The following is a 68,729-nucleotide window of genomic DNA, read 5'->3' as shown; positions in this document are numbered from 1 at the left end:
TACAGATATACTCTTTGAATACTGCAGTGACCATAATCAATAACTTGTGTGACAACTGAGTCTGTTCCTTAGGACCACCTGAGGTAATTTAGTCAACCTGATTCCTCAGCTTCTAGCCAGAAAGACTAAAGGGCTAAGAAGTAACATTTATGTGATGGGATTAATGTATTATATAGACAAATATGTATTTATAACCAAACTTTTTATATTTGCCTTTGTTTTGGAGAGACTGTCTCTGGAAATTCAGGGACAGATTTTCAGACACTGTTTCCCATAGGTTTTCTGTGCTGTCTGGCAGCTCTGGAAATCAGGTGAAAGGAAGGTGTCCCAGAAATTAGGCACCCCAGACTGGATGTCTTTTGTAAAAATGTTGATAACAGTTTTGTCTGGTAGATATGTGGTATTTCAATGACTTCCAGCTGTGAAATGAATTAATAGCTCCTGGCAGTCAAGTCACATGCCCACTGTAAGTGTTCTTAGCCAAATTGTTTTACTTCCAAAGCCCTTTCTTCTGCCAGAAATAGATATGCAGAAGGCTGATGGGAAGTGATATGATCTTGTAATTTTCCTACATGCCTTTAAAATCCAAAGATCCTGAAATCCTGACAGTTTTTTAGTTCCAGCACAATTAACCTGAAAACTTCACAAAATGCAAGATGTTTTGAATATTTCCATAGAATGTACATTATCTCAGAAGAGAACTGCTTTTGTATTACAGTATCCCAGTAGGCTTCATTCAGATATGTGAAGCTTGTGGGCTTCTGTAGAAACACAAGAAAATAGAAAAGCCAGACCTCCACTGATACAAACTGTTATGTGTCATTTTGCTTCAGCTCAGCTTTGGTTACTTCTGCTGTTAGAGGATTTTCCACTGGGTTCCAGCACCAAGCACCCAGACTGCAGATTTTGTAAATGTGGTTAAAAGGGCAGCTCAGAGAATTTTGTTGTTTAAACAATAAGCAGAAACATAATGAATGAGAATGTTTCCTGTTTCCTTAAATGAACCCAAGAGAAGAAACGAAGGTATAGAACTGAAAATATCAGACATTTTTTAAACGTGAATTTTGAGTAATAGAGATAAATTGCAGAAGTGTAGAAAAATCCACAGTAATTTTGCAATTTATTACATAACACTAACTTCAGCCTCGTCTAATATAACTTATTTTCTTCTTTGTGTAAGTGAATAAATCCCACATTTTTTGTAAGTTTTATGCCTCATCATTGGTAACATTGTTTTGGTGTGCCCTGACATGCAAGGAGGTAATTCTTCTTGTATTGACCTTTCTCTATGCTCATAGTTTTCTCTTTCTCTGGTGGAGCAGTGTTACCTCTGAGCAAAGCACCTTATGTTCTACCAGGTAAGACAGGAGGCAGAGACCTTTGCCTTTGCTATAGAGGGATCTTTCTGCATCTCACAGCTGCTGCTGCTGCCTCTAGCTGAGCCATTTTTAATGGTTTCTTGTTGCTTTACATTTATGGAATAAACTGAGACACTGAATTCATCATTTCTCTAACAAAATGTTGGCAAACAAGTCTTGCTGAATCTAGATGCACCTACACCATGTTTGTGAAGCTAGAGTAAGAATGCCATTATTTTTACTGACAGATTAAGATGTTTGAAAACTAGAAAGGCCAAAGGGCTTTCTGAGGAAAGAAAATGTTCTGCTTGCATACTCCACTGAAAGCGAGCTGTTGCTTTGTGCACTTCCTCTCACTATTGCTAAATGTGATACTGCTCTTCTAGCACAGAACAACTTTTTGTGTATTGTAGTTGTAGGCAATAAATCTCAGCAGCATGGACAGAAACTGGGCAAGAATACACAACAGTAGTTTGCTGTTTCATGGGGCCTCAGAGTTGCATGTTTACTTCAAAGCAGGGTAGATGAAATAATGCGAGATCATCTCACAGTACTACAAAGCATTTATGACTGGAATCAGACTTGGTAACACAGATAACATCATGCTGAATCAGCAACAGTAGAAGGCACATGAAGACAGGATAAAACAAGAATTGTTCAAACATTACAAAAAAGGCTGTATCTCAAAATCCCATATATCAAATATAGAGCAATAAGTTCAAGCAAACTCTATGTACATAGGACAAATTTTCTGCAGCTGGAAGTCTAGGCAGCAAGTGCTGGTTATGCTAGCTGTTCTACAAAAAAAGTCAGTGAACATACTACAGAAAAAAACAGTATGTTGCTAGGAGGTAATGTTTCATCTGGGCAATAGTTACTTAAAATGTACTGAGTCCATTATCATTCTATGTGACACATAGATAAAATAAATTCTTTATATACTGTGGATGTAATTAAGTATATAGCTAAGGTTTCTGATGTATCAGGAGGACAACTGCAAATTTGTCAGTCATTGAACTTGTTACCTAAGTCCAACTACTTGCCACATTTTAGGCATTTTCAACCTAGTTCTGTTGTGTTCAACATCTGTAAGATAAAATTTCCTGTATGAATTCTTCGCAAGTAAATGTGTCATTTGATTAATTTTCCATACCTGCTGAGTTCTGTACAGCAACTTGTTGGTATTTTTATACAGAACAGGCATCTATTGGCTACATTGAACTTGCATGTTCTTAAAAGATGCTCTGCTTCAACTCCAGCACTGTTTTTCCCACTTCATTTCACTATGACCTTAGTTGCAGCTATCAGAAGAGATAACATTGAGGAAACAACTTGTTGTGTAAAAGGTTTTGTTCACAGAATTAACAGTTGTCTTACTGCAACACCAATACAATAAAAATATGCCCTCTGTCATTTTCAGCATGAGATGCTAGCTCTGAAGAACTTCAAAAACTATAGCTCTATCAAAGAGATTGCATCCTTGGAATGGTTTCAAAGAGTAATGGAAATACAGAATTATGATGAAGTTATTTATGTACAGTTTTAAAGAAGACCTGGAGGCCGTAGTGACATTCATCCATCCACCTCTACACATAGAAGAACCATTAAAAGAATGTTGTGGTTAAACATATTTTCTAATCTTAGCTCACAGTATACACAATACCAAAATGCTAAATAGAACCCAAATATCGCATCATACTTACCAGACATGGTAGGCTTTTCTATTCTGAATATGAGTTATATTGTTTGAATTGGTAGCCCAAGTTTGGTTTGGTATCCATGGCTCTCAGTAGCCAGAAGTCTATCATTACTTAAACAACACTTATTTAGAAAAACTCCTGAAATGCCTGAAAAATGCCCACATGCTGCACTGACACATTACAGTGAACACAACTGAAACTTCACTGAATGCAAAACTAGAAAGTCAGAGTTCTTGCACTTTATCTCTGCAGCAGGACTGAAAATAGACCATTGTATGTCACTGTAGTTTCATCACTGGAAGAACGTTGCTCCTTGTACTCTCTCTGAGATCCTACACTATGGTATGAAAAGGCTATTTCTAACACACTTCTGAAGCTCAACCACGAAGAGTTATATTGTTTGGTATCTGCAGCTTGTCTGGACTAGTACTGGCATCCTCACACACGTTTTCTACAGTGCCAGAGATGCTTTAGATTCCACAACAAAAAAACTTACCCGTTCCAACTGTCTTCTACTAGTATTTCAAAGTTTTTGAAACTTGTAATCTTAAAGATATTCCACTGGAGTATGTGATTGGAAGAAATGTGGTTTCCCTGAAAGCAAGCAGTTATGCAAAATAAATAGTAATCGTTTTCCAATTAAGAGGGCAACAGACACCAAGACACATGGACTGACTAATTCTACTTGCCTCCACAAAAGCAAATAATGAAATCTGTCATTATACCATGAAAAAAACTTCAAGTGTTCCTAATTATGCACCCAAATTTTGCTTTTTCTCAATTTTTCTAGCTTCCAGGCATGCTGTTAGCTGTTTATTTATTACAACATATAGTAAAGATCGTTGTGAACTTTTTAACTTTTTTTTGTAGCTAGTCAATAACATGTTTTTGTTACCTTTCCTCCAGGTCTGGGTTCACTGTCGGTATTACAGCACAGAGATTTCAGATCAATTTACAACAGAAGCTTAGATACTGGGGTTGGAAGGTCCACTGGTGGCCCCTCAGTCCAATTTCCTACTCAAAGTAAGACTGTTTCTCAGGCTAAGCCAGACCAGCCACAGCATTTTCTAGCCAAGTCTTGAAAACCTCCATGGACTGAGACACCTCTCTGCACAGCTTCTTCCAGCACTGCACTAGTTTCTGCTGGCAAAACCATGCTTTCTATTGCCCATAATGTGCAACCTGAACCTCCCGGGCCACAATTTCTGGTCACTGTTTCTACTATATCACCTAGCACTTCTAATAATTGATCTATCATCTTTCTGACTACCCTCCAAATAGTCATAGGTAGCTGCTAGATCACCCCTTAGCCTTCTTTTCCTTAGGTCAGGAAAATCCTTCAGCTTTTCTTCATAGGATAGAGGCTGTAGGCCAATGATTCTGTTTGTAATCCTTCACTAGATCCTTTCCAAATCCTTATTGAACCAAGGTGAATAAAACCACAGGCAATATTTCAGAGTCAACCTCACTAGTGGAGCATAGTGAGTGATGATAATTTTCCTTGACCTGCTGGCTATTTTTCCAAAGTAGCCCAGAACTTCAGCCAGATTTGCCTAATGTGAAATGAGAGTGCTCTTAGCCAGTCCATTCCCAGCCATACCAGTGCATGGGCTTCTTCCACTCTTCTTTATTGAAACTCAGGAGCTACCTGTTGGGCCAGTCCTTAAATTTATCAAGGTTTCTTTGTGCTGAGACTCTGCAATTCATTGTGTAATTTCAATTACGTTGTTCAAAATGTCTCTGAATCTAGTGATCCTCTCCTTTCAATCTGCCAAAGTCCCACCACTATTGATTTAAACTTTTTTTTTTTCATCTGTGTGGTGTATCATTCCTGATGGTTAATGATGTACATAGGACTTTGAACAGAGTGTATAAATTGTTTGCTCTCTTGCTCATCACAGATTTTGTCAGTGCTGGAGAAAGAAAACAAGAACATTCCCATTGGCTAAAATAGACATTGGATTAGACTACATTAAAAGAAGGCTAAGTACCTGTAATTTAGGGAAAATTGCCTTTGATAAAGAGGGTTGGATTTTTTCTATAGCAAACCTGGGCATTTGCTAACTCACGTATTATTGATGTTCTTTTCCAATATATGTTAATGTAATTTCCTTTACAAGTTGCATACCCTGGATCTTCTTACTTTTCCTATATGAAAGAACAATAGCAGGAAGGAGAAATATGTGTGTATTATTTAAACTGAGGAAGGGACAGGTGCAAAATTAAGTGACTTCTAGTTCAATAGCAGAAAATGTTTACACAAATTCAAATGGTAACCACTTAGATATGTGCTAAGAAGATATTTGCAAGAGCTGATGTCATGCAAGGATAGTGATACATGAGCTACTATTCTAATAACTTTACTGCAAGGTTCAAGGAAGTAACAGCAATATCCTGAGAAAGAAAGCAATGGAGATTCAGTAGGGCACGTCAGGCATTTACAAGGCCACATGGATGTTGGAGACAGCGAACAGCTCTGATGACTGATTAATCAAAGGCTTGGGGTAATTCTTTTACTTGCCCCCCCCTAACATCCCACAATTCAAGTTCATGTTTGAATACCCAACATAAATTGTTACTATTATTATAAAATGTGTGGAAATTCTGGATAGTCCATTTTTTTCCTTATAATATTGCTATGGAGAGCCACATGGATTTATGAGTGTTCATTTGAATAATTGAAAGTTTCAGCAGTGGCTTGCAAGTAGGCATTTTATTTTTAGAGTAATTTGAGACATTTTACAAAGTGTACATAAATGTAATTAGTTCGATCTTTGCTTTTAAATTACAGAAGTAAATTTTCAGTTAAGTTGCAGTGACTCATCACAGCTAGCCTTAGCTGACTGCTATTTTGCAAATATTAACAGTACCAAAATTATGTAAATATTTTCTATTTAAACTGCTTTTCAGCAGAGAATGAATTTCTTTTATGAATTTTTTCCCCCAAAATTTTCTCTCTTCCATGAAGTATGTGCCCTTCCCCCACCCCCACCCCCAAATAATGGAATTATTTGAAATCAGTAAAGGTTTTCTTTGTAATTGAAGTCTATTATATTTCAGCTGAAATTAAAGACTTGTTTTCTCAATGGTGTCTTTGCTAGATGTGGTTTATCATCAGTGAATAAACTATCCCTTCTATCATTCATTTTGTCTCCGCAAGCACAATGCATAATTTTATTTATTTTCAGAGAGAGAGAGAGGATGTAGTGCCTTCCCAGAGGCTTCAGTCAGCCAGGGATCCTGGCCAGTAGAGAAAAATTGCATTCTGTCTGAAAAATCTGTTTCAAATGCAACCGTGTTGTACTTCTTAGCAGGAGCCATAAGACAGTGCAGGTCTCCTTTCATGGGCTCCTATTACTCCTTTCACTCATTTGACTTGATCTTTAAATTTTCAAACAGTAGCCAGTCAACTGGATGACAGAAGCCAGAAGTATAAATTGCAGGGTCAAAACTACTGGATGAAAAGTAACAGGCAAAAATCAATAAATCAATATGAATCTTTAGCAGCTCAAAGGTCACTGCCTTGAAACTGCCTCCTGCGATGAGATAACGACACTACACTTTGCAAGGCTTTTGGTGTGGTCTCCTGTAGGATCCTAAAACCCAAACTGATGAGCTAGGGATTGGATGCACAGAGAGTCAAGTATGCAGAAAATCAGGACTGCTGGGCTCAAGGGGTTGTATGACCATGACTACAAAGTCCAGCTGCTGGCTTGTTACTCACTGTGCCCCTCAGGGACAGATACTGAGACGCATTCTGTTTGGCATAATTTGTTAATGATGGGAATGATGGGAAGTTCACCCTCACTGAGCCTGCAAATGGTACCAAGCCAGAGGTTGGTAGATATGTGGGAGGGTATGCTGAGAGGAACCAGAAATTTTCAACAGACTGGAGAAATGGGGTGGCAGGAGCCTCAGAAAATTTAACAAGGACAAGTCCAGAGTCCTGGTAGAGAATAACCTCCTGAAGCTCTACAGACAGAGGGATGAGTCACTGGAAATTAACTTTGCAGACAGTGTTTAAGTGCTATCTGCATGGGCCCCATGGGAAGATACAGAGAAGGGTGAGCCAGACTCTTCCTGGAAGGGCACAGTGACAGATCTGAAGGCAACAGGTACAAGTCAGAGCATGGGAATACGAAACAGTTTTCATTGGAAAATTTCTACTGTGCTGAAGAGATATCCCAGAGAGGTACCCCTGAGAGCCTGTGGAGTCTCCATCCTTGCAAGATACTCAGAACTCGACTGGTCAGTGTCCTGAACCATCTGATATAGGTTGGAACCTTTTTGAACAAAGAGATGACCTCCAGAGTTCCCTTCCAACCTCAGTTATCCTGTAATTCCGCAAGTCTATAGATATTGTGTCCTCTTCAGATGCTGAAGTTATTAATACAACAAATCTGTTTTCCTTGATTTGTCAGACAAGTTGTAATTTTCACGGTAAGAGGGGAATTCCTTTCTTAATTCTTCCTGTTGAACTTATTAACATATTTTAAGAAGACCTCTCTGAAAATGGAGGAGTTCCTAATTGCTACAAGATTATTTTTTTTCCCCCATGCTTTACTATTCAGTTACTCTAATAGATGGGGATTTTGGAAGACAATATACAGTGTAGCAGCTGTTGATGTCCATAAAGAAAATAAACATGGAGAGACATTTCATTGTCTGCATGTTGCTTATTGCACAAAAGTAGCTAGAGAAAAGCAAACTACTCTCATCTCCTTTACTAGAGTCTGGTCAGCAATGTCTCACATAAGAACAACCCAACTTTAAATGAGTTATTAGTGTTTTACACCATAAGAAAACAATCAAGCTCTACCCCTGGATTCAAAACAAATAATAAGAACCAACAAATAGTTAAACATTTAACATGTCCTGCTGTGGAGAGGAACAATAAGGCTTTGGACTCTTATTCCACTGCACTGTCTTTATGTTGCTTTTTAACCAATTCAGAAAGATTCTCAGTTCCAGCAGTGTCTGCTGTGCTGTACAGTGAAGGCTTCAGTAACTGCTATTTACCTTAATAGTTTTCAGATTACATCCAACATAGCTACAAAAAGGAAAACATCAGCTATATTTACAATGTCAAGAAAGACAACATTTTTTTCCTTGAGCTTTCATCTTGTTTGCTCCCTTAAAAACACTAAAAATGAATAGAAAAGAATTTCCTGGGGAAAACTCTGAAACACTTAGATAAAATGGAAGGAAATGACAGTGAAAGAGAATGACAAGCCTGTGTGTCATGGATGGGGGTGGGAGACATCAAATTGTGAAGCACAGGGTAAGAAGCAAAGTGTTTCTTCATAGACAGTGGCTAAAAAGTCATGACATTATTAATCATTTGTATAGGACAAGAAAGGTGCATGGCTCCGTACTGTGAAAGATAAACAAATAGATGGATCTGTCATGGTTTTATGTTTTAAAGGAAGGGGAAAAGTCAAAGGAACACAGTACTGCACATGTAACCATCGCATCTTTCAAGTTTTAGAGAACAGTTGAAGTTTTTTTAAGGTCAGGAGTATCTACAGTTGAGAAACACTCTGAGTAACTTCTGTCAGAAAAAGCTATTTTGAACCAACCTGTGTCTTTTCTACGAAACTATATTGATTTCAGTGCAAATTGCTGCAGGCAGAAAGGGTTTTACTTCAGAAAAGATTCAGATTGCACTTTGGAACTTAATCTGGAAAAAAGTGTTACTTAATGTCATTAGATGGTATTACATAAGTAATATGTTAGTAATATGATATTACATAAGTAATATGTTAGTAATATGATATTACTTAAGTAATATGTTACAAGCACAAGTTGGGCTTGAAAATGTTTCTGGGCACCTGCTAGCTTATGTTCTGTACGATCACTAGTTGTTCATTTGTCTAGTGTAATATGTGACTTAAGTTTTATTTATACTGAAACATTCTGGGGAAAAGTTAGTATATATGCTGCTTATCTTTACCCAGGTAGAATCACAGAAACATAGAATCACTTAGGTTAGAAAAGACCTTTAAGATCATTGAGTCCAACCATTAACCTAACTCTACCAAGCACCCTCCAGCACTAGGCCATATTCCCAAGTGCCACATCTAGATGACTTTTAAACACATTCAGGGGCGGTGACTCATCCACCTCCCTGGGCAGCATGTGCCAATGTATAGCCAGGTAACCTGGCTGCTTAATAGAAAGCCAGTCTCCTTGCACAGCCAGCAGAGAAAGAGATGTGGTTTTGTTTTCTGTGGCAGTGATTCACAACATGGCAAGTAGATTTGGAGGCTGAGACACTTAATGCCCTCCATTTGCTCAAAGGAGATCCTGCAAAAACCTGAGCTTGGAAAGCATTTTTCTAAGGCAATATGTCAAATTACTCTTCAGTGACACAAACAATAAAACAAACATCAAGCTGCTACTCTCATTAAAGTGAATTCTTAGCCAGCTTTTGTACCAACCAAGCAGCTTCCTTATGCCCCTTTCCCACTTATAAATTAAGTGATTTCTCGTATTTGATTCCTAAACTGGACTAGCTCCTAAGCAGCAAAGCATTTACTAAATCTCAGTGCTCGTAAGTTGCATCTTACAGCCACTGCTGCTAAGAGCAAATCTGGCAAAGGGATCACATTGTTATGCCCTCTGTTTTGTGTATCATCGGCTGGAGTTATTTTTCAGAACAATACTGAATGCCTATTACATATTGCTTCAAGCATGTCAGTATATATTAATCTAACACTGACTAGCCACATTTCATTTTCATGGATGTCATGAAAGGAGTCAGAGAGGTAATATTTATGTTTTAGACATGCAAGGTGACCCTCAGGGAAGTGAAACCAAATTAATTTAAAAGTAGGTTAGGTAAATAATATTTAATTCCTTTTTGTGTACTGTTTTTAAGAATTACTTTTGTGTGTAGCTTAATTCAAATTCAAAGGGGATTTCATCAAATCAAATTCACTCTACCTTAGTACATAACAGTCTAAAGCTGTAAGAGTTCTCCACTGTAAGTACACATGTTTATGTAATTCAAACTCATCTTCTTAATTCTGATCATATTGTCAACCTGCCAGAATTCCTGCATATTCTAATCTGTTTAATAAATGCAACATTTATAGGCTACAAAATGCTGATAGCTCTCAGGGTTCATAATTTTCACATATTGGTGATCTCAAACCTGAGAATAGATGGCTAGTATACTCTCATACAACACTCCTGAGAAAATTATTAAATAACCTTTTGCTTAGCAACAGATGAAACAGCAGAAACTGCTACCCAGTTACAGACCAGCAAGGTGCTAAGGAAAGCCTGGATTGTACCAGTCAACAAGCTTTCTCTGGGGCATTTTGCAAATACAGACAATGGGTTCAGGTGAGATCATAAAGGTGCATATGTGTGATTGAGAAGTGAACCTAACAAAAATGCAGTCCAAACAGCTCTGTAGCTAGCCAAGGAAGTACCAGCAGCATGGCCTTGGAAGAAATCCAAAGAGGGAGAGAAAGTTCTAGTTTTGGATGTTATCCTGGCTTAAAACAGAATTGATTTTCAGAACAAAGAAACTGCCTCCTGTTGTTTGTCCCTACTGTATTTGAAGAGAACTCTGAGTACTTTCTTCTGAATAGAGAGCAACACTCACCCCATATCTGAAATTCTTCATGTTTAATGTGTTTTGCATCAAGAGTCTTGGCTGAAAGAAGAATTATATGCCAGGGGTACTTGATATTTGGTTCATAGTTACTGATTTTCTAAAAAATGCTGCCTTTATTAACTCTATTTCTCAGCTTCTTTTGCACAGTTGTTTTTGGCTGAAAAAACTGTCAATTCGAGCATCTAAACACTACTTGTTTTTTTCTCCTTGCATATTGCACATTTATGTAAATAGCAGAACAATTCACCACATCTTTCTCTTGCTGCAGTGCTCTCCAACAATGAGGAGTCCCCCTCCAGAAAGACACAGAATAATAGAATCATTTAGGTTGGAAAAAACCTTAAAGATCATCAAGTCCAACCATTAACCTAACACTGTCAAGTCCACCAGTAAACCATGTCCCTAAGAAGCACACGTACACCTCTTTCAAATACCTCCAGGGATGGTGACTCTAGAGCTTCTCTAGACAGCCTGTTACAGTGATGGATAGATTAACCAATTGATTTCACCTATTTTTCACTTTTCAGTGAACTGATCTTTTCCTAACATCCAATCTAGACTTCCCCTGGCACAACTTGAGGTCATGTCTTCTTGTCCTATCACTTGTTACTCAAGAGAAGAGACCAACACCCACCTCTTTAGAACCTCCATTCAGTGAAAAGGTTTTTCCTCAGCCTTCTTTTCTCCAATTCCCTCAAACACACCTCCTGAGACTTGTTCTCCAGACCCTTCACTAGTTTCATTGCCCCTCTCTGAACATGTTGCAGCAACTCAATGTCACTTTTGTACTGAGGGACCCAAAACTGGACCCAGTACTCAAGGTGTGGTCTCACTAGTGCCAAGTACAGAGAAACAATCATTTCCCTAGTCCTGCTGGCCACACTATTTCTGATACAAGTCAGGATGCTGTTGGCCTTCTTGGCCACCTGGGAACACTGCTGGCTCATGTTCAGCTGGGGGTTGACCAACAACTCCAAGTTCTTTCCTCTAGGCAGCTTTCCAGCTACTCTTCCCCCAGCCTGTAGCATTGCTTGGGATTGTTTTGGCCCAAGTGCAGGACTTGGTGCTTGGCCTTGTTGAAACTCCTACAGCTGGCCCCAGCCCATGGATGCAACCTGTCCAGGTTCCTCCACAGAACCTTCCTACCCTCAAGTAGATCAACACTCCCAATCTCATATAACCAGCTTAACACATGGATGATGAAGTCCTTTCTAATGACTTAACATTCTTGACAGTAAGATGAATGCAATCAAACTCTGCAGTGGCACCTTGAATTCCAATTTAGATTACCACCTCCCACTGCCTCACATTATTTACCAAGGATGTTCAGATCACACATTTGCATCTGAATATGAGGTAAGTGCTGCCATAGGAGCTGTAAGAGCAATTCTCTATTGCAGGAATTCCTGTCTTTCCAGGATTTGCCATGGGTAATGATGTTTCTTGCTGCTGGCTAGCACAATGAGGCTGAAGTATACCCTTGGTTCAAGCCCCTGTTTTTACAGGGTCAAATTGTTCTTTATCTAGCTCAGCATCTTTGACTGCTCGCACTGCTGCTCAGGCAGAAGAAGAAGGAAGTTTGCATGTCAGGAAGATTGTTTCCTATTGCAGCATGAATAACCCAACTGGTAGCAAGTTGGCTGTGTGCCATTCAAAATTGAACAGCCAAGTCAAACTGGGTCAGGTTTGCACTTTACCAGGCTAATACTGTCTAGTCAGACACCAGCATAAGAGCATTTTCAGATCAGAGTCTGCTCAGCCACGAGAAGAGGAAGAGAGAGCAAAGGAAGTCAGGCTGTCAGAAACTTTGTTTTATCTTCTGTTGTAAAGAGCCAACTGGCAGCTGATCTGCCATTCAGAGTTGAAAGGTCTAGTGGCACCTGTTTTAGGTATATCCCTTCCTCAGTAAATGGGCTGAAAGTGTAACCATCAGGGAGCTGCCTCAACTGACAGCTAAAGCCATGTTCCAATTCAGTTCTGCAGTGTATTGGGTCTATCTGTAAGTTCTGTTTGTATTGCCCTCCCTATGGGCGCATAGCTTGGATTGATATTGTCATGGCCAGTGGATGAAGCAACCACTGTTCTGGCTGTCAGGCCCTGTCTGCTGCCTACTAAAGACAGGAGCGGTCCTGGGATGCTGTTCACGTGTGCTGAACTGGCTCCATGAAGTCTTCTTTACACCCATACTTGTTACAATTAGTTTGTGGTAAAGTGAAAGTCAGTTCTGAAAGTCAATTTAACCTTCTTGTGGATCATGATTTTAAAATTTACTGTTTTAAAAACAACATCTCTGAGACAGCTAAAGGACAGTGAATTAAAGCTTTCCGTTAAAGATGGAGAATGCACTGGCATCTACCATAAATATGAAGCTACTATTGCTTTCTTGCACAGCAAACCTTAACATGTGGTTCAGCTGCACAGCCGGGGTAGTTCTGCTCTGCATATGCTTTTTGCCTTTCAGTCTGACTGACACAATCAAATACTGCTTCCCATCTAAAGAGAGGACGTGCCAATTACAACTGCCTAGAGGAAAGAATGAAGAACAAGCAAAAGGAAAAATAGCAGAAGGGAAAAAAAGATTGCTACAAAAGATGTGAGTCACAGTCTGATGGCACTTGAGGCCAGTGGTGCTGCTCTTCCTCTCACAAAGGAGAGCTCTGCAGTAGCAAAGTGTATACCCTAACAGAACATTATTCAGGTTGTAAAGTCAAACACCCAAAGGTAAGGAGAAGACAAAGTGGAGAAATGTGAGAATGAGCATTCTGAGCAGGAGAGGAAAGAGTTCAAGCTCTTTCATCAGTGTGAAAACCAACTGAGCTCATCCACGCAGTAGAGGGAGATTTGTTAGTGCGAGCAGTGAGGTAGAGAGAGGCAGTTAGGGGGACCAGAGGGAAGAAGTTCTGTTTTTCCAGTGCTTGGAGAAAAACCTGAGGTTTTAATATGTAACTGTGCTTTAAAGGTGCTGGAAATCTGCGATGAAAAATGAGGAGTGTAAGGACTGGCTGTCCTTGTCAGATGGTTGCTGGTGGTGTTATAAGGACTTGTACCCTTGAGTGGTGAACGACCTCAGAAAATGGAGGTAGAGCTAAGTGCAGGGAGAAGCTTGAAGAAGTGAAATATGCAACTGTGTCTCAGTTACAACTGCCTTTTTCTCCCCTGATGAAGCCTGGTGCTGGTTTTCAACAGAGCTAGCTGCTTGTGAGTGTATGCATCCTCTCCTGAAAGACACATTTCTGAAAATAATTCCTGCACAAAGAAAGTTGAAGCAAGACCCTCTCTCTTGCATACACTCAAGATGGAACTTCCTGGGAGAAAGTGTAAGTGGTTACTCATGGCAGTGGTGACACACAGACATAGTGTATCTCCATTTTGGACATATTTTGCACCCTTTTCTCCCACCAGTGGGAGGCTTAGCCCAGTGCCCCACTCTCCCTGTGGGCCACTGGGCAGCCCTGGCAGCTGTGGTGTAGCCACTTCAGATCTGGGAGCCATTTGTCTTCCTTTAAGTTTTTCACCCTCTAACTTGGTAGGGGAAAGCCTCACAGTGCCCCTGTAAAACCAATTGCAATGGCTTGCACCCCACAAGGCCAAGCTTGAAAGCTTTTCCTCTGTAACCAGTTTGTAAAATGCAGTGGTCAGGAGGTACCAGCCAAGGAGACACTTTGGCTGGAGAAGACGGGGCTGCAGTGCAGGAGGTGTGGTTGCATTGATGGCTTTGCCTCTGGGCATGCTTCTGCCTAACTGATTCAGAAAGTGGCAGGAATGTCAGTAATGTGAAAGAACAAGATAACAAAAAAAGCCACAGAGTAAGCCTTGAAAAGCTACATATTTAAATAGATGTTTTTTGAACGTTGTCATGTTTGAACAGTGTAGGGTAGGCTTCTACCTGCTGGGCACCTAGGCCTTGTCTTCGTATTAACGTCATAAAGAAACTCTAAAATGAAGAAATTCTAAGAATGTTTAAAATACTGGGTGGAAGGTGTTTAGTATTCAGAAAATTAATTATTTTTAAAATCAAACTAGATATCCAAAATTATTATGCTGCCTTTCTCTGATTCATGTGACTCATGGGATTTCAGGTTGAGATTTTAAGGTCAAAAGTTGAGAGGTAAAAAAAAAAAAAAATTAAACCAGGAAAACCTCATGGTGTACAAGCAAATTCTCCTGTCTTTTTAACCACTCTGTAATTAAGGTGCTTGAACTGCAGAAAAGAGAAGGTAGTAGATTATTTTTGGCAAAGTTTTCTTAACTGTGCACTTAACAACCCGCATGTGCATGATAAGACCAAGTCTAGGTTTGCTGACTGTGTTGCTTTGTGGAGCTGTTGTTTAGGATGGTATGAATATCTTGGTTGGATTGATTGGTTACTGTCAATCCAAAGGAATTTATTTTCATGTGTCTTTGAAAGAAATAACATATGGAAACAGCTACATTAAAACTATAGTCTGGCTGACTAGACTTCTAATTCATGGGATACAAAGATAGATGGGAGATTAACAATCGGTCCACTGTAAGTGAACCTGTGTGTACCCACTGCCTGCTACCACTTGTATATCAGTATGTACTCTGAAAAGTGCCAGTCCTAAAACACTGCAATAGTTTGGCTTTCTTAAATTAATCTAAAAATGTTTAAATTTGCATCTTGCATAGAAGCTAGGACTAATGTGTCATACTCACAGTGCTGGCTCTTGGAAATTATGCAAAGTGCATCGGGGTCTGTCATTCTGTCTGCTTGTCACACTGGGGTATTCTTTCATCTTTGCAGCATTTTCTAAGAAAAGGATGGAAATGGCTCTGCAGCAGTAGTCTCAACACTTAGGGTTCCCTGTAGAAAGCTGATCAGTGGTCTATGCACTAGGGGCCTGGAGAGTTTATCAGAAAAAGCAAAATGGAAAAAGAAGCATTTTCTAAAAATATAAACAAAACAATAGAAAAGTAAGAAAACATAATTTATTAGTTTTCCACCATGTCTCAAAAATGCACACACGTAATCACTTGCAATTACTCTCCTCTGTATGCGTAATAAGACCTACACAAAAATTGGTTCTATGTGGAAGCCTCAAAATGCAGAATTAAAGCCCTGGAGATATACACCTGAAAGTATGTGATTGTAAGACACTGAGGATGTCAGGTCAAACCATCTCTAAGATTATTAGATTTTGCCCAAAGTCACTGCTGTGGCAATGGAAATGAAAAAGCTCTAAATTATCCAACAGGGCACAAGTAGTTGAATGGTTTCATGCTGCAGAGGGATTGGATCTCCTATTACAATTCAGACAGAAGGACCACTGATGTCTCTGGTGAAATCAGGCATGTTAGTAGGTGTCCTCATCAGATGCTCATTGGTAAAATGGGTGCAGTTGTTTAAAATTTATTTGTCTCACTGCTGCATGTTATTGAAGAGTGTGTGGAACAGGCTTCATGAACATGCCTCATCCCCTTCAGAGTAAAACCAGGCAGGTTTGCTTAACCTGGGGATGGTGCTAAAGTGGACTAACTGCATTGGAGTGGGTGACATTTGCAAAACCCTCTCTCATGATCCATGCTACTGATGTAGCTGTGAGGTAGTTGCTTTCAGCAACATGAAGGTAACAAGCATGTAGGAGTTACTGTTACCATAAGCAACACCAGACATTTTTGTAGGAAGTATTTCAGAGTGGCATTAGCTTTGCTCGTGTCTAGTCTCAACTGTTTCCTCATGTGAAATGTGCCTCACACAGTTGTTTTACAACTTGCAATGTAATTAATTCCAGTTTAATAAAAACTCTCATTAAGGGACAGGTTTATTTTTTTTCCTTTAAGTAAGTTCACATTGCTTTCTAAGAATCATAGAATCATAGAATTACCTGGGTTGAAAAAGACCTTCAAGATCGTTGAGACCAACCATTAACCTAACACTGACAAGTCCTTAACTAAACCATATCTCTAAGTACTGCGTTACATGACTTGTAAGTACCTCCAGGGATGGTGACTCTACCACTGCCCTGGGCAGCCTGTTGTAATGTCTGATAACCCTTTGAGTGAAGAAATTCTTCCTAGCATCCAATCTAAACCTCCTCTGGTGCAACTTGAGGCCATTACCTCTTGTCTTATCACTTGTGACTTCATGGAACAGAAGGATCCCCTCCCCACCTCTTTACAACCTTCTTTCAGGCAGCTGTAGAGAGCAATTAGGTCTCCCTTCAGCCTCCTTTTCCATAGGCTAAAAAGCCTCAGCTCCCTCATCCACTTCTCCTACTACATGCTCTCCAAACCCTTCATCAGCTTAATTGCCTTTATTTGGACACACTCTAGTAGCTCAATATCCCTTCTGTAGTGAGAGGCCCAAAGCTGAACCCAGTATTCAAGATGCAGCCTTGCCAGCACTGAACACAAGGGTAAGATCATCTCCCTGGTCCTGCTGGCCACATTATTCCTTACATAGGCTGTGATGCCATTGGCTCCCTTGACCACCCGGGCACAATGCTGGCTTCTGTTTTGTGAGCTACCAATCAACACACCCAGGTCCCTCTCAGCTGGGCAGCTTTCCAACCACTCTTGGGCATTTATTAGACCTGTATCATCTTGGACCAGTCTAGTGTTGGTGCTGCTTTCATAAACTTCCAAGATAGGCTGTACTTGACACATCTGTTCCAATTTCAGTGTAATTTTTTTCGCAGCAAGACTTCACCATTCTTGTCAGTTTTCATTTTATGTGGCTAACTGGGGAGATTATTCTCTCTCCTGTACAAATGCTTTATATACTGATTTTTCAAAAAACTTTGGACTTTGAAACAAATTTTTAAAGATCAGAAGTTAATATTTCTAGAAAAGTCCTACAGCTTGTAGCAGAAAATGGCAAGGTCTGTAAAGTATTAAGGTACTTGCAGAATTCTCTGGCAAGATACCACCCTCTATGTATAGATATATTTTTTTGTTTGTTTTTATCTGCCACTGTATTTCTTTTAAAGACATTTCAATGGCACTTTGTCTGCTCTCTTTATACTGTTCCCATCTCCATCGATTTTGTAATAGCTCTCCACAGGGTAAAAATACATTTCTTGTTTTCACACAAGTCCATCATTTTCATTTTACTGCACCCCATCTTTCAGTTGGCTAATTAGTGTCCTGTTCATAATTTATTCTGTAATGATTTTCCATTCAGAACTGAAGTGTACTTAAATACTGAAAAAAGAACAGTACAAACAGAAATCCCAGCTCCAAAAACATAAGCCAACATTCTCCACTGATATAAATTGACAGTGGTCTGCTGATCCAAAAATGCTGCATATGATCCAACACACCAATCATATCATATCTGGAAACAGCTTTACCCATGATCCCTGGTTAGTGTTTCATCATTTACGAATGCTGAAATGACCGACAACCTGCATGTGTTTTTAGATCAGGTTCTTTAATCATGAAGCAGTGGGCAAACACATTTAGCTGCACCACACTATACAACACATAGAGTGCATTAGTGAGGGAAATTTGGGAAGAGGTTGTGTGAATGCAGCCTTGTTACTCAAATTAGGATTCTGATCTGTTGGAGGTCTAACACACTACAACTTGACTGTGACAAACTCTTCTCAAGGGTATCCCGTATAATTTGTATGTAACTGGGGTTGGTTTTCCTTTAAATGGTTGACCACTTTTTGTTGCATCATCAACATTAATTTGGCTGTCTCCATGAAAATACTTTAGATATACTGGGCCTTTCACCATTGTGCTACAGGCACAGAAAATTATCTGGGAACATCTGAGACACTCTCTTTCTATTACACTTCATTTCTGCTTGTTCAAAGCCGTGAGTATAGCTCAGTTTTCAACAAAAATGAGAAGGAAATTTGTAAAAGGGACCAAATATATGTCTTTTAAAATTATATTTTGGTAACTGGCAAAGAGGAATATTTGAGATTCACTGATACAGAGTCACATGGGAATGAACTAGGTCACTCCTCCGCATGTAGAAGTAACTTATAACCTTCATAGCGGTTTTTACCTGCAATGAAAACAGAAGGAGAAAAATGAAAGTGAGAGAACAGGAAAGCAAAAAAGGCTTAGTTCTGTTTCATTTCACCTTTTAAATGTATTTCTAGTGTTTGCATAAGCCTTCTTGCACCTTTTAAGGTGTATACCTCTGAGAATTAAAAACATAGTATTCTGTTCTCTTCATTACTTTTTTCATAGCCAACATTATAGTTGTTTTCTCTCTGTGCTGAAATAAAGCATAAAATGTTCTGTGAAGGTTGATGATGCCAATTCCACCAGGACCTCATTAAAACAAACAAATCCAAGAGTATACTTATCACTTAGAAGTTATACTTTCCATTAGAAAAGATACTGGAACAGGCCCAGGGAGCTGTGGATGCCCCATCCCTGGAAATGTTCAAGGACAGGCTGAAGGCGACTTTGAGCAGCCTGGTCTAGAGGAAGGTATTCCTGTCCATAGCAGGGGGAGTGGAACTAAATGATCTCTAAGTTCCCTTCCAACCCAAACCGTTCTATGATTCTATGCTAGTCTGACTTTCTGAGTCCAGACTCTTCTGCTTATTCCTAGAGTTATAAAGGTATTCTTACTTTCTGAACTTCAATCTTACAGCCTCTGGCTGATTTTTTTTTTTTCTTTTTTTTTTTTTTAATGTGATACAGATCTTTGAAACATTTTTACTCAAAGGATTACATCTTTGCTTTTTAGCTTGTCAGCTTGTTAACAAATACTATAATAATTCCAGAGCATTCTTTACGTCCCCCCTGAAATCTGTAATAATAAATCTATTGCACTGCCTCAGAGGACCTGGCGGCTTTTCTCCCTTGCCTTCTTCCTAGTCCTCCATCATTGATTTAGGCTTCCCTTTACATTGATTTAGGCTTCCCTTTACAAGAACCAGCCCCATGCATCTACAGTATAAAATAGCTAGAGTGCCAAGAGCTCCAGATCCCTTTCAATACAAAGCAGAGCAGATTTTTTAGTACATTTTTATTTGCTTAAATTAATACAATACAATATCCATGATTTTACTATTGAGATAGAAAGCCAGAAACTAAATATTCACACATAGTTGGCCCTTTTTTTTGAGATGGGGTTTTAAATAGAAACCCAGTATTCTATATGAAACAAATATACACCACATTATTTGCAAAATCTGTTAGAAGTACAAAATGTTAGCTCTGTTGCATCTTGTTCAGCTAAGCAGACATGACTGATTTTCGGAACTGTTACTAACTATTAAAAACTTCTTAGAACAATAAATATAGCACTCATATTACTTCTTAACTGTACACTCATAACAGCAGAGTCCAGCAGCACCATATGAAGAGAGAAATTGGAGAATAGTTAGCAGACCAACACAGAGTTGTAAAAAGGTGGGTGCAGTAGCATTACTTGGCCTTTCCAGTAACTTGTTTTACAGGACACAGTATAGGATAAACTTCCCTTATAATGTTTTCATAAAGGGCTTTACCATTTGAGTTGCTGAACACAGAGCACTTGACTTTCTTTGCCTTTGCCTACTGGAGGCTACCCAGCAGCCGGGAGAGCTCAGGCTCACAAGGTGACGGCTGAGTCCTAGTGGCCAGATTCAAAACAGCTTGTTCTAGGGCTACCTACAACCTCCCCTTCTCAGAAGATATGCTGTGTATCTTTACCTTCGAATTCTACTAACCCCATTTTTTACTTTTCATCCACCTGTTCTGTTCTGTGCAGTGTCTTGTAGAATTCTCCCTACTGCCCTTAATAGTGGAGAAGTCTCTAATTTGACAAAGCACATGCCTTCCCTTGTCCAGACTCATTATGGTGTGGCAAATTTACCTTTCCTCAGCATGGCTTTTTTAAGCATCTCTGTTTCTGTGAGTCTGGAAAGCATCTCATTTGTGTGAGTTTGTGGACACTCTTACTTGCTTCGATGCTCTCCAAGAGTATGAAGTTAGCCTTCATATATAAATGTGTGGAAATGGCGTAGATGTGATTTAAGATTGATGTGGTGGAGACTGGGTTTTAATTTGATGTGTTACCACCACATGAAAATCCAAATAGCAGAGAAGAGACAGATAGTTATTTAAATTTTATTTTTTTTAAATTTTCTCTTCCCCACAACACAGCAAGAAGGTAGGTAGATTCAGATTAGGAAGGAGGAAAAAAAGAAAATATGTCCCCCAAGGTGCAGGACACAGGTAATGTTCCTACAGGACTTCTGAGCTTCTGCTCAAAGCAAAACAAGGAAGCTAATCCCTCAGAAATTACAAATGGGAAATAACTTCATTATGAGAGCAGATTTCTATAAAGCATTTTCAAAGCTATTAAAAAGCAAAGGCTGTTACTGTCTGTTCCCAAAACAGTGCCAATATAAATAGCATGAAAATAACTTATGTTTGAAAAGAGAGGTGCTTCACAATGAAGTCTGTTATTTCACTTTTAATTTGTCTCTTGGGGTCTTTGTAACAAGTGTCTTAGACCCAGCTCCATTATTGTTCTGCAGAATGGAGGACTATCAACTCCTAATCTCTTTGCTTGGGTCACTTGGCTGTCTCCTTGTCTCAATGATGGTTTTGTTTGTGATTCCTCTGGCTTATGACTTACAGTTTTAAAGGAGTTCTTTACTATTCTAACCTCAATTAGGCTTGGGTGTTAGTGAATTGGCTTAGTGTGGGTATGAGACTGGGCACAGTCTCAAGGCCTTCTTGTAATGCGGTATTCTCTGCTTTCTAGGAAGAATGCAAGCAAAGGGAGTCAGTCACATTACCAATTATTTTCAAACACTATTGTCCTTCTGGGGAACCTATACTCCTTTCCACTTGGCTGTCTGTAGTTGGCAGTTGCTTTTGCTCTGATGAAAAGTAGGACTGTAGAAATAGATAATTTGGCTTCAGTGACAGTGTGGTTGAAAGTTTTTTTGTTAACCATTCAGACAACCCAGGTCTGTAAGGGAGCTCTGGACTGCATACTTCCAGTAGATATAATTTTTGTGGTTACAATGTTATCTACTGAGAGCTGAGCTCTGCTGAAAATGTCTCCTTTAATCCGTTTGCCTTGAGTGCTGTTGATATATAATAATTTGTCTCTTTCTTGATGAGGATCCTCTATCTGTCCCATAACACTCTCCAATGCATAGACAACAGGGCTTTGCAATGGAAAGGCTGCATGCCTTTCTGCTTTACCCACCACAGAAGTGAAGGCATTTGTTAAGTCCAACTCATCTGCATGATCACCATTCTAGAAATTGCAACCAGGCTCCTGATTCCTTGCATGTTGCACTTATTGCAGGAACTAATATGGCTGCAAAGGTGGAATGAACTGATCTTGAATCATGCCCAGCTGGAAAATGCACCACCTTGAGAAAGACATTTCTAAAAGTCAGTGGCTCCCAGCTCTTGGCTGTATATATTCTTAAATAGGAGCTTTCATCTGACAGAGGTAAGATATTGACAAGAAGGTAACCAAAGGATTTGTTCCTATTTCTAAGGGTCAATCTCCTAGATAATGCTGAATTTCTACCTCATCATTTCCCCTCTAGTCTAAGAAAGAATGCATTTACTGATTAACCAGTAGGTGCGAGAATAATTAGTTTTTTAAGGTAAGTGGTTTCTTATAATGGCAGAGAGCTGCAGCTACTTGACTCTAGCTTTAGCAAGCCATAAGTATATGACCATATTTAATTATAACTTACTATATATATTATCGTGATAACAAGGTATTTTAAATCAAGATTTTGACAGGTAAGTGAATAAAGTAATAATATTTGGAAAAGACGTAAAATGTATATGGAATTTAACCTTTTGAGCTGGGATGTTAGGATGACATAGAACTAATTGAATGACTTAATAAATCTTTATTTCCTTATAAGCAGTGGAATGGTGTGGGGCTGTTTGTCATCTATCTTGAAGATGCAGGGATCAAGATGCTGGTGCTGGTGAAACTATTCATGCAAATAAAGGAATATGCTTAATGGAATGTGCTTTTCTTGTGAACATAAAACTGTATGGGAATCAACAGATCAAAACTTGGCAATGACTCAGTAAAAACAGCCTGAGTAGGATTCTTCAGAAAAGCCTGGAACTTACTGATCAAGTTAAAATAAGGTAAAGGTGATAAGGTAAAATTTCTGACTCAAATAAGAGGAAATCCAAAACCAGTTTTTCTCTCTGAGGTACAGCTTGCCCTATAAGGACTCTTTTCTGGTATACCTTCTAAAACGAACTTTTGACCAAACCTGTATATTTCAAAATAATCCTTTCTAGCCCAGAGAAACTGAAGAGATACATGGCAAAATTGTGTCTTTGTCTCAACTAAACTAAATATATTGTTTTATGTATAATTACAGAAAGACTTGCAAATGCTGCTCATTAGATGTATTGGTCTGAACAGACAGTAGAATAAAAAAAAAGTCAACACAGTTCATGCTATTTCTCTTGAAGAATTACTGAGTACTCCCATACTGTCCGAACCATTGAAAAATACAAACTTCTCTTGTGCCAGAGGAAAAGCTGCTGTGATCATAATAATCCCCAATCCTTGCAAAGCCTCACAGAGGCTTCGCTATCTCACATGTTAAATTTTCTCCTTAATTTGTTTCCCATTTCTCATTGTAAGTGTCAATGTGACTTGAGTAAATGAAAGTATTTGGACTGTGTTAGTTCCGAGAGTGACAGCACTTTCATGCATGCTATGTTTAATAGTACTCTTACTTATCCTGTGAAATGCTTACTATTTTCAGGGATTTTTTGGAGGTGTAAGGAGCATTCATATATATTTAGTCAGATAAAAAATTGAACACTAATATATAGTGCTTTTTGATAACCTGAGTATTGCTTATAAGTCTCCAACACCCCAGATAAAAGAAAATAAACTTCTGTACCAAGCCCATTGTCTGCTTATACATCAAATGGGTAACTATAAAAATGTTATTGTTCAGCATCTATTGTGTTTCTTGCTGACCTTGGACTACTTTATTCTTTTAATATTTGTGTTTTACGTTAAATTATTTTTATTAACTTGGATTGCTTGTTTCTAAAGATTACTACAAAATTCCAGGCTTTGGCAAATTACAGTTCATGTTAAAAGCTATCTGGTTCCCATTTTCCAGCTGTTTTGAAATTTCCATTTTAAATGCCTAAAAGCATCGTTTGTTTTTCCACTTTTCTTTCCAGCAATTCTTTCAAACTCTTGTTCCTGTGCTTGAAATACAAGTAATCTGAGAGAGAGTGGCCAAGTCTGGCCTTTTCAAAGGATCTAAAGCTGAGATGTTCTTTGTTGTTTGCAAGGTCTCTCTCTCCTTCACTCTCCTGTTTGTCGGAATTTCCTGTTCTCCTCTCCGGCCCTTCCTCACTTAGCGCTTCTTCCTTTTCATTGCAGTAAGACTCTCTGAAGTTCTTCATCATGCACTCGGTTTTGACAGACAGATCTTGAGCCACACACAGCTTGTTGTCATCATGGTGATACATGGCAGGGCTGTACTGTTCTGCTTCATAGCCATTGTCTTCCTCTTCTTCCTGGCATGAGCTTCCCTTGGCACTCTCTCCATCTGAATGAAATGAGATCCCCTTCCCTTGGTTTTTCTGGGAAAGATCAAAGGGCTCTTCCTGTTCCAAGCTTCTCAAGACATTTGTCTGGGAGAGAGCAATTCTTCCTCTTCCAAAGCCTTGTCATGGTTTGAGGGGAGGAAAAAAGGAACAATTTACATATAGGAAATTTTGCTACATGAAACATGGTTAAAAAAACAAAATGTGAGGTGGCCTTCTGTTTCATACTTTACTTTTGTCTTGCACTCAGCTATCTCCAAGTACTTTACTGTTTATATCTCATGGCAATTCCTTTGAGATGCTGTTAAGAGAAGTACCATTGTATACACCTCACAGTCAGGACAGGACACACAAAACATAGACCTGTACATGCCAGACACTTGATGAGGGAGCTACAAATAAAAGTGAAGTGGCTTGGCCTCTTGTAAACCGTTTTTGCCTGTGATCCTACTCACTTCCTCCTTCCTATTTTTTTAAAAATGAAAACTTTGATCTAAAACATCACAAGCTATAACAAAGGTCCTGAGTTTTGTACTTTTTTTTTTTTACCCAGAGAAGTGGAAGAGATTAAAAAATGTTAATGTGTTTGTTCTATGGATACTCTTGTTCAGAGTTACTATTTGAAAAATGAAAAGATACTCCAGTCTCAGCAATCTACAGCTTCACTCTCCTTTATTTTTCCTCTTTCATCCACTGAGAAGCCACTCATACCACTGAAAAACTCTTTGCCCTAGGGTGCCACTCTAAAGCACTTTGCTTCAGCTTGAACAAATCACTATAAACAAATTATGATTTTGAGTGGTACAGTGTTAAGTCTGAGTGTAGTCCTGGATCTGGTTTATTTTAATATTTGTCAGAGTGTCTCCTCTCTTGCTGGAAATCTAGAGGTTACCCAGAACATTATCTGTGGACTCAAATATATTGTGGCCTTTGGGTTGCACCAAAGGAGATTCAGACACTGCAGGCATAGCACATCTTAACTAAGAAGAATAGTGACAGAACTGGGTGAGAATCTCACTCAACAGCAAATATTTACAAAACCATTATTTTACTCGCTTAGTTTTAGTTTGATTTGTTTTTTCCTTCAGCAATTGAATCCCATTTCTGCAGGATCTCTGCAGCGTCACTAGATACAGCTGCTACTTTGCATTGGGTTGTATTTGTTAAAATGGTGCATGATCAGGTGGTAGCCTTGACAAATTGCCTTGTGTCTCATAAGTCTCCAGGGCTGAAGAATCTCTGTACACTGAAAAACTCCTAGGCTGTCTTCAATTACAAGTAATTTTGTAACTAGCATGGTGTTGCAGAAGACTTACAGGGAAAAAAGAAAAAAGAGGCCATTTGTTTCATTACTGTGAGTATCTTTGTAACTTTTATGACAAATGCCATTAGATTGTGTTTTACATACATGCCAGGCTGCCCTAAACTTGAATTTGAGGAACACCAAGAAATGTTACCCATGAAAGAAGTATTCATCCAGAAAGACATATCAAATGAGATATTTTGGATAGGCAAACTCTCAAAACAATGCTCCCTACTTCTCTCACTTCTTTAGATAGCAGTGGAGGCATCTGTACAAGCATGGGTTTGACTTTGCAACTAAAAAAAGAAACTAAACTATTTCCCTAGCACCTGACAACAGCAACTTGGTACACTAAAATTATTTCCTTTCTGCTCATATATGCCCTCATTTTGTCTCCATCTGCTCTTCCCTCTCAGTCTTTACCACTGTGTCATTAAGATGTCTAGTCTGAAAGGTCTCTGAGATAAGGGTCACTACCTTGGGGTCTCTGATCTGTAGCACCTGAGTAATAGAGATATTTAATAACAACCTCACAGGCTTATGGGTTTCAATCTCTTCCAGTAGCATTGAATCTATGATGCAAGGTAATGGATTTGTGGTACAAAACCGATTTGGGTTTACTGATATGCATCTTCTAGCCTCTCAGAGAATAACCTGGCTGAAAAATATTACCTTGAGAATGAAATCCTCTTTCCATGACTCCATGTTTGACCTTCATGTGCCTGGTTAGGTTCCCCTTCAAGGTGAATTTGCTGGGACAGTAGAGGCACTTGAAAGGCTTACTGTCTGAGTGCAAGTGCATGTGTCCCATTAAGTTGTGCATTCTGTTAAATTCCTTTCCACATAGCTGTGAAAACAGTAAAAAAAAAAATAAAAAATTACTAGTTCAAAGGGGTGCTTCCAAGAAGAACATTTTAAAACTAAACAGAATCTACTGTTCTAAACTTTAGCCCTGGCAGTTTCTGGCTGCAATTTGTTTTTAAAAGACACAGACAAAACACCTACAGAAAAAAAATTTGTGGGGAGTCTGATCTAACTGAGGCCTTCTTCACTGCTGCTATTTTTTTGTTTTGGTGACCAGGACACACAGTCAAGGATTCCCCAAACACAGGGAATATTGTTGGAAGGAAGGGAGAAGCTTAAGTACGTAATCTGGTAGGCTCTTAACTTGAATGAAATTTCTGCCTTGGTGAATCATTTTGTTTGTGGTTTATAAATTTAACCTTTAATCAAGAACAAAGCCAGGCAGAGATGGAGGTACAAAATAAAACCAATGAAGGATTTCTGTGAAACAGACTATCAGAATATTAGATCTCCTTAAAGAGAAACAAAATGACTGCATGTTTTGCTTAAAGCTAGAAAAAGAAAATCCTTGCTTCTGTTTCTTACTCCTCCATTTTAGTCTGATCCTTTTATCTTCTGTTTACCAACTTCTGTGTGTCAGTGTTTCTGGTGAGAAAGCTGGAATCTAAACAGTCATGGGGCTGCTAAAATGACTCAGCTTTCCCTGAAGCAGGTTCCTGCCAGCTCACGACATTGATCATGCAAGTTTCCCTTTGATGAAACAATAATGTGTTTTTTTATTTTCATTGTTGTTGTTCATCTAGATGGGTCTTTTTGTAGTCTAGTCCCTTATAAATCAAATGAATTCTCAAGACATGAGATTTTGACATCTCTAGTACAAACTTCTGGTCTTACTTGTCTTCTGGTCTTTCCTTATCAGGATTTATAATTTTATTCATGTTCAAGCCACTATTTCCATCCCCTGCAAACTTCTGTGTTTGCTTTCTACTTCAGCTCCTTTTTTGAAATTTTTTTAGACAAATATATCTACCATCAGATGCTGGGAAAAAAAAAAAAAAAAAAAAAAAAGAGTATTGAGAGTTTCACTTGCTTTTAAAAAAATATTTGCTTCAGCTCAATAAGTTCTCTTCTGTGATTTGCTGTCTGTGAACATTCTAGAAAACTGATTTATCAGGAAAATGTTCACCAAACTGTGGGGGAAAGAAAAAGAATAGCCACTGAAACTGAGTTATTAATTTATAAAAGTAAAGTATCTGATTCCAGGGGTCATCCATCCATTTAAGAAAGAGGACTGGCTCTTATTTACATTCAAAGTAACATAATATGCCAGATTACTAAAATTCAGGGAAAGTGCTGGGAGAAAACCAAAAGGGAAGAAGAAGCAGAGATGAGCACAGAAAATTTGCCAGGAAGAACAGCAACTGATTAAAGATTGACAGCCACTGGAATGACCTATGGCATGTCAATATTTCTGTGGCTGCAAGAATGCCAAGAATAATATCTGTCTAATATCTCTTAGCAGAAGATTTTTGGTTATCTGCTTATATTGTGGTTGAACTGTATTCTCACCAGCTTCTGCTTTCTCATAACTAGCTTTTTTCTTATCTATCTAAACCGGTAATCAATGAATATCAGGGTTGAACAGTAGTATGGCCAGAGTTATTTCATTCAAATCTGTACCTTTATAAGGTATCAAGTGATAAAATGGGTCTAGTAAGAACATTTATTTTGTTTCTGTTAAGGCAGCATTTATTTTTCTTTCTTCACAATGAAAAGATGGGGGACTTCATCTAAGGTAGCTTCTTGCATAGTAGATTTGTATCTCTGAATAAATGGGGTAGGTTTTCCATTTCCTGTATTCAAGCACAGTCTTAAAGATTTGTCATGTGTTTCTTGTCCTGAAATGTCCTCTGAGCACATGAGGATATGGTACTAGAGTGGAGAGGTGGGGCAGGAAAATGGAAGAAATGCAGATATGAAAATTGTTTCTCAGAGTGGTGGGTCTGTATGTCATGGTTTCTGGGTAGCCTGTCTTTTTCAAAAGGCACAAGGCAACTTTGGCATCAGTGTCCATGATCCAGAGGATGAAGAGAACAGGTTTTCAGTTCACGTACTGGAAGACGACAACTCAGAGCTATGTGGAGTTCACAGCTACTACTTAAAGAACAGCCTGAGTCTGCAGACCAAACTAGGAAGGTGTAAAGGATGTCATTTCTCTGTGACAGCATAGGGAGTGAATACTGATGAGTAGAGTGTGAAAGATGACTCTGAGCTAGTTGTATGGGAGGGAACTCCAGCAGAACTCACCACAGAGCACCTCAGCACTCAGGGAGTGCTCATGTAAGAGATCTTGGGATAGCAGGAACAGATGGTAGGAACAACATGGTTGACTTGTGGACCTTTTGTAAGGCTACTTCTGTCTACTTCTGAAGAGAAAGATCTCAGCTGTCCAACTGCTGAACATACTTCGTTGGACTGACTGGACTTCGGTACAGTTAGCTAGAAAGCTGCATTAATTCAAGGTTAAGTTTTGTCTTCCAAAGCCACTCTTCTAGATCTGTCAGTCGATTTTGTTTGTTTATTTGTTCCCAAAGTACTTATGTCTCACATGTTCTTTGGTTTTGAATCCACATGTAAACCCATGGTTTTAGACAGGAAAAAAAGGGATTTCAAAACATCTGCTGCAAAGTGTATTTGTCTGGACTGAAGAAAACTTAGTTGCATTCTTTACTGGAGATCTGAAACATTGCTGATTTCACCACTAAAAGCAACTGTAAATTTCATAGAAGCTTCCTCTACAAATCAGAATTAGCACTATTGCACCAATTGGTGCAAGTTCTTCAGAACTCTTCAGTGTTTTGATTATACAGAAATAAGCAAGGCAGCACAAGCACAGGTCTTTGAATGCTACAGAGAAGTAGACTCTTCAGAGAAAAATCAAGCACAGATACAGGCTGCAGCTGAATGAGGGAACAAAAGGGACAGCTATTTGCTACTCCCTCACTTTGATAGTCTGTGCTTAGCTGTGATTAGACACATAGGAAAGCCTCATGTTTTCTTTTGCTGTGAGAAAAAGGTAAGGAAAACCATTGCATGCAGTGAAGTAGAAAGGCTACTGCTGTGCTCTCTTTCCCTTGCATTCTTCTTTTTTTTTTTTTTTTTTTCCTTCACAAGAAGGGTGTTCCTTTCCTCAAAGAGAGAGGGAGAGGGAGAAAGACTGTAAACTGTCCAAAAGGACCGTGAGAAAACAGGAAGCTTTGAAAAGTACAAGAGAAAGCAAGATGAAATCTATTTGCAGGCGGTTCCCTGGAGACATGTGAGCCATTGTTAAGCAGGCTGTTCATACAGCTATATCCTTCCTTCTGCTGAGGAGGAGCTTGGTGCCAAAAGGCTGCTATCTGGTCATTACCTTAACCCTCTGAATACCAGCCAGGAACATTTGCCCCAGTCTTTCAAGGGCTCTGCCAGAGACGCAAGGGATGCTTCTAATGCAATTCCCAATCCTCTCTTTCCTTATTGTTGCAATCTCCACTCCTTCAAGGGCACTGGCATTGATACATATTAATTCCTTCAGCCATAGGAGAAGTTGGCTTGCTGTGTTTACTTGTTTCTCTCCTCCTAGGAACATTGGGTGGGGACAGAGAAGTAAAACAAACAAAAAAAATAATAGAAAAACAGGTGTTCCTATAGAGTTTTTGTTACTGGCTGGAAAACATACTGGTGGTACTCCAGTTGCCATCTCCAAGTTTTAATAGTCTTTCAACATCAAACTGGAACCTCAACACAAACCTCCAGCTGATCTGCAAGTACATAGAAAATAGTGTAGGTCCAGACAATGCATCCAGAACAGGTGATCAAAAAGCTTACTTTCTTTTCTGAAAACTGAGGGATCAGAGGAAGGCTTTGATCAAGGCAAAACAGAAAGACAGTGTCATGAGCTGATGCCAGGGGGGGCTACCCTGGAGAAGAAGAAGAACCATTTCCCACAGACAGGTTTGCAGGTGCTCACAGAGAATGAAAGTCTTCAGCGGACTTGACATGGAACTATCCAAGCATTTCAGTAAGTGAAATTATTTTATCAATACTGAGTAATGTAACTCCCGGTATACACAATAACATTTTAATAGAATATAAAATTAAACAAAAAAGGTAAAATTGAGAGACCTTTTTGTTATTTTCTCACAGTGAAATACTTCAAAGTTATCAAAGCAAAATGAGGAAGTAAAAAAGAATAATCTTGACATTCTCATGTTAAATTTATCACTGAATGTTGTATTTTCCTATTACATTTTGAAGTAATACATTTTTCAAGAGAAAATAGTTCCATTTAAAATTTGTCATCCAGCTCTGCTTCTTGACGAAACATCCCTTTCAAGAAAATACTTTGTTCCATAATTATATTGGATGAAAAAGTTCTAGAAATTGCTTCCAGATCGATCTTCAATTACCTGGGCATAAACTGGGTAATGTGCTACACTCTGTATTTATAGCCATCTTCGAGCTGATCAAAGTGGGAATAAAACCTATGACCTTTGACTTCACATGGTATGACTACAGTAATGAACCAGATAGGCAGCAAACGGAACAGATGTAGTGTCCAGTACCGAGTAAGACTATAAACATGAATAATTCATAAGGAAGATATTAGAGATGTGCGCAGTCAAGAAGCCAGAACCTCAAAGGTTTATGGAGAGGGAGGAGAGGCTGAGGAGAAGAGAGGATGGAAAAGAAATGTCAGCCTCCAATGTGCTGAGATTGTGAGGGAGGCAGCAAACTGGAATTCTCACAGGATCCTAAAAAGGCCAGATGGTCTCAGAGGCTGTTTCATTAGCATACGGATGTTCTGCTCTGAGACTCAATCTGGTAATTACACTTGGCCCTTTCAAATTCCTTCTGTACTTGTGTTTTGCTATGGATTTCTTTGAGTCCTTCCCCAAACTGTCACATAGCATCACTGTGTGAAGTCATGGCTGCTGCTTTTCCATGATCCCCTGTGGGCTGCACAACTTGATTTGGTTTTAGACAGTGTTTCAAGCTATTCAAGCACTTTGACTTCTGTCTGGATGGCTGTACTAAGCAAATGGCAGGTATGTTTATTGTCTTCAAACATCTGTGGCATTTAAATGCTCATGAAGTAAAAAAAAATTAAAACATTTTAAAAACAGAGAATGAAAGTTATGGATATTGGAAGGGAAAAGAGTAAACAATAGACATGTACCTCCATTATTTTGTGCTATGTAAGCAGCACGTTGATAAAGAAGGAAAACTGGGCTAGCGTGTGCTAATTTAAATGCAACTGCTGTATGTGTTAGCAAGCCTATTTTTTTTTTTTAATTCTACCACATCACAGGATGATAATATCACAGAAATATCCAGTGGGCTAATGCCCCTGCTACCAAAAGCACTGACCTTGCATTTAAAAGGTTTGACATCCGAGTGAACAATCATGTGGGCCTTGAGAGTCTGCTTTTGCACAAAGCTCTTGAAGCACAAATGGCACTGATAGGCTCTGATATTGGTGTGAATCAAGACATGTCTCTTCATGTTGGCCAGCAGAGTAAATTCCCGTCCACAAATCCCACATTTGTGCTCTTTCACACCCTGTAAGAAAAGAAGAAGAAAAAAAAATTATGTAGATGGAAAATTTTCTTGATAACTTCATATTCCATACACTTATATTTTAATTATTCATCCTGCATTATCAAAGCAGGTAGTAAATTATTTTACTTTAACGTAATTTACACAAGTAATAGATAGTTATGTCTTTTTTTACTGGAAAATTCTTACAAGAGTATGAGAAGCAGAAACAGAAAACAAAATGTAAGCTTACAGAAATAATGAGTTTTGTTTCCATCAGTAGGCTTACAAATCTATGAGACATAGTCAGAAGCAGAGCTGCTTTGTCCTGCTGCAGTGCTTATGTAAAGTATTGATTCAAATGTGTACACTTATTGAGCAAGAATAAAAGCTAACCAGTTAAGAGAATAAAGTAGTGCTTTCCTTAGATAACTGAACATCGTTGGTTTCTAAAAAAGGCAGTTCTGAAGAAAGACCTAAAAAATAAACTGAAGTAACCAAGAAGCAGTCAAGACATGTCACTAAATAAGGATATACTTGTAACATTCAAAGAAAAGAAAAAACTGTTCGCTCTTAGTGAGACTTGCACTTACCCTAATGGAGTGATCTCCTTTTACTTGGTATTTACTAGCATTTCTAGCACCTTTTATGCCATCCAGTCCATTCACTAATTCATCATTGAATATTCTTGCTCACGCCCATGTGATCTAACTGCCAGCTCCTCAAAAAGTCATTTAGATGCTATGAAAATTAGTGCATTTACCACTAAACACTTCAAGAGCTTGAGTATAACTTGCTGAAGGTAAGGAGGATTTACTAGTGAAGTAACTGGGAACAGTTACTCCTCTTGCAGGCCACCACTACAAAGAAGACTTTTGAAACAGTCTGACTTTCATACCAGCCAGTCATTTTCACAGTTAATTGCGAAGCTGAAACTGTGAACACCATCACTGGCTTTCAGTGTCTGCCTATCTGCTCTGAGGTTGCAGTTGGACAGCTAAGTACTGTTAATTATGCTCGCAGCTGAGTCCACCTGCAGCTGAGGACAAAGAAGCAGAAGCTCTCTAAAGGCTCAGGGGCATTGCATTTCCTGAGACAAAAAACTACCAAGTCTTAAATCAGTAGAATTTTGCACGGTAAATCCAAAGACCAGGGAATCTCCAAAAAGAGCAGAAATTATAATAATGCAGTAGAGAAGAAAAAGCAAATGTGGAAGTAGAGGTTGTTGGTTTTTAAAAGAAGACGTGTCTGTGAGTCTGAAAGGCTATACCTTTCAGTATGTTTTAAGTTTTTCATGTAAAAGCCAATATATAAGTGCTAAAGGAAAATATGCAAAGCTGGAAACATTTTTTTAATAAAATGTGTAAGGTTTTGAATTGTCTTAACATCATTTTTGTAAAGGTGGATAAACCAATTTCAGACACTCTTGAACAGAACAACTACATTTTTCCTATTTTTGAAAGGGTTCTCTCTGGATGTGCTCCACGGCCTGCTCCAAGCCTAAACTGACTTTGCTGTCGTTGCTGTCAGCAGTGGCAAGATTGCTGCTTACAGCAAATTGGCTGGGATTATGGTACTTATTGTCCACTTTTATTGACTGGCACTCTGGATAACTTACAGACAAAGGGGAATTTTTCTTAGGTTGGGTTTTTTTCCCCTAAATGTCTCTTATAATGAGATTCTTCAAAGTTTAGTGAGTAATAATATACTTTCTTTTGCTGAATACATACCGTCTACTGCAAATACAGTCTACTTCCCAATTAAGGGAGGAAAGCAACAGAACTGGTTTTCAGCTGAAAAATTCTATTAAAATTGGGAGGAGCTGTTAACACAACTCTACAAAAATATGTTATGTTACAGAAGGCCATTCTGAAGATAAAACCCAGAAACGGAGAGAGGTGAATATAGTTTTGGGAAGCAATACAGGTGATCTGTTTGAAATCCAGCTTATAACTAAGAAGATTTTCTCTGTACTTTCTTGAGACTGACAGAGGCATCTAGCTTGTATTATTGCCAGCACTGCTGGGACTTTTGCTCTGCATAAAACTCTCCAAGCTGTCAAAGAACCAGAACGAGGCTCTATAGACTTATTTCCTTCTTTCCAAAGAGGTACATAACTGCATCTTTAGTAGACTGTAATCCACATGCTCCCTTCTGGTACAAGGTGAGGGCACAACCTGTGCTGCCTTACCTTGTGAGTTAGGGAGTGTTGTTTGAGGTGGTGGGGCTGCACAAACTCCATGCCACATTCAGTGCAGATGTATGGGCGGATGTCTTTGTGCTTCATCATGTGGTTTTGCAGCTGACTCGGGTACTGGAAGGTTTTGTCACATTCAGTGCAATTGTACTGTATAGGGCCACGGTGGGTTGTTAAATGTCTCTTCAGCTGGGCCAGGGTTGGGAAGTCCAGACCACATTCCACACAAATGTTCTCTCGTCCACTCTCGTGCTTAGACTCATGTGCTTTCAGTTCGCTGGGGTAGGCAAAACCTCTGCCACAGATCCTGCAGTTGTAAGGCTTGATGTCGCTGTGTTGCATCATGTGTCTCTTAAGGTGACTGGTTTGAGTGAAAGCCTTGTGGCACACCTGACACTTGTGTGGCCGAGTGCCCTGGTGTGTCAACATATGTGTATGCAAGTGGCTCAGCTGCTTGAAAAGCTTGCCACATCGGGTGCAAGCATGTGGCTTAATGCCACTGTGCCCCAAGATATGGGTCACCAAATTGTACTTGGATGTATAAGACTTCTCACACATGGGACATTGCCAGCGCTTCTGTTCACCCCCCACATCAACATAGTAACTGTCATCTATCTGAAGGTTCACATCTACTCTTTCCACTTTCTGTTTATTTTCACCACTTTCTAGTATTTCAGTCCTTCTGAAGGGTGGTTCTGGAGGTCTTTTTGTTTGAAAGGCGTTCCTGAAGTGAAAGTTCGGTGGCACAATAAAAGGAAACATAAAGCCAGAGTGAACTTTAGGATAATAAGGGTAAGGAGCTTGCATGAATGCTGGGCTACTGGGCCATGTCATGTTAGGCTTCACTGGTTCTTGCTTAATGGGCTTGGTTCCAAGGTGCTCCAGAGTTCTGTAGAACTGAAAACCAAAGTTGCAGAGGTCAATCATCTGGGAACTGTACTTGGGCTGTGCTGGCTGTTGGAACACCAAGGGGAGACTGGAAGAGCCTATGTCATTGTTATCTTCAGGTCTGCCCAGTGGTGATGAGGAACCCTCAAGGGAGACAGAAGGAGGCATTTTTGTTGGCATGCTCTTGCGTTTCCGAGACCCACCTTCCAAAGATCCCTGGAATGTTTCCATATCTTCAAGAGGAGGAGGGCCATAGTGGAAATGTGAGAGGTGCGGTCTGAATTCTTCACCAAATGAAGTTGTTCTGTGTGGCTTTGTAACGGGGCTCAGTGGCTGCCGGCAGCAGGAGAAGGCAGAGGCTCGTGTACTATCCCCATTAAAACTTTTTTCTTCATTCTTCATCATATTTCCTTTTTTTTCTGTGTTGCCTAAGTTCCTTAAAACAAACAAAAACCAAATATCTTTATTTCTCCCTGTTCTTCTGCATTTAACGTCTTATTGTCTATTTTGTTATTCTGGAGGTTGTTGAGTTTTTTAACTAAATGCAACTAAAGATGTCTTAGGCACACGTAAGAGAAAGGCCTTTTAAAGCAGAATTAAATTGGTTAATGAAGAACAGAGAAGCTTTGATCTTCCTGTGGAAGAACTGATGGTTTAAATCAAGTTTAACCCATACAAGATCTTTTCAACATAAACATGCTCTACAACATATACACTACATTGCAGCTGAATCTGTACAGTAATGGTTCTGCTTAATTTAATTCAGCCAGGCTACATGTGGGCAAAATCCTGTCCTTGGCTGTGCATGCACAGGCTCTAGAAATTGGCGGTTCTTCCAAAGGATATGGCAATACAAACAATAATGTGCACATTTATTATGGTTGTGTCATGAGAAGCCGAAGCCAGAAAATGTTAAACTTCTTTGTATCATTAACATGTGCTGCTGTGAGAGAAAACAATGGCCAAGTGATCTAAGGACACTGTGTACCATCAAGTTTTGTGCTGTGTTTCCTGACTTCTCTCACTTTGTATTGTAATAAGAAGGCAGAGAGTAATTAATTTTCTTTGTTTTAATCCCAGAGATATTTACCTGGCAGATTTGGGGGAGGAAAGACCTTTGACTACTCTCCAAATTACATTAAGTTTTATAGACTTAATCTAAGGCTTTATTCTTTCTAAATAGGTGAGCAAAATCTCCCCTACAAAACTAAGCATCTCAGGTCTCCAGAGAAATAGACACTAAAGAATACTCAGTGTGACAAGGCAGATTAATAATTTTCTTGGGGAATATCTTTGTGTTCCACAGAAATCTTCTCCTAAATGTAGGGTTCATCTAAAATATTGGTTATCAACTTGGATTCATCTTATACATGGCTGCTACCTTTTCCCTTGTCTCTCTTGAATCATAGAATCAGTTTGGAAAAGACCTTGAAGATCATCAAGTCCAGCTGTAAACCTAACACTGCAAAATCCACCACTAAAACATGTCAATAAGCACCACATTGTAACCTCTTCTAAATACCTCTAGGGATGGTGACTCTACCACTTCCCTAGGCAGCCCGTTCCAATGTTTGATAACCGTTTTGGTCAACTAATTTTTTCCTAACATTCAACCTAAACCTCCTCTGGCACAACTTAAGGCTGCTTCCTCTTGTCCTATCACTCATTGCTCAGGAGAAGAGACTCACACCAACCTCACTACAACCTCCTTTCAGGTAGTTGTAGAGAGCTATAAGGTCTTCCCTCAGTCTCCTTTTCTTGAGCTTAAATAACCCAGTTCCCTCAGACACTCCTCATAAGTCTTGTTCTCCAGACCCTTCATCAGCTTGTTTGCCCTTCTTTGGACACTATTTCTGATATAAGCCAGGATGCTGTTGTCCTTCTTGGCCACCTCAGCACACAACTGGCTCATATTCAGCTGCTGTCAACCAACACCCCCAGGTTCTTTTCCCCTGGGCAGCTCTCCAGCCACTCTTCCCTAGCCTGTAGCGTTGCCTGGGGTTGTTGCAGCCCAAGTGCAAGACCCAGCACCTGGCCTTGTTGAAGCTCATACAATTAATTGGCCTCAGCTCGTTGATCCAGCCTGTCCAGGTCCCTCCACAGAGCCTTCCTACTCTCGAGCAGATCAACACTTCCACCCAACTTGGTGTCAGCTGAAAAGTTACTGAGAGTGCACACGATCCCCTCATCCAAATCATTGATAACAATATTAAACAGAACTGATTGGCCACTGTGTTGGCCATTGTATTTCTTTCAATTCACCACAACTTTATGGGCCTGGACATCCAGCCAGTTTTTTAACTAGCAAAGAGTACAGCAATCTAAGCCATGAGCAGCCAGTTTCTCCAGGAGAATGTTGTGGGAAATGGGGTAAGAGACTTGAGTGAAGTCTAGGTAGATAACATCCACAGACTTTCCCTCCTCCACTGAGTGGGCCATCTTGTCATAGAAGGAGATCAAGTTAATCAAGCAGGACTTGAATTTCATTAGCCCATGCTTACTGGGCCTGATCACCTTGTTGCTCTGTATGTGCCATGTGACAGCACTCAAGATGATCTACTCCTTAATGTTCCCTGGCACCAGGGTCACACTGATAGGCCTTGTAGTTCTCCAGATCCTCCTTTCAGTCCTTCTTGTAGATCTCACAAATTAATATCCAGTCAAGTAGGACCTCCCTGGTCATCCCAGACTCCTCATAAATGACGGAATGTGTCTTGATGAGTACTTCCGCCAGCTTCCTCAGTACCCCTTGGGTAGATCCCATCCAGCCCCACAGACTTGTGTGTGTCTAAGTGGTGTAGCAGATCACTGACCTCTTCCCCTTGGATTATGGGGGCTTCATTCTGCTCTCTGTCTTTCAGCTCATGGTAGTGGGTACCCAGAGAATAACTAGTCCTGCTACTAAAGACTGAGGCCAAGGCATTAAGGCATTAAGTACTTCAGCCTTTTCTTCATCCTTTGGCATTGTCTTTCCTTTTGCATCCAATAAAGGATGAAGATTCTCCTTAGCCCTCCTTTTGTTGCTAATGTATTTATTGTCTTTTACTGAGTAGTCTGATTAAGTTCTAGCTGGGCTTTGGCAGTTCTGATTTTCTCTCTGCATGACCTCACAATACCCCTACAGTCCTCCAAAGGGATGCACTTCTCTGAGTGTGCATATTTGTGTACATGCAACTATCCAACCAGGCAGAGGTTAGGTTGGAAAACTAAATATATTTCCTCCTGTTACCTGTGACATGCTGATGCTATTTATAACACCATTTTTAGAAATTCTGGGTGGAGAGCATGAAGGTTGTTGGAGTAGTAAAGACACTCCTGTCTTTTTCAGGAAGCTCTGGGCTGGATAAGCCCACTTCTGAAGATAGATAAAAGCACACCTCTGTGACCTAGTAACCTGTGGACAGGAGAAAGCATCTTAAAAACCTGCTTGCAAACATGTTAATTCCTTCTAACATGACAGACTGTGGAATTATCTTTGAGATACTGTGTGAAGCCAAAAGTTCAGTGACAAAACTGAGGAAAAAATGAGAGAAAATTCGGACAAAGAGATCAATAAATGTGCAAAGAAGGGTTAGTAACTGAAGCACAAATTCAAAGAACTCTAAACTGATGAGTCTAAAAACACCTCTGGTAGAGGAAAAGGCTAAAAAAAACCTGCTTACAACTGGGACAAGTATCTAACAATTCTGTCAGGATGTGACTTTCAGTCCTTAGCTCACTGAGTATGCATTCTACCATGTATTCTTGTCACCCTAACTCCCTAGGCAAAATATGGAACAGTTAGATCTCGAAGATTTTCTGGACACAAAGGCTTGACTTATTAAAAAGGGAGAAAGGGAAGGAAATCCTCTGAATACTGAAAAAGATTCCACTTCTTTCCAAAAAAGAAATGGCTTGATTTTTAAAAATTAATTGGAACACAAATATGCTTGTAGACCAAAATCTTCCCTTTAAAGTACAGGCCTGTCCCTCAAATACCTTTTATCTTGTGTATCTGATTCTTTCCCAGCAATATGGCCATAAAGTGCTTCAGAGCAGTTGAGAACTCCTCTATGTTATTTACTGCTTTTGTTAGATTATTGAAATGCTGCCAAATATACACAGAAGTGACAGTGAGTTTTCTCTAATTGCTTTCTTTTGTCCTGGCTGCCAGTTACTCCCTGTTTCATGCAAAATTTCAGTCTTTCTGGAGCACAGATTTGAGGCAGAGGCTGTGCCTGCTTGAAATTACTAGAAAGAAACAATTTCCTTGCAATACTAACCTTTGACTGCTTTCACTGAGTGAATGGATTTATTCCACTCTCCACGACTACACACATCATGGGACCAAGCCTATGAGGGAAAGTGTTCAAACAGTCAGTGACCAGCACAAACAGAGAGGCGCTATATAATCCAACAAAAGAGCACCTAAAAGGGAGGGGAAGTACAGATCTGCAGTCTAAATAGGGATCACCTTGCTGGTTCTTTTTCTCTCCAATCTGCCAAGCACCATAATGAGGAAATTAATTGTGTAAAGATCAAATGTAGCCTATCCCACCTGCAGTAGTTTGTCCAGTTCTGGAGCTCCCAACATAAGAAGGACATGGACCTGTTGGACTGAGTCCAGATGAGGGTCACAAAGATGATCATAAAGCTGGAGCACCTCTCCTATGAACACAGGCTGAGAGAACTAGGGTTGTTCAGTCTGAAGAAGCTCTGTGGAGACCTCACAGTGGCCTTCCAGTACCTGAAGGGGGCGTACAGGAAAGCTGAGGAGGGATTTTTTAAAAGGGCTTGTAGCAAGAGAACAAGGGATAATGGATTAAAACTGGAAGAGCTAAGATTTAGGTTAGACACTAGGAAGAAATTCCCTAGTGTGAGGGTGGTGAGACACTGCCACAGGTTGCCCAGAGAAGTTGTGGGTGCCTCATTTCTGGAGGTGTTTAAGGCCAGGTTGGATGGGGCTCTGAGCAACCTGGTCTAGTGGGAGGTGTCCTTGCCAATGCAGAGGGGTTGTATTTAGATGATCCTTAATGTCCCTTCCAACACAAACCATTCTGTGATTCTATGATCTCCTTTCATGTGGGTAGAAACCCTTGCTCATATGAATGGAGGCATGAACCTCACCTTCACCAGAATCTGACTCCATAAAAATGTGAGGCCTAAGGAAACAGTAAGAGACTACATATTTGACCACCATGCAAGAAATAGTTAAGTAGCAGTCTTTTTTTAAAAAAATAATTTAAGTAGAGAACTTTATAGCTTTCAATAGCACAATTCCCCAATAATTTCATTCTGACTCCGTATTAGATGATCTCATTTTAAGACTCAAAAATAAAAAGGGGGACGTAGACTGAAAAAAAAAAAAAAAAAAAAAAGTTTTAAATATCTCCTAGGGACCTTTTTTGTTTCCTATATAAGCACTTCAAGATTTATTTATTTCTTCAGCACTTAGCATTCCAAGTACAGTTCTATGTAGCACAACAAGTATCATTGTAAACATTAAGGTTGGTTTAAGCCTTGAAAGACATTAAAAATTTTAGCTTTTATCAGAAGAGTTTCCACTCCTCAGTTTTGAAAACTTGATAAAGAAAGCTCACTGAGATAGAGGTTTCAATGCTATGTTAACACTCAAACATAAAAACCCCTTAACTGAGCACTCCAGACCTTATTAAAAAGTTAATTTCTTTACACCAGATAAACATCCTCACAATTTTGTTATTTGTAAAAACAGGTATTTGGAAATACACTGTTTCAAAAACAGAGAAGAACAAATGCCCTTCCAAAAAAATAAAAGAATGGCTACAGTGAGTTCAGACAGATTTCAGAACAGAATACCTATGCAGCAGCTCATAAATCTGTTGAGTTAACTTCCATGAAATAAGAAAATACTTAATATGAATATGAATCACTGTTTGCTTTCTCACTTCCACTCATCGTATTTCTACAAACTATTCGTTAAAGTATGTAAATCCTGCTATTCACTCTACAAGCATATACATTTTTACAGTGTCCCTTCAACATTCTGTACTGAAGTCAGCAGCAAATTTTCTTTAGACTTCAGTAGAACCAAGATTCTGCTTCCTGTGTGAAAATGTCTTTTGTCTATTGACTTAAATAGTAAGTCCAACCATAAAAAATGTGAGGTTATGAAGTTTCTCAAGCTTAAACACTGACTACTACTGCTCTAATTTTTCTCTTGGGCAACACAATTATAAAACTAGGAATGCGACCAAGATGAGTTGAAAGTGTTATGCATCATCAGACAAAGGGAAACGGGTACTTTATTAGGAGGTTTGAATTTGTGTTTGCTATTTCAGAACAAGATTAAACAGAGGAAAAGTATAGGAAGTCTAAACGCTGAACAGGCTGAACAGCTTCTCTTAGCTGGAAGAGAAATTCTATGTTTAATTGAACATGTATAACTGTAGAAACTAAGCCCTGTGAGAGTGCATTTCTAGTGTCTTGTTGGAGACTGAAATATGGACATCTATAAAGAAAGAATTGTATCTAACCCCTGTTTATGTGTTGGATGTGGTGAAGATCAGTGAAAAATGACACACTACTACATTTCTCAAGGTAAAGCTGAGCAGTTGGAGAGCTTCAGCTGTAGTGAACAACCAGCTGCTTTCTTTCAGTAGCTGACTTTTGTAACGTATTATAGAGATTGTTATGGTTACCCTAATAGGTTTAATGGGATCTCCTTCATTCCGTTCACACTTTCAAATAGTTTTTGTTTTTAAATTTATTCTGTCTTACAGCTGTTGAACTAAGCACAGTATTCTCTACTTGGTTTTATTCACTCTCTATTAAACTCCCACCAGTCTATGATTAATTCACTTCATCTTGGCAATAAAGCAGTCTTCCCTATGAAATTTACACTGCTTTGAGTTATTTCTTAGACTTGAAAAATGCCAGGAATAGTGTGCAAACAGGAATGTATCTGTTAATGATAACCAAGTATTTTCAGTTACTACACATATGATCCCTCCTTACCATTTCCCCCTCAATGGCATCATGAATGCTCCCATAAGCCCATTTTTTTCCTTTCTCTTCCACTTATTTTCTGCTGCCAGTGTATGAGGGAAGTTGTGCAATAATGTTGCTGTTCTTCTTTTCTTTTATATAACTCTCCATAGTTTTGGACAGTTGGAAAACAAACATATGGATATTTTTTAAACTGTAATTTTTGAGTGTATCTTGTCTATTTTGCTGGATTCATGGCCTGTCTTGAGAAATAAGTTGGACTAGATAATAGTAATAATAATAATAGTAATAATAATAATAATAATAATACCCATATCTGTAAAGTCCATGCCCCTGATTGTCATTTGCACAGTCAGGTTTTTGTTTGTAGGTGCTGCCTTGTTGAATGATGCGGAAGATCTAAATGTGCTCAAAATATTTAGTCATTTCAATACTAGATTCATTAAATATTGGGTCAAACCACCATTGTTATTCAATAATGGATTATTTTTATACTTTTTTTCAATTTCAGGTATTTTATTTACGCTAGGCTGGAGCAACTGTAGTCATTAGATGAGGGCAGAAGGTAAAAGACCACACTCAAACTTATACTGGAACCTCTCTGAAGTCAATGTCAACCCTACTATCTTATTCGTTAGGTAAGTCCAAGCAAGGTGTGTTTTCCATCCATGTTCTCCAGCCATAAATATCCACATTTCAAGCACAAAAATAAAAAAAACAGAGTTCATTAACATATAACGAGTTTATGTTAATATGCTCAAGCTGAGTATATAAGCTGAGTACGTTTTAGGGATAAACTGAGTATATATAATAAATCAAAATAAGCCTTGAAGTCCTCAATCTACATTATTTGAAGATAACCTAAATTGTGTTTTACATTCCAAATTAAGAGTGCACTTTTTCTGCCACAGTGTGAAGCCAAGAGAAGGCAGAAATTTGGACTACCTTGCAAAAATAAACAAGGACTTAAGGCAGGTATCCAAAATCAGTGACTGCAGATACTGATTAGGAGCACACAGCCCTAAAAAAGCCAGGCTGAACTGGGAAAAACAGTAATTTTGGAGTTTGCTCAAATCTTTTCCAGTATCTCTTCTACAAACACTTGTTTTCTCTTTCACACATGCGTGTAAACCTGGTGTCAAATGAAGTCCATGGTTTAACCATCAGCTTAATCATCTTCTGAAATAAGGCTTTTTGTCCCATACCATTTATGAAACATATATTTCTGCTGAAATAGAGAACACTATCAAGAAAAAGATATTGCCACAAATATTTCTCTTTGCTTTTTGGATTCACATAATTAATACAATTTGAATTACAAACAGGTAAACAATTGTTCACGATCATGATCTGGAATGACTGAAAATGAGAAGTGGACCAGATCAAGTTTTTTCTTCCTACATTAGTATGATAATACTGAGGAGCTTGGTGTCTTTTCACTTCTCCCTGGGAAATTACCTTCATCTGCTGGTATCAGGCTTCAGGATAAAACTTCTTCTTTCCATCAACAAATGTGGGGTTTTTTTCAGCAAATGCTTTGTTAAGGAAAACTGATAGATTTGGTAACTTCATAGCTTCCAATGAACTCTGAAACCAACCCTTAACAATTTTCCTTGTAATTTGTTATGGGTTCTGTTGTTCATCGAGGTATGAACCCCTCTATGGTAAGACCAAAATTTTGTATTTTTTACAAACATACAGTGTACATATGGGAAAAAATAACTGATATCCTGACACAACAGGTTAACAGATAGCAGCCTTTGTAGACAAATGTAATGGAAACCATACAATCACACACCTAAGAAACATAATTGATTAAAAAATCGGACATGTTTAAACAACTGAACATGACATCATAAAGAGCTGCAACAATCAGTGAACTTTCAAAGATATCTTATATATTAAATGGTGTTGGGGGGTTTTTCATTCATTGACTTTGTTTGGCATGTCTTCTTTGCATCATGTTTGAAGCCTGATAATTTTAGACATTCCTTCTGCTCTAAGGGCTTTCTATGCAGTGTAGCTGCGTTAATATTTTCTGGGCAATGACACCAGTGAAGAAATGGGTCTTCTCTCAGCAAACTATGCAGTAGAAATATCCTCCCTACATTGTCTTTGTTCTTCCCAAATTTTAACATTTTTTAAATTTATTTTAGCTTGGAATACAGAATTCTAGGAAACATACCCATTTGCCCATACTGCCTAGAATGGCTTTTGGAATCATATCTATGTGTAACTTGGCTTTGTACTAAATTTTCAGGGAGAAATAATTACTTTGGTATTTCTTGTAATAGAGGAAATGCCTAAAAGAATATAAAAATATATGCACATTCACTTTTCCAAAACTTAGAGATTTATTTTTTTTATCATTTTTTAAAATGTTAAACTATATTCTGAGATTTCTTCCTCTGAAAGTCTGAAGTAGTCCCATCACCCAACCTGCGAAAGCAGAGTCACAATTTGTGGCATGAGATGTGCTTATAGAGTAGTTTATTACATAACCTGCTTCTCAGTAGTGGTATTGGTTATATTAAAAATAATTTGCCCAGTTGCTGTAGTGAGGTAGCTGTAGGTATTCTTCCCTCCAGTTTGAGTGCTGTGTTCTTAGTTTAGTGAAACTGTTTGCTGTCCCTCTCATTGTTTTTATGTGTGCTCTGTCTTTATTGTAGCAAAACTTTTGCTATCATTCTCACTACTTTTCTGGTGCCTAACAAGACAGAGGGTGGAAGTCACAGAGCAGTATGGCTGGGCTAACCACTGAACATCTGCAATAGGGCCTTATTGGTAATTTCCCGACCAGTACAATGTCTAGTCATTACAATATACATAAAAAGTGCTCTTTATTTTTCGTTTAGCCTTGCTGCTGTTTTGTCTCTTTAGTTCACTTTTTCTTACCCTCCTTTCTCCTTTTATTTTTTTTTTTTTTTCTTCCCCTTAGTGAGTTTCCTTCCCTCTTCACTTCTCTGTTCCATCTATGGTTCACTCTTTCTCTGCTTCTCTATTCTATTTGCTAAAATGGTCAGCAGCACATAGATAACCTGGATAATGAAGTAGATGTTAAGTCCACAGGCTCTGAAGTATTAGCCGTCTACACAAAGTCTCCTGAAACCACAGTTACACATAGTGGGACCCTGCAAGGTACAGCAAATTATCTGGTCTCAAATTGTGTAAAGGGACAAAGATTATATGTCCTCAATTGAGCACCTCTACTTGCCTGATTCTCTGGTGCTGAAGGGAATGCAAGGCTACTTCAGGGTGGGAAGAAATGGAGAGAGAACAGGTGATTGCTGGCAGATCTCTGCCTCTGGGTTCACAGTGCAGCCCTGCCCCATCTCTGCCCACAGCAAGCTGCGCCATGGCCCAGACTCTTGCCTTTCTCTCCCCCTCCACAGAAACCTGCCAAGTGTAGCCTGGAACAGAGATGCTAGTGAGGTACAGGAAGGTGTAAAACCAGCAGTATAGCTGGGGCTACTAGTGTAGCTGACCCAAGGTACTGGTCTTATGGAGAACAGAAGAAACAGGAGGAAACATCATGACACCTTTACAGAATTGTCTTCCGGCCTGCAGCTGTCTATGGCTCATAGATATTCTGATCCAAATATCATAGAATCATAGAATGGTAGGGGTTGGAAGGGACCTCTAGAGATCATCTAGTCCAACCTCCCTGCCGAAGCGTGATCACCTAGTGCAGGCCACACAGGAATGCATCCAGGCAATGTATTCTGATTTTTTTTCTTATTCCATAAAGGACGGATGTGGATAAATGTTATTAAATACAAAAATCCAAAGATAACTGTTGCTTATGGGCTGAAGTGAGATATCTTTGAATACTCTGATGGAAGTTCTTATGCCCCCAGAGATTTAGAGGGGAGCCAGGCAGTGAGAGCTGCACTGAGCAGGAGGAAAGGTGCCCATCTATGCTATTCTCAATCTACCTCTCCCTGAAACACTTGTATTTCTACTCCTTAAAGTCCTCTGAAATCCATGTATACTATAGGTTGTTACAGTCATGCTTTACTTTCCATCTCCTCATCAACTCCCTGAACAGCTGATCCTGTCCTGCTTCAATTTGTACCATCTTTAGAAACCATTATTTTGCCACTGTAAAGCTGCATTATTTTCGCTAATAGCCCTTTAATTGAAGTCTTTAATAGTTAGAGGGTTTTTTAATTGTACAAAGCCACTCTCTTTTATTTTTTTTTTTAGTTTATTATTTTTTTTTAACAAAACAGGAAAGTGAAATACGTTCATACTCAAGTTTGAAGGATACGTGGGGAGTGAACTACTGCCTCAAGCAGGCTAAGCAGTGTGTGGCACTGGGCTGTTTTTGAAAGTGCTCCTGTGTTCATGTCAGGAAGAAACTGTCTTGGGTATTTCAGACTAGTTTCACTTGTGTTGAAAAGAAAACAAAACCTCAAGGATGAGTGCTGAAAGCTGTTGTCCAGAAAATGAGTACAAGTCTGCATTCAGGCTGAGGATGTACCTTAACAAATTACGTTCATCCATACTGGACCCTTGGTCCCTTCTTCCGGAGCTTTGGCTCTGCAGAGAAAGGCTTACAAGGTAGAATGAACCAAAAAGGACTTGATGCTGTAGCAAAAACATAAATGCAGTCACTCTCAAGGATGAAGTGCCTTTAACTTTCAATAAACTTTGAGACGTGACACTTGGAGGGGAACTCAGACCTATCTCCAGTGGGATGGAGTCTGCAACAGCTGACTACCCCATCTGACTTCTCTCTGCTCTCTGGCCATTGGCACTTGAATTTTTGCCTGTGTATTGGCCCAGCTAAAGCCAAAGAAGAGCAGTGTTGTCCTTACAGGCTCTAGTTAGGGCACTCCTTTAAGAAGCTTCAGATGCGAGTTCAAACTCCTCAGGAGGGAGGAAAATTAATTGAAGTATCCAACTTTGTGACTGCTATATTTTGCACTGAATTTGGTGTGATTCGTGGGTGTTCAGTTCCATAAAAATATTCTTAAAATACTGGGTCCCCATGAGCATGTGGGCATAGGTATACTGAATTTCCAGACCGTGGCCAGAGTTTAGGACTGACGCGACCAGTTTGGCCATGATGGTGATGTGGGAAGCACATCTAGTAGCAGAGTTTCAAATGTGCAAAGCTTAAGTGGTGCCAGCAGACTGGGGCAAAATGCAATTTGGTCTTGCCCTCACTGGTTATTGGAATTGACATCAGGTTGGCCAGCTTAGTGAATTACTCATTTAAACAATGGTAGCAATTAATCCTAAGCAAATGTCCCCGTTTTCTCCCTGGCACTATCTAAATTGTGCTGAGATAATTGTGGAAAATCTAGGGTGTAACTGAGAACAAGATTTGGGATTTAGCTACTATGAGATGATGCCAGTAAGAAAAAATTCTTCCTTTTCTTAGGTGGATAAGGAGATCTCATGTCAAGGGCTGTAACCATGCATCTGTCCCTGCCTTTATGAAGTATGTGGAATCACTTTAATCACTGTTTATAGTAGTCCTATCACTCCATCCCCATTTCCTGTGTACTTCCGTATCTGCCATGGCAAATCAAAATAGTACAGGTTTGGCACCATTGGAATCCTTGGTATCAAATAGTTTTTCCTCTGGAAAATTAACAAATAAAACTAATAAAGTTTTAGGATTATTTTTTTTTTTCACCATAGAGATATTACAAGAGACAGGTTGAAGATAAGAACTATAAATAATATAAATATAAGGAAGAATCAGGTAGGAAAATATTAATAGTTAACAGGGTGTGGAATCCTTGATAGAACATTTTGGATATAATCTTTCCACCTTCAAAGCACAATCATTAAACACTATAGAGTGAAGTGGAAACAGAGGGGTTTTGAGCTGTGCAGTATCACTATTTTAAAACAAATAACAGACGGATGCAGAACACCTGAAATCAGAATTACTGAAAAAGCATGCCCTTCCATAACCCTCATGCTGTCCTGCTTGGACTGTTGTTTTGAAAGTAAACCCTTCAGTGGCATTCATGACCTTTAAAAAGGAAATAGATTGAGCTTTCCTTCCTACTGTAGTCCCAGTGTCGTTACCACCTCTGTGGAGGCCAGAGAGATGGTCATGACTTCTCCCAGCTCTTTGTTATGTTAAAGCCAAGGGCCACCTTCAGCCTTTCAGCCAGCTTGCTGGTTCTTCAAGCTAGCCTGCTGGCACTGTTATACACCATTAGCAGTTAATTGCACCTTCTGGGCATATAAATTTGAAATTTAAAACAAATTTCATACTGCTTTTGTGATTTTGATCAATTGGAAAACAAGTCTCTATGTAAATAAACTAACAGGAAAAAAATTCTTGAGGTTAATTATTTTCAACTGAAACAGATTTAAAATGCCAGTTTTACTGAATTCAATAAACTAGCATATGGAGTAGGAATGGCAGCTCAGACGTAGCCAAACCTCTTCAGCAGATACTGGAACAGAGACTAAAGCTACAAACAAATAACAAATTACTTTTAGCCAAAGGAAAACAAAAAAGAAAGTGAGGAGAAACTCAGCATAGTTGAAATTTTAAATTCTGAACATATAAAAAAATGCTCTAGTACTAATCCTTCACCAAAGCCTTGTTCTGTATACTTGATCACTTCAGATTTTAATAACAAAAATATAAACAAATAAAAAAACCTCACATCAAACCAATATAACTCTATCCCATGACTAAGAAACAGCAATGCAAAACAAATTTTTACCAAAAAAACTTACATATTAATGTATCTCTTTCTCTCAGTCCCCACCCTACAAATATTTCTATGCAGGGCTTTTTCCCTGGGAAAATGCCAAGTGCTACATATAATAACCTGGAAAATTTGCTAGAAGTTACTGTTGTGTTTTGGGAGGAATAGCAGGCAAGGCTGTGGCATGGTCAGGTGGAGATTACCCAGAGGATAAATAGTTGTATGAATTCTGTTCCAACTTACTGTCATAACTATGTTCAGTGCCCTGCACTGCACGCCTGCTCACACATTTTTTTTATGTCTAGTAGTGAAGGAGCTGGTGAAGATCCTCACTGCAGTCCTTGGAGAGAATCCCAAGTCCTGATCATTTTACTACAGAATGCAGTGACGCCTGTTCAATCTGTTTCTTTACCTGTGGCTTAAGCTTAGGGGGGTTTCCCATTTTGTGAGACACACACACACACACAAAAAAAATGTACTAAGGATTAAAATACTTTAGTTCATATTTTCTTTTTTTTTTTTTTTTCTGGTAGAAGGAAGAGAAAATAAGGACGAGGAATCAGTCAGCACCATTTCTCCAATGCCTGTGACTGCTTCCATAGCATCCTGACAAAATGCTGCAAACAAAAATATAAAATTATTCTGACAACCTTGGTGACTTCATATTGTGAGTGCAGCATTATGCAGAAATTATGTTTGATGTAACATTTGTGCTGGTGTGATTCCTCACTGTGGTCCTGCAGGAAAAAAAAAAAAATTCCTATACCTTTATAAATGGATGGGTTTAGTTTCTGCTTAACCTACAAGCTCATTGTTGTCAACTTGCTATTTCAGAAGGTCGTCTACAGTTTTGTAGATTCCTGTCATGGGAATTTTGAACAAATACTGGACTATGTTCATAGCTTCAGAAACCTGCACCAGGGAACTAACCTGAAGTGGACTGGTGATCACCAGCTGGTTCAAACAAAGAAGGACCTTGGAATCCTGATAGACAAGTTCTCCATGAGACAGCAATGTGCCCTTGTGGCCAAGAAGGCCAACGGTATCCTGGGGTGCATTAAGAGGAGTGTGCCCAGCAGATCAAGGGAGGTTCTCCTCCCCCTCTACTCTGCCCTGGTGAGATCTCACTTTTGTGTTCAGTTCTGGGCTTCCCAGTTCAAGAGGGACAGGGATCTACTTGACAGTCCAGTGGAGGGCTATGAGGATGATGAAGGGACTGGAACACTTGCCTTATGAGGAAAGGCTGAGAGACCTGGGGCTGTTGAGTCCATATAGGAGAAGACTGAGGGGGGATCTAATTAGTGTCTATAAATACCTGAGGGCTGGGCATCAAGAAGGCAGGGAGAACCTCTTTTCACTTGTGCCCTGTGCTAGGATGAGGGGCAATGGACTCAAACTTGAGCATAAGAAGTTCCACCTCAATGTGAGGAAGAACTTCTTTACTGTGAGAGTGACAGAGCACTGGAACAGGCTGCCCAGAGAGGTTGTGGAGTCTTCTTCTCTGGAGACTTTCAAGACCTATCTGGATGCCTATCTGAGTGATCTGACCTACTCGTGTGTGGTTTTTTTGTCCTGCTCCAGTAGTGAGTTGGATTCAATGATCTCTGGAGGTCCCTTCCAACCCCTAATGTTCTGTGATTCTGTGAACTGTGATTCCTGATGTCGTTTACATTACACATGCATTCTAACTACTTTGAAGAAAAAGTAGACAGGTATAAAAATATCATGCTACCTGGAAGTACTCAGTTAAAGACACCTCCTTTTCAAATAATTATTTCAAATAAATTTTGCCCAGAGCTGATGTACTACTTCCTTGAGAAAGCAGCTCAGAGAGAGAACTGAACCTGAAACAGTAACTGTATTCCATTGTGTTCTTCCTGGATGTCTTTAGAGCAGGTATATTTGGTTGAAATCTACTGTATTTGGTGTTGGTACAAACACACTCTTTCCAATTTACAAAGTCTTTAGTAACAGATCTATCATAGAGTTCTCCACAAAACAGAAAGTCTTTCATCCCCACAGAGTCTAACAGTTACACTGCTACAGTAACCAGAGAAGACTAAAGCAAGAATGGCTTTTGCACAGCCAGGAATAGCAACGAATCACTGAAAAGGAAGACTGGAACCTATCTTGTCCCTCACAGCCAACATACTTGTGGCTTATCAGAGAGCAGAATAAGCTGGTCCCTGAGAAAGAGCGAAGTCACATGCTCCCATCCCAGAGTCATCAGGCCTCCTCCTCCACACTGGACACACCACCCGGAAAATTCTTTCCATGTGCAGAAATTAGGTGGTTTCTATTCATCATGAGGCCTCCTGATAGAGGACCTCGTGGGTAATTCCTGCTTGCTGCACATTGATATTCCTTGTAGTACAGCATTAGCTATGAATAACAAGAAAAATATATGACACTTCTCATAGTCTTGCTTTCAGTTTCAAATCAGTTGTACCTTTCTCTAATTTATGAACAAAAAGCCATGTTATCAATGCATGAGGCTCACTATACCTAGTAGCTTTTTGTAATTAAATGAACCTTCATACTCAATGAATGTTTTACTCTAATGAGTGTAAGCACCTGGAAAGTTGGATATTTCCAGGCTTATTTTTTATGATGTTGCAAAGAAATAACAGATTTTCAGGAAATAAATATTTATCCTAAGTTTTTTGTCTTTTAAATCACATTAATTCATGTACACCAAAAAAATAGAAGATATGTCAGTGTTTTAACATTCATAGTAGAAGAGAGAAGGAGGAGAAAGTAAGAATAACTTTTTTTCTTCATCTTTCATTTCAATAATTAATAAGGTATCTTTCTAACATACAAGGGAGGAAATATGGAGTGAAAATTAAAAGAACAAAACAGAACAAAACAAACCCCAAAGTAACAACAAAAAAGGCAAATATTCACATAATTTCTTCTGAAAATGTTCAGAGCAAAAAAATATTTTCTTTTAATATATTATTAACTAGCTTAATTATTTCCAGTGACATTAAAAGTCTTTAAAATACAGTAAATGTTGGTTTAGAGGAAAAAGGCTGTGTTTTGCTAATCAAGATCAGGATAACACTAGCATAAAACTGTTTTACAAAAGAAGGTCATAAAGTTTTCAGGTTTGGAAGGAATTAAAACAGAGATTAAATAATATTCTTAATTGGATCAGGCAAGAAGGACTAGTTCCTGCTAGGTAGATATGAAGTAAAATCAGACATCCAGCATGCAGTTCAATATGTGTTTTGTATAACCAATTAAGATTAACTTAGACCTCTTCATTGGATGAAAATCTGAATATTGTCCATAAAACTGCACTGCATTTTTACAGCAATAGAAAGCTTTCAGTTTCAGAATACCAGCTTTTCAGCAGAGAGAGGATAATCCCAACTCATCTTTTTTACAGACTTGTTTCTTACTTTTTAAAGGCTTTGTATTATTTGTCTCTCTACAATTCTTACTTCTCCAAGCTGACATTTCTTTCTTTTCAGTGCTCTTCTGGGATGCTAAACTAGAGAGGGGAGAACTACTGCTTTTAAAATGAAAATGCTCATTTGGTTAAAACTGGTGGTCTGTTTTTAAAAGCCAGTTAGATTCTAAAATCAGTCCGTCAAACAAATGAATACAATTATCTGTAGCACTCGAGTCCTTGTAAGGTTTGTATGAAGAAGTGGTTTGTTTCATTGGATCAGTTGCCACTGGGGAACACACATTAGTGCTCAGCAGATATGGATGATTTCTTAGTGACTAATAAGAAGCTACCTTTCCTTACACATCGTTTGCCTGAGTTGTGTCTTAAACACAGAAAACCCTTATTACCTTATGCAGCTTTAACTGCTTTTGTTTCTCAGGGTGGTATTCTGATATACCTGGGTGAGAGAAGTTGTCCATTCAGATAGATGCCTCTCTAATTGAAGCTTTGCAATATCAAAGGCTGGAAACAATGAAAGTGCTATCTGGGATAATCTGTACACTTCTGCCTCGGTAAATGAGGCTTGTCTTGTATTGCTAACACGATTCACCCCCCTGTGCTTTTCCCATCCTAAGTCCTGCAGATCTAGTAGGCACCACTAGAAATGGCACCTAAAAAACCTGGCATTATGTCCACCTGTGAGATGCACATTATGCATCTCAGTCCATCAGTATCTGCTCTACATCTAGCTAGTCCTAAGGCAAGGCTTTTATGGATGGACTTGTTTCAAAGAATGTGAGGACAAAAATCTCCTTAAAATTCAAAGATGCAAATTCTTTCCCGCTCAAAAATCTATATTAGAGTAGTCAAAATTTTACTAGAAATGTAAAGTATTACTATTCTGCTTCCAAAGCTCACATTCTCTACAGTTTTTACCATGAAAGCAGCTGGTTCTAAATATAAAAAAAAACAATAGGTATTTACATAAACACTTCTGTCAGTTTCTATACTTTTTTTATTCACACCTGTTAAACTGGCATTTCCATGGTCTACAACTTATTTCTGTAACGTCTTCACCATCATTGGTGTAGTTTTGTTTTTATTTTTTGGAACAAAAGCAACATCAACCTATATGGTTTTTTTATTTCAGTATCATTGAAAATAAATAAAATGTAATGACTTTAAATAATTCTCTGGGAAACTACATATTCTGACTATGTACTAATGTATGCTATATGCATGGCTCTTAGCAATATAAACAAGACTTTCAGAAAAATAAAGAGACCCTCTGTCTTTTTATCTTTCATTTAATGCTTCAACTTTATTTATTTTTTTAAAACATTGAGATTAATAACTGAAAATTTATTTCCCAAAAATTTAAATTGTGCCATAAACTGGTAGCAGATTTGTACTCAATCCAGCCTCAGACTATACCCTTCTCTGCTTGTAAATACCTCAGCAACTCGGGATAGGATAACACATCTGCCAAAAATCTTTTCCTGACATCTCAAGAAAGATATAAGTTGTATTACAAATTACCATTATACTAAGTCACGTTACAGTTACCCCAGCAATGAATTATAGAATGTGAAAACAAATAAACTCCAAACTATTGCAAAGATGTATTATTTGAAGGAAAATTTAATGCAATAGGAGAAATCTAAGAGTGAATTTCAAAATTCAAAGCCTAATTTTTACTTTCAAAATATTAAACAGCCCTTTTAAAGCAATCTTTCAATGTGCTCATTAATGGGAAATCAGTTTTAAAATAGCATGTAGTGCTTTTGGCCACCTACTATTACTATGGACACACATATTTTTACTGACGTATTTCTGACAACTTCTCAGAGGAAGATGTTACCATATAAATGGTCCAAATAAAGAATATATTAATTTTTAATGTTTTCAGAAACAAAATCTGTACCTAAAGGCTGCAGCTGGCTCTTAGCTACATGGTAAACTGAACTTCTGAACTAATCAGATCAAAACTTACAGATGATTGCGATCCAGACTAGCAGTCTGCAGTTTGAGCAAAATATCGCTACAAATACAGACCTTGTGTACTTTCTTAATGTTTGGGAGACTCCTCTACTCCTCACTTGAAGTAAAAAGTGGTTTTCCAGATGTTTGACATGTAACTGTCAAATTCTCTATCCAATCAATCTATTTAGTTTGAATAGGTATCTAGTCACGTAAAACATCAACCCAGATATCATGAGTGAAAGATGGGGCAAGCTGTTTTCATAACAGCACCTCTCATTTATTGCAATTAGCAGAGGATTCTTTGCGGGTGAAGTATAACCAAACAAAAATAATAACTGGTACCAAATTAGATCAATCTGCAGCACTAAGCTACAGAGTTTGAGAAACAAATTCTTACATATCCTTTGGCAGAATTCATCTGCTACTCCTAAAGTGAAAGGAATCTACAACTTACCCAGAAATCAGGCTGAATCTGGGGTGGATCACTCGTTCCTAAGGAAAAACTTGCAGAAAGGCATCAGATATAGGTGGAAGAAAATCCTTTCCACTAGTTGATTCATCAAGGGGTGTGAGCAGATGGCTATCCTGGAGTGGAAGCACAGCCCAGCTGCCCCAGTGGAAGTGGAAGCTGGAGCAGGGCAGCTGGAGCTGTCTGCCCGTTCTCCGCAGTGCCTGCCTGCCAGTGCGAGCTGCTCTGTTCAGGCTCTGGGCATTCTACAGACCACCCTGCACCTCAGAGAGTTGCAGCTTCAAGAAACCCTAGATCAGAAGATGACCAGGCTCTCCTTCTGCAGATAAATGGACACCTGTCCAAATTCTTCTCCTCCAAAAAAACATTCTGCTTTTTAAAAGCATGGGGGGTATTTTTCTCTTCCAATATTTGGAACATACTCTTGCATTCACTCACTCATTATACATGCCACTTCTGATCATTCTAACACATTTAAGCCCACATGAAAAATATTATTGGTATCTACAATCATGCAAACAACAAATAAACACTTCAGTCCATCCTGGCGATCAGCCTTGGTGTTGTTATATATGACATAGCATGAACCTTTTCCTTTTTTTCAAGTAAGAACCTAGACATGTTTTACCATGTCCTAAATGTCAGTGCTCCTAGACTAATCATATACAATGATGAGTAGAGATAAACATGTGTAGTCATAAACATAATGGGGTTTGAAGGGAAAAAAACCTCTAGTAATCCTTTTCCTACTACAGCACAGGTGAGTGGGTTGGAGCAGACTTCAGAAGTGGCAGATGATACACAAAGTACATCTATTTGCCTATGACACAGCTTCTCTTTTTATTTCAGCAATGGTCCAGTGAATCTTGCTGATACATTCAGAATAAAGTTAGTGAAGTCTCTAATGAGATTTTGGTAGCAAAAGCTCAATATATAAAGTTAGAAGCAGATTATGTTATGAATATTATCAGCCTCACTGGAAAACAGTTTCTTGCCTGGGTTGGTTAAACTGTATGCTATTATTAACAGCATCTGGAAAACAGACTATACTTATCTATAGTGTAAACATACTGCCTGTCAATGCATATGGTTGTTACCTTTTTTATCAGTTAAATGTGTATCTGATAGAAAGCCTTTTCTTAAAACACTAAATACTTTCTAAAAAGTTAACCATAAAAGCATTTTTACTTAACTTACCAGTTGATGAAGCTGGAAGAAGTCTTGCCCTGAACTCTCTACCTGCTTTCATGTTGGTTATCTCTGTCTCTCTCTCCCTTTCTCTCCCTCACCCTGTGCAGAGATTGCAGTAAAGTTAGAAAACTAGCAGGGACAGTGTTTCAAATGACTTAAGAAAGAGAACAGGAACAATAATTTTGTTCTCTTTTTTTCAGATGAGTACAGTACCTTCAGAAAGAAGGAAGGAAGGGAGGGGAGAGGAAGTCAACAACCCTTAGCTTTCCTGCAAAAAAAATAAGGAAACAGCAGATAGCAATCTCATTTTCTCTCAAACAAAATGTTTGGAAAAATAAATATATCCAAACTGAAAGGAATTCCTCAAGTATTATATCTGCATTATTGGCTTCATAAAACCTACTTTACAGCTTGCTATGTGCAACTACATTAAAACAAATGAATTTTCGAATCAGTGGGTAGGAATAACACATTAATATCTTATGCAGAAGAATTAGCCATAAGCTTGCACAGATAAAGCAGGATTTTACTCTGCAGAAGGAGTAATCATAGATGTATACACATATCTTGTTTCCATGGTGATGTAAGTACAAAAATTTGTAAAATCCCTCTTTAGAATGCTGTGAGACAAAAAGTGGAATGAAAGAAGTCACAAAACTTGTAAGGATCCTAGTTTGTTATTGGAGTTGCAGTCTTTTCCTTTCTTTCTTTCTTTCTTTCTTTCTTTCTTTCTTTCTTTCTTTCTTTCTTTCTTTCTTTCTTTCTTTCTTTCTTTCTTTCTTTCTTTCTTTCTTTCTTTCTTTCTTTCTTTCTTTCTTTCTTTCTTTCTTTCTTTCTTTCTTTCTTTCTTTCTTTCTTTCTTTCTTTCTTTCTTTCTTTCTTTCTTTTTCTTTCTTTTTCTTTCTTTCTTTCTCTCTCTCTCTCTCTCTCTCTTTCTCTCTTTCTCTCTTTCTCTCTCTCTTTCTCTCCCTCTTTCTCTCTTTCTCTCTTTCTCTCTTTCTCTCTTTCTCTCTTTCTTTTTCTCTTTCTCTCTTTCCCCATTAAACATATTTTGCCAACCATATCCTGGCCAGCTAGCTGAATTTATGCTGGAGATAGGTTTAGTCCATTGTGATCCACTGTGGTTTTGTTTGCTTGTATGTTTTCCCCTAACTCTATCTGTCTTCTGAAGCCCACTTATAGTTATTAGATGCTCACACTTTTTTCCACTGTTTTTTTTCATTATAATATTCTTGGCAGTAAAGACCTTTACATTGTCTCTGGGGCTGTGCTGTCAGTTAGCCTTGTAATATGGTACTGAAGACAGGGCTGTTGATTGACAAGTTTGTGAAGGCATAAAACAAAAAGCCATTTGAAAAGCCTCTCTCCTATAAACTGTGTATCCAGGCTCCGCAATGCCTATATGAATGCTGCTGAACTTAATGGAGTTATTGCTATAAATCCAGAGTCAATGGGAGGATGAGTTGGTACACTACCCCATAAAGATTATTATCTCTTTTGTTATACAATAGTGAAAGCATATAAGGTGCAAACTAACATAGCAAGTAGCTCTTTGGCACCTATGTTCTTTCTATTTCCAGAAGACATGTACCAATGATTTAGCTGGAGAGGCTTTTGTCTGAATATTCAGAAACTGAAAGCTTTGGTCATGGACATCGGTAGGTGACAGAGCAGTGTAGGTGCTAAGGGTGATCTCTGGCCTTACAACATCACCAGTGTTTCCTGGAATCTGAGAAAGCTTGACAAGAGGGTGAATTTTAAATATAAAAGGATGCAATGCACTTAGGGTATATACTATAAATTAAGTCCTTGCTACTCCCTTGGGAATGGAGGCTCTAATCAAAGAGATCTCTAGTGCATATCAAGCACAGGGAAAGTAAAGAGGCATGGGAAAACACTAAATTAATGTGTTGTCCTTTGGGACAAGCCTAAAAGAAAATTTTATTTTGAAATTGTTTTTCAAGTTCTTAAAGATGGTAGCAGCTTGCAGGTTATTGTAATTTGTTTTATTTTTTTATTTGCCATGTATCCCAGGTTAACTGGACCCCAAATACTTCCATTATGTGTAATTTTATTCCAGCGGGAATACATTGTAGAAGTTTAGATTAAAACTTCTGCTGATGAAGTTAGGATCATTCTTACCTAAGTTATTGAGAGCATGCGATACTCTCTGCAGTCCTTTATGAAGAGAATTGTCACAAATGTCCCATACTTCAATTAGCAGGTTTCCCTGTCTTGAAGATTGCAAAGCTAAGAACCTGGCCATGAATATCCATGTGTCATCTTGCACAGGGTATATGGCTTTGCTATTCTGATTGAAAGGGACTGTGAGAGTCCCCTAAGTCAGCAAGGAGAGCAGGAGAGGTTAAGGTGTTTGCTAATCCTACTGTAGAACCTCTTGTCAGCAGCCTCTCCACCAGCCAGATGCTTAGGACTTAGTTGCCACATCCAAGGCCAGGGAGAGCAATTTTGCTTCCCAGTCTGCAGCCACTGTAGTACTTGACTTGCTCTTACTTCTGGCAGTTTCTGTAAGAAGTGTTAGCCTTTTTTTTTTTTTTTTTACCTCTTCTCACTGTGCTGTTATGAAAATAAAGTCACTGATACAAATTCAGAAAGCTACAGTGCCAGCCTCAATGCAGGTAAGTGAACAACTTCAGGGGAAAGTTCTTCCCAGATCCAGTACATAATCTCCTGTTAGTGGCCAGGAAAAATACATTCTTGTGGTATAGTTTAGGATAGCACAGAGGACCAGGATTATTCCTGTAGTGCCAGTCTGTATGATCAGCCTAGATCTCCAACCAGGCTGATATCCAAGATGTTCAGGTCTTCATTTCTTTCTCTTTTTTTTTAGTGCTTTTTTCCTTCTTTTTTTTTTTTTTTTAATTTTTTAGCTCCAGTAGAGAATAAATTGTGTTTCACAGGCTCTTTCCAGTGACAGCAGGGATGCTTTCCTATATGTTCAAAATAAGAATAAAATAACCAGGTTCAGGATGCTAAAAATAATTTGAGCCTCTAACCAGCATAGATGGGAGAGAACACAGAGGTAACTGCAGCCGTAATAGTATTCTGCTTCATCACATGAGAGGCAAAAAACAGAGACATTTACCGTTTTGCCTGATAACTTTAGGACAATAACCATACACAGCTGAACTGTCGGTGAAAAAAATAGGATTGATATCTTCCTTCTGGTTTACAGCATGCATGTGGCGTTTTAACTGAGTAAAAATAGTATGTCTTGCATAGAGACAAAAAAAACGAAGGGTATCTAATTGTCCAAAAGTGACTCTGTGCTGTGCTTTCCTGGTTTCTTTTCTGCATTGCATGCTTACCATAGACTGTTCAGGAACGAGATGGCAGAAGACTACTGGGTTCAGAGACAAGCAGATCTGACACCCTTTCTGTGCTGCAGCATGTAGAGAACATGGCGGTAGCTACCAATATTAAGTTACGTATTCCAATCTGTTGTATTGCTACACATTGAGAAGAAACTGTGAAATCCTAGGCAGAGCAAACCCTGTACACTTGCAGTTCTCATCCATTTGGATCTCTTACTGACTGCTGTAAGACTTCCTCATAACTGGAGGTAATTGTGTTAAGTCCCACATTTATAAAAGGCTATAGCCAGTAGACAGACAATGTAGACTAATTGACTGCATCTGACAGAGCAAATGGATTGACACATGAGCTCACAGGAGTTCAAAACAGCTATCAATAAATAAAAGGTGAGTATTGAGACATCTAACCAAGAATAATTAGGGGAAAAGCAGAGCTCCTGGGTCTGTTAGATTTCTTCTGTTCTTCAGAAAGTTTAAATGGGTTTTGGTTATTGCTTGGTTGTTTTTTTTCTGTTGTTGGTTTTAATATAATTATAATTCTTATAACAAAACACTTGCTAAGACTGCTCTTTTTTTTTTTTTTTGTACAAAAGCATTTGGTTATAACTTAAAGCATAGGAAAAACCCCCATTTACAGGAAAAACCTCAGACTACACTACAAGTCTTGACACTGGTATTTCTTCAGCACTACATTTCCCTTTTGCTCATCAGGGCTGCTCACTTTGTTTCACACTCTGAAAGCAGATGCTGAGACAACACTACTGGTGGTCATTCTGTATATGCATTACGCCAGAATATCCCTTTTAAGAAGCTGTTACTCAGTAAACAGTGTTGTGTGGCTCCAGAATATTTTTTGAGCAGGTCTGTGTGTGTGTGTCTGTCTGATTGTATGTAGTGACTGACAACAGCACTATTTCGTGGGGTAGTTTAAACTTTTTTCTAAAGTCAGTTGATATTTTTGACTGACAAGACTTGGTCCTAAGCAACAGTCATTTTAAAGGACCATGGAAGAACAATGTGGGGCAGAACTGAAGACCACAGTTGTAGAACTGGTGTGATCTCTGGGCTGTTAGGTTTGTAGGATGGTGTGCTGAACTTTCCTTAAAATTTTCGTGTCCACTCAACCACAGATATTTTCTCTTTCTGCTTGAGGGGAAGCACTGGAAATAGAATGCAGCTAAAAGCATTCTTCACAGTGATTGTCTGCATATTCTTTGCCACCTTTTAATCTTCCCTTCCAATAAGAAATCTTTTCTAAAAGCTGATGTTAGGTCCAATTTCTTTATGCTGTTTCAAGTCTCCAAACTTCATTGGACTGGTTCTTTCTTTCTCACTACTGTTTATCACAACTGGTCTGTTTTAACATGGAGAAATTAGCCCACTAAAGCATCATTAGTGGTCCTGTACCATTTCCTCCTCACTGGACTGTCCTTCGGAGATATTTTCTTTGTCTAAAACATTATCAGGACTAGACAAAAACATCTGATCACAATTCCCTTTCTTGTGGCTGGTGGCTTTTTTTAGTAAGAATGAAGTCACTGATCAAGAGAAAAGAAAATTCTTTGGCTGCAGAAGTTCCCTAGCCTACACCCTCCACTGCAAAGGCTGTTGCCCAGGCCTTGGCACGTTCTCCCTATATTACTTTTCTGCCTAGGAGTGAGACCAAATATGACAGAGGTAAAATGAACCCAGACACATGCTCCGAACAGGAACTGCAGCCGGCTCTTTCAGATGCCAGCTTGGGAAAAGCTACATAGAAGCTGAAGAGTCAGTCTACACATGGCATTGTCCTTTTCAGTTTACCAGACGACATCTGAGAATGAGCAGGTTAAAAAGCCGGGGAAACAGAAAACAAACCCAAATGAGCTCCTGAATCATCCCTCGGGGTAGAGATGCCGCCAGACAAGCCTGTTGTTCCCTTCTCAGACATGCTGCTTGCCTTTCTTCTTGTCTGAAACCACCCACGTTGCAAAGGTTGTTAGCTTGCATAATGCGGCAACCTACATTCAGCAGGCACTGGGCATGGAAAGGAAAGTAGACACTGTATGCTCTGTGCTTGGCAGCTGTCCCACCCACAGAGGTCATGTCCATACAGAACATGCCCAAGTGGATCCAAATCAGGTGGTCAAACAACAGCAATAACATAAGGAGCAGGTTTCTTCTCTGTTCTTTCGTAATAACTGTAACACCAGTGTTCAGGCTTTGAGAGAGAATCAGCACTCTCAAGACAATACTGTAATTAGCTGTCAACAGGGTGCAACTGGTAGTGACATAATTCTCATGCTCAACTGCAAAATTGCTTTTGTTAATTTTCCACTTGTAGAGTTATGATGCAGATTAAGACTTCTATAATACTTGGCAAGACTTGTTTCAGCCAGCTCTATGTAATTGTGAAGACAATTTTAATCTTTTAAATCAGCATGAATCCTATGAAGTCCACCAAGTTATTTTGGATCAATGAAGTATTTTTTGATGTACTGTTCTGATAGAGCATAGAAAAAACCACCACCAATTGTTTTGTCTTGTAATCATTGTTTTTCTGTACATTTCAAGAAAATAAAATTACAGATATTAAAAAGCTATTTTATACTGAAAAAAAAAACCAAACATAAATCCAGGCTTTTTTTGGCTTCTGAATTGATTGATTTCTAATGGGAAAATTTTAGATCACTTATGACATTGTTCCTGTTTATTATTTTTGTCTTTAAGTCTAAGATGAATGAAGGTTTAAACTAGAACAGAAATTTATAAAACTTCAGAGTTGCTACATAGGCTTCATCTCCTAAATCATGTCTATTCCCAACAAAGAGCCTGTGTGTGGAAGAAGAATGCATATGCAGGCTTATGATACATCTCTGTTTGGCCAGTCTGGACATCTCCTTGCCAAAGTGATTTCACTCACTGAAAAGCTCTGTGTTATTCTGAATATCTTCCAGTTCTTGTGTCTGCTAGGAACTACTCAGAACAATTCATGTGTCTTTTCCAACTGCTAGGTTGGAGAGAGAGCTCATTGAAAATCTAGTTGGATTTACTGAAATGGCTCTTTTTAATGCAAAGTCTGCTTCCATGATGAAACCAAGTTAGAAACTGAATTCCTCATTCTGGTTATGCCTTGATTTTCTTTCCTCTAAGAAAGGAGAAAAATTCTGGTGTCATGCTGGAAAAAAACCTAGAGCCTTAAAGGTCCCACATATGGGAGAGGGAAGGTTCCAGGAGGGGAGTGAGAGCTTTCTACTAAGAACAGAAATAAAAAGCAAGATTGCTTGGGGTAGGTCTAGTTCTGGTTCGGAATGTAGGAAACAGATTCTCTGTGGGCGAAAATTGTCACATAGCAATTTAGAACACCAGGGAATATACCCTAAATCTGAGTGAAAGAAAACAAGATCAAAATTCAATTTCCACAGTACCTTCTGAATATCTGCAAGATTAATGTAGCTGAAGGAAAATATCAGAATTTGATCTTCCAAGCAGATACAAATCAAGTCATTCTGAGGGAAGAGTAGGAGCTAAGAACAGGCAGTTTGCAGGGGAAAGAGGGACCGTCCTTGTAAAAGCACATGATTTGGTTCTCTTTCCAGAGGATGGCATTTCCAGCAATGTGATTCTGCACAGGATTAAGAAAAAAAATCAACCAACCAAGAACAACCCAAAGGGGGTGATTTCCCCAAAACACACACACTCCCTTAGTGGCTAGAATCACTGATGAGCTCTGTGCCACACTGAACAGGGTGGATGGGTGTTGTGGTTTTGGTCCAAGATGACAATGAAGAGCCAGCCCTATGGCTGCCCACTCAACTTCCACACACACACACACACTGTGGGATGGGGATGACAAAGGCCAACTAGAAGCTCATGGGTTGAGACAAAGGACAAGGAGGGTTCTTCACTGATTAAGGTCCCAGGCAAAACAGACTCAACTTGGGGAAAAAAAAATAATTTAATTTCACACTAATCAAACACACCCAGGACACCGAGAACACACAGATCAGGGCTTGTATATGTTACCCCCACCCCTCCCTTCTTCCTGGGTCCAAGTCACTTTGTTCCCGGTTTCTCTCCCTCCTTCCCCCCAGCAGCACAGGGGGACAGGGGATGGGGTTTAGAGTCAGTTCACAGGCTGGTGGTTCCTGCTGCTCCTTCCTCCTCAGCAAGAAGGATTCCTTACAGTCCTTCCCTGCTTCCCCACGGGGTCCCTCCCATGGGAGAGAGTCCTCCACGAACCTCTCCTTCATGAGTCCTTCCCACGAGGTCTGGAGCTGCTCCAGCCTGGGCTTCCCACAGAGTCAGGGGCTCCTTTGGGAACAAACTCCCCTGGCACCAGGGTCTTCCAAAGCTGCCTAATCAGAGTCCACTGCCAGCAAACCCAGTGGCCACAAAATCCAGGTCAACTGGCCAAGTTCATCTATCCTGGCACCTTCAGGGAATGTTCCACTACTTTCGTCCACGAGTGCAGGGGGACAGCTGCCATCTTGCCATGGGTTGCAGGCAAACTTCTGCTCGGGCACCTTCTTCCCCTTCCTCCTTACCAACCATCAGCACAGCCCTTCTTTCCTAGCACTGCTCTTCTCCTCCAGCACAGCTCTTCTCTCCCTCTGGTAGCTCTGCTCAGGTGTTATCTCAGTTCTTTGGTATGTTAATCACTGAGGCACATCTATTGTCCCTCTCATGGCTCCTTGGCTGGGTTTGGAGCAGGGGGAGCTTCTCAGCTTCTCACCCGAGCCACCCTGGGGGCCCTTCCCCCACTACCAAAAATCCCAAACCAGTGCAGGACAATGGGGGACAAAGCGTCAGAGTGTCTGACGGAAAAGTGCCCACATCATGCCAGTTCCTTGCATGCATCTTATACCTTGGCTGCACAGCTCCTTTAGATGCATGGCCAGGGGAAAGGTAGTACATGCTCAACCATCAAAATATCACATGAATGCCACCACTTGTCTGTGCAGATGAGGTTCTCTGCTCCCTAGCTAGGGACAGTTATTTCCATAGCAAATTCAGTTAACCATTTTTGCACTGGCAGATCTATGATTTGATTCTTGAATTTCAGTAGTATTTTTTCAAGCTTGTATATATTTAATTATTCTCCTGTTTGCTCAATTTTTGCCTTCATTCAGTTCAGAAAAAATAAGATTAATCAGATGCATCATTCTTATAAATCAGGTTTGTTATAATTTATTGGTTTTCACAAATCCAAAGAAAAAATTATCTGTTGGTAACACATTCATATGACAGACATTTCAATAATCTGTAGGCTTTGTAAACTTCTTTTTAATTGGGTTTGGGAGTAGTAAAATTCAGACTTGAAATATCTATTTGTTACTTTTAACATTTTTATTGTGACTGGCAAATAGCACACTACTAAAACTTCTTCAATGCACTAATAAAAAAACATCTTGCAGACTATTAAGACATTTTTCTTTTTATTCCCCCACGGCCATCTGTAACATGTGATCCTCGTTTCAGCTTCTCAGACAACAGCTGTCTCAAAAAAAGATACCTGGTGAGATCAACCACAGAAAGGTGCTCTGTGTGTTAGCACTAATAGTTTGCTCCTGTGATCTGTTAATCCAACAGTTTTCAGTGTCTGGTGCGTCTCAGCATTCTCAGTCTTCATAAAAGGTAATGTCACTAAAGGATAAGATTTGAAGCACGTGGCCATTGCAAAGCCGATCACCTCCTACTAGTGAATAAAGCAGGAGATAAGCACTTCATAAAAGTGTCAGCCATTCTTGGAAAAGACTAAAAATGTTGATTTTCTAGGCATTTTACTGTGTTCTATGTGTCTTCATTACAACAGTCCTACCCTCTTGGGTTCATGTGCCACTTCTTTGAAAGACAGAGAAAGCTCAGGTGGGGCTGCTAATGGGGACTTGTTCTGTCCAGGTGTGCACCATAGAGGACATGTGGGCACAAGGGCTCAGCAGTGGTCACTGACAGGCAGACATCACCCCTAGTCCCTCTCCATGTGCAGTAGGGGTGGTTTATCAGCCCTGATGGAATTAGATCTGGTCAGGGACATCCAGGGCATCAAGATAAGCTTCTATAGGTATGTCAGTGATATAAGGAAGACTAGGAAAAATGTGGGTCCTCTCCAGAAGGAAGTGAGTGACCTGGTTAGCTGGAATATGAAGAAAGCTGAGGTACTCAGTGACTTTTTTTGCCTCTTTCTTTACTGGCAAGTGCTCAAGCCACACTGCCCAAGTCACAGAAGGCAAAGACAGGAACCAGGAGAAAGAAGAACCACCCACGGTAGGGGTAGATCAGGTTCGAGACCTTCAAAGGGACCTGAAGGTGCACAACTCTATGGTCTCTGATGAGATCCATTTGTGGCTCCTGAAGGTACTGGCAGATGAAGTTGCTAAGTCCCTATCCATCATATGTGAGACACTTTGGCAGTCCAGTGAAGCTCCCATCGACTGGAAAAGTGGAAACATAGCCAACATTTTTAAAAAGGAAAAAAAGGAAGATGCAGGGATCTACAGGGCAGTCAGCCTCATCTTTGTGCCTGGCAACATCATGGAGCAGATCCTGCTGGAATCTATGCTAAGGCACATGGAAAATAAGGAAGTGATTGGTTACACCTAGCACAGCTGCACTAAGGTCAAACCATGCCTGACAAATCTGGTGGCCTTCTATGATGGGGCTATGGTGTTGGTGGATAAGGGAAGAGAATCTGGTGTCATCTATTTGGACTTGTGCAAAGCGTTTGCCACTGTTCCTGTTCTGGTTTGGTGGGTTTTTTGGTAGTGGAGTAAGGGTGCCAGGAGTGACTCCAGCAAGAAGCTGTCCTCCTCATCCCAGAATGTGTGTGTGTTAGGGGGAGGGGGAGTTGAGTGAGCAGCCACATAGCTGTTCTTTGTCGTGTTGGGCCCAAACAATGACAGTCCCCCATGACATCCTTGTCTCTAAATTAGAGAGATATGGACTGGATGGATGGCCCACTCAGTGGATAAGGAATTGGCTGGATGTTCACACTCAAGGAGTTGCTGTCAATGGTTCAATGTACAAATAGAAACCAGTGATGAGTGGTGTTCCTCTGGGGTCAGTACTGGGACCAGAGCTGTTTCACATCTTTGTCAGTGACATGGATGGTGGGATGAAGTGCACCCTCAGTAAGTTTGCTGACAACACCAAGCTGTGTGGAGTGGCCAACACAGTGAAGAAAAGGGAGGCATCTAGGGGGACCAAGACAGGCTGAAGAGATGGACCCATGCAAACTACCTGAAGTTAATAAGGCCAAGTGCAAGGTCCTGCACATGGGTCAGGGCAATCCCAAGCGCAATTACAGGCTGGGCAGAGAATGGATTGAGGGCAACCCTGAGGTGGAGAACTTGGGAGTGTTGGTTGATGAGAATCTCAACATGAGCCAGCATGTGCGCTTGCAGCCCAGAAAGCCAACCGTGTCCTGGGCTGTATCAAATGAAATGTAGACAACAGTTCAAGGAAGGTCTCCTACTCCCTCTACTCTGCTCTCTTGAGACCCACTCAGAGTACTGTATCCGATTCTGGAGCCCCCATCATAAGAAGGACAAAGAAATATTGGAAGAAGTCCAGAGGAGGACCACAAAGATGATCAGAGGTCTGGAGCCTTCTTCTCCTACGAAGACAGGCTGAGTGAGCTGGGTTTGCTCGGTATAGAACAGAGAAGGCTCCAGAGAGAACTTATAGCTGCTTTCCAGTACCCGAAGGGGGCCTACAGGAAAGATGGGAAGGGATTTTTTGGAAGGGCATGTAGGAGAAGAGGTAAAGGCTTTAAACTGGAAGAGGGGAGATTTAGGTTAGACACTAGGAAGCAGTTTTTTCCTGTGAGGGTGGTGAGACACAAGAACAGGTTGCCCAGAGAACTGTAGGTTCCTCATCCTGGGAAGTGTTCAAGGCCAGACTGGATGGGGTGTTTAGCAACCTGGTGGGAGGTGTCCTTGTCCATGATGTGGGGGTGAAACTAGATGATATTTACTGTCCCTTACAACCCAAACCATTCTGTGATTCTCTGAATCTATTATATATATAATCAATTACGTATTCCTTACTTCAAATTCCTGCTACCTTTATGAGCAGATATAAATTCCACACTACATTTTGCATAAAGCCTATTTAAGAAAATGGGGGGTGGGAAGGGGGGAAATCAATGGTTGTTCACCTTTCAGCTGTAGTTTTGCCTAGATTAATGCGAAACATGATACCTGAAAAAGATTTTAAAAACCCACAATGTAGGTATGGTAGAGTTCAGCCTTTGCAACATCTTCCTTACAGTTTTAGGAAAGCTAAGTACTATTTTAAGGATTTAAATTATGTTCTGAGAGGGTAGATTTCAAGCTAAGTACCCTAAAACCTTGTCCACTGCATGGCATGACAATTGCTTGGCCATATGAGAAGAACTGCAGTCCGGAAACTGTGCTTTGAATCCTCCTGATTTCATCTCACCAAAGTTATAGCTCTTCACTCAGTCCATTTAGCCAACTTATTTCTTTTTCAATAGCCATAAAATTGCAAGTTACTAGCAATAACTCAAATCAGTTATTTTAATATCTCTGTTTCTTTCTGTCATGTCTGTTCTTTGTTTTGTTGGCTCAAAGATATTAAAATATTATTTTATTTGCTCTTACAAAGCAGCAAGCATACTGCCAACATAAAACAAAGAGTTATTTGAAAAGTGTGGCCTTATGTGAACACTGTCATATTAACATACTGCAGTATTTTATTTTATATCCTTATTTGCTAAAGCAAGATGTAATCATGGGGCATGGTGCATTGTGATGCAGTCCCTAATAAATCAGTGGATTTTGTTAATGAGTTTTTGATAAAACTTCAGACATATAGGTCACAGAAAATATTCCTAGTGCTTACTGCATCAAAAATTTTACTTGCAGTACGCTTAAATAATTGTCCAACTACAATTTATTAAAGGAATGTTTTCTCAGTTTTGCAGCAAATTACAGCAAAACATAACCCTGTAGTTCCCTAAACATTACCCGGTTCTTGCAAGGTGCTGAATTCACCAGTCCTTTTTGAAAAGAAGAAGTGAGGATGTACAGCCACATGTTTGGTAGGGGCCTCTGCTATCCCACAGCAGGGAAACTGTTGCTGGAAAAATCAACTGCTGAAGTTACTACCCCAAAGACAAGCCACTGTCCTCATCTGCACAGCAAATGCCTATGCTTGAGTGTTTTGCATAAGCTGTGGTTCCCAGGCTAAGTCCTTCTCACTAGCTTTTAAAAGGTGACGAGCTTGTGATTTGAAGTGCTAAATTATCCATTGGAACACAAAAATTTACGTGATTCTGCACCAGAATACAAATATATACTGAGTAGAAATGAACTACTTAAGATTCCTGGGCTATTTCTTCCAGCTTCTAACCTGCTGCTGGTGAGTTGTCCCATCTGTCTAATACATCAGCTGTTTCTTTTGTCCCAAAGTTAAAAATGAGTTAAAAATAGCCATCTATGGATATCAGATAGAAGCTCTACAGCTTAATATTTACCTTTCTCTTATAGTGCTGCTCATTTTAGGAACACATATGCTAAAATAAAAATAATTGCTCACTCAAAACAATTTTCTCTAAGTATGACAGAGAAGGAAAACATTCCTCCTGTTGAAGTCTTGCTCTGAGGCTGGAAAATAACAGAACTTCCATCTGTAAAACTTCCCCATTTTCAAGATGAAATTTCACAGAATTAATAGGGCACACCTTGTGATTTGAAATGGGTCATAATGATAGGCTGTAACAAATTGTTTAAAAACTTCTGGCATG

The 68,729-nt window shown here is 39.3% G+C and overlaps 1 protein-coding gene across 3 annotated transcripts; it reads right to left on the bottom strand.

Annotated features, from left to right (window-relative positions):
• Window positions 1-19,629: 19,629 nt before the first annotated feature.
• Window positions 19,630-55,770, bottom strand: ZNF366 (zinc finger protein 366). Of its 3 annotated transcripts, none has more exons than XM_051643216.1 (6): window positions 55,653-55,770; window positions 39,214-39,283; window positions 34,058-35,387; window positions 31,699-31,890; window positions 26,158-26,332; window positions 19,630-24,301 (listed from the first exon to the last, which is right to left on the bottom strand). In XM_051643216.1, exons 3-6 carry the CDS (start codon window positions 35,354-35,356, stop codon window positions 23,766-23,768), a joined length of 2,202 nt encoding a protein of 733 aa, XP_051499176.1. In that variant the 5' UTR covers window positions 35,357-35,387; window positions 39,214-39,283; window positions 55,653-55,770; the 3' UTR covers window positions 19,630-23,765. The 3 variants fall into 3 exon arrangements, with proteins under 3 accessions (XP_051499176.1, XP_051499178.1, XP_051499177.1); XM_051643218.1 differs by lacking the exon at window positions 55,653-55,770 and adding an exon at window positions 54,441-54,495; XM_051643217.1 differs by lacking the exon at window positions 39,214-39,283.
• Between the last annotated feature and the right edge of the window lie 12,959 nt (window positions 55,771-68,729).

Source organism: Apus apus, chromosome Z, assembly GCF_020740795.1.
Source record: "Apus apus isolate bApuApu2 chromosome Z, bApuApu2.pri.cur, whole genome shotgun sequence".
NCBI classification, from domain to species: Eukaryota; Metazoa; Chordata; class Aves; order Apodiformes; family Apodidae; genus Apus; species Apus apus.
Note: the sequence above shows the minus strand (reverse complement) of the source record. Positions and strands in the feature narration are given on the sequence as shown.

Bases quoted from the DNA above. Each gene is read 5' to 3' on its own strand.
- ZNF366 (XM_051643216.1), bottom strand. From the start codon at position 35,356: ATGATGAAGAATGAAGAAAAAAGTTTTAATGGGGATAGTACACGAGCC. The intron at 31,891-34,057 runs GTAAGGCAGCAC...CTTTTCTTACAG, and splicing joins AACACTCCCTAACTCACAAG to GGTGTGAAAGAGCACAAATG. The intron at 26,333-31,698 runs GTCAGTGCTTTT...CTGTTTTCACAG, and splicing joins TCAAACCTTTTAAATGCAAG to CTATGTGGAAAGGAATTTAA.